Raw genomic sequence first — 53088 nt, 5'->3', positions numbered from 1 at the left:
GGTCCCTAGTCTTATATGTATCCCAAAAGAGTCGAGCAGCTCGTTGCAGATGCTATTGTCCATAGATCAGGATCTTACGCTCTGCCACAGTAGTCCTCCTACAGAGGATCTTCCCAGGATGATGTTCTGCATCACCATTTAATTTAACCCATTACTGGGAGAAGGTTTGTACCCATAGGACGTGTCCACACACCGATGGGCCCTGCTGAGTGTACATTTGGGGGGCCTGCTTCCTCCTCTGCCTGTATTTATTGCCACAGGCGAGGGTGTCCCAGTTTCTATTAGAGACCCCCAGCGAAAAGGTCCCCCTTGATCCATGCCTCCTACGGGAGGTACCCAATATATCTGAAGGGCGTTCCACTATCACCACCTGGGGAAACACTGAGTGGACTGGAGGCCCTTACTGAGCGGTAAAGTCATAAATCTACTATGACTAGTACTATAAATCTAACTTCCAACTACGGCTTTGGAATTGCAGTTTTAGTTAAATTTTGCGAGAGGGTTAGATCTGGATTTAACATATCGAAAAAAATAATAAATAACAATAATAACAAATATGAATAGTATTAATAGATATATAATAATAACTATAATAAAAAATAATAATAAATAAGTAATATAAATAACAATAAATATATAATACATATGATAACAAATATATTATACTAAATAATATAATTAATAATAATACAGTTTGTTCTCGATCGATTGCTTTAAACATACATAACCAAAACAAGATTAACAGGATGGCTGGCCCCCAGCCAAAAATCCCACTTCCGGGCTGAAAGGCCAGTAAACGGAGATCAACACCGCCGGTAAGAACTGTAAAGCGTAAAACCACCACAAACCACCATCAACAAATAGACGAAATCCAAAACAAAAAACGAATTACAATAAATAAAGGAGTCAAACCCAAAACAAGCAGAAATTACAATGAGTAGGGCTGACAACCCCAACGCCTTCTCAAGACCAGAACACAATCCGCATATTACCGAAAAATACAAATGAAGGTGCATTGTAAGTTTAAAATGCATATGCTGATATTTATTCCTTAAAGTATAAATAAAAAAACAAGTTTTTTTAACTGAAAGTAAGGAGCGACATTAGAACTTAAAACGAACAGAAATTACTCCGTAAATGAAAGGGGCTTTTCCTCCTCAATACCCCGCTCTTTACGCTAAAGACTACTTTTTAAAACAGTAAAAAACTTTAGCGTAAAGAGCGGGGCATTGAGGAGGAAAAGCCCATTTCATATACGGAGTAATTTCTGTCCGTTTTAAGTTTTAATGTCGCTCCTTAATATTAGTTTAAAAAAAATCGTTTTTTTATTTAATTTCTGAACGTTTTTGAATTAATGCATGTTTTGATTTTGATCTCCGCACATAAATAATTAAAGCAAAAATTGTATATTAATTTTTTGGCTAAATAGCTTTCTCATAGTTTTAATCGGAAGATTTGAGAAAAAAGGAGCAGGGGAGGAGGCCTAGTTGCCTTTCAATTTTTTGATTACTTAAATAGGTAACTAGAACTTTTAATTTTTTACGAACGTTTTAATTAGTAAAAAAATATACGTAGCTTACAAACTAACTTACGTAACGAACTGCTATATTCGTATGTTTTTATTACGTATATGAGTCAATACCTCACTCTTTATACTAAAGCTTAAATTTTGTCCCAATTCCTTAAGAATGACCCCTGAATCACAAAGGCCGTAGAATAAATAATTGAAATCGCGAAAAATACTTTAGCGTAAAGAGCGAAGTATTACGAGGAGGTGAACCCCTCATATGCATAATAATTTCTGTTCGTTTTAAGTTTTAATGCTGCTCCTTACTTTCAGTTGAAAAAACTTTTCATATTTATTTTTTCATTGTTTTTTTTTTAATAATGCTAGAAAATCCTGCACTCCCTTCATTAAAATTCTCTTCCCCCATGACAAATTCCTTCATGGAAAGATCATCCCATGAAGCCCCTCTCAACTTCTCCCCCCCAAACCAAAAAAATCCCCTGAAAACGTCTGTACACTTCCCAATAACCATTACTACATGTAAACACTGGTCAAAGTTTGTAACTTGCAGCCCCTCACACGGGGACTGTGGGGGAGTAAGTCGGCCCCAAAGACATAGTTATTGGATCTTTTTACTATGGTAAATAAAATGGCTATCTCAGAACTTTGATCCGGTGACTTTGGGGAAAAAGTGAGCGTGGGAGGGGGCCTAGGTGCCCTCCAGTTTTTTTGGTTACTTAAAAAAGGCAGTAGAACTTTTAATTCCCGTTAGAATGAGCCCTCTTACAGCATTCTAGGACCACTGGGTTGATACGATCACCCCTGAAAAAAACAAACAAAAAAAACAAGCAAACAAACAAATAAATACGCACACGTGACCCGTCTCCTGGCAAAAAATACGAATATCCACATTTTTGTAGATAGGAGCTTGAAATTTCTACACTGTGGTTTTCTGATACGCTGAATGTGATGGTGTGATTTTTAAGATTCTATGACTTTTAGGGGATGTTTCCCCCTATTTTCTAAAATAAGGCAAATTTTCTCAGGCTCGTAACTTTTGATTGGTAAGACTAAACTTGATGAAACTTATATATTCAAAATCAGTGTTAAAATGCGATTCTTTTGATGTAACTATTGGTATCAAAAATTTTCCATTTTTTAGAGTTTCGGTTACTATTGAGCCAGGTTGCTCCTTACTACAGTTCGTTACCACGAACTGTTTGATTAATAATTTCGATTTATTAAAGTAGAAAAATTGAAACACTTAAATATATTTTGTTTTCAAAAAAATGCAAACTATGTTCTGGTCTTGAGAAGGCATGGGAGTTGTCAGCCAAACTCATAACGAGCCAACATCAACAGGAGTAGTGCCGACGAACCCCACGCCCTCCCAAGAACAGAACACAATTTACACCCGATTTTGACTATATGGTCAAATAAAAAGAAATTCTTGAAACTTCAAGGAATAAATATCAGTTAATGTATATTAAACTGACAATCCGCGGTCATTTTTCTTTTTTTTTAGTAAAGTGCAAATTATGCTATGGTCTTGAGAAGGCATGTGGGCAGCCAGCACCAATCACGTCATTTTCTGCCCGTTTTGAGCTAGAGTCGGTTATTTATTGTAATTAAATAAAAACAAAACAATTTTTTTCAACTGAAAGTAAGGAGCGACATTAAAACTTAAAACGAACAGAAATTATTCTATATATGAAAGGGGCTGTTCCCTCCTAAACGCCAAAGTTTGACCCTTTGTCACAACTCTACTTTTTAAAACAATAAAAACTTTAGCGTAAAAAGCGGGTCATTTAGGAGGGAACACCCCCTTTCATATACGGTATACACGGTTTTGATCGGACGATTTTGAAAAAAAGGGGTGGGGTAGGATATACGTAACTTACGAATAAACTTACGTAACGAGCTTCTATATTGGTATATTTTTATTACGTATATGAGAGGGGTCGCCCCCTCCTCAATACCTCGTCTTTACAGTAAAGCTTAAATTTTATCCCAATTCTTTAAGAATGGCCCCTGAATCACAAAGGTCGTAAAATAAATAGTTGAAATTACGAAAAATACTTTAGCGTAAAGAGCGAGGTATTTAGGAGGACATGAGTCTCCTTATATGCGTAATAATTTCTGTTTACTTTAAGTTTTAATGCTGCTCCTTACATCCAGTTGAAAATGCTTTTTCATATTTATTTTTTCATTGTTTTTTTTTAAAGAATGTTAGAAAATCCTGCGCCCCCTTCATGGAATGTCTCTCCCCCATGATAAATTCTCCATGGAAAGATCATCCCACGTAGTCCCCTCCCCACGACCCCCCTCCCCTCAACCAGAAAAAAACCTGAAAACGCCCTTTTGCGACATTCTAGGACCACTGGGTCAATACGATCGCCCCTGAAAAAAATTAAATAAAGAAAACAAGTTTTTTTTTAACTGAAAGTAAGGAGCGACACTAAAACTTAAAACGAACAGAAATTACTTCGTATATGAAAGAGGCTGCTTCCTCATCAACGCCTCGCTCTTTACGCTAAAGTTTGACTCCTTCTCTCAATTCTTCTTTTTAAAACAGTAAAAAACTTTAGCGTAAAGAGCGGGGCGTTGATGAGGAAGCAGCCTCTTTCATATACGAAGTAATTTCTGTTCGTTTTAAGTTTTAATGTCGCTCCTTACTTTCAGTTAAAAAAAACTTGTTTTTTTTTATTTAATTTCTGAACGTTTTTGAATCAATGCATGTTTTGATTTTGGGTCTCCGCAGAGGAATAATTAAAACGAAATTTGCATTTTTTTTTTTTTGGCTAAATGGCTTTCTCATAATTTTGATCGAATGATTTTGAGAAAAAAGAGCGGGGGAGGAAGCCTAGTTGCCCTCCGATTTTTTGGTTAATTAAAAAGGCAACTAGAACTTTTAATTTTTTACGAATATTTTTATTAGTAAAAGATTTACGTAACTTATAAATTAGCTTACGTAAACAACTTTTGCATTCTCGTATTTTTATTACATATATGAGGGGGTTCGCCCCCTTGTCAGATCCTCGCTCTTTACACTAAAGCTTAAATTTTGTCCCAATTCATTAAGAATGACCCCATAATCACAAAAGCCGTAGAATAAATAGTTGAAATTACTAAAAATGCTTTACCGTAAAGAGCAAGGTATTAGGAGGAGGTGAGCCCCTCATATGGGTAATAATTTCTGTTTGTTTTAAGTTTTAATGCTGTTCCTTACTTCCAGCTGAAAGAACTTTTTCATATTTATTTTTTCATTGTTTTTTTTAAATAATGCTAGTAAATCCTGCGCTCCCTTCATGGAGATTTTCTTCCCCCATGCGATGGAAAGTTCCCCCAGCATATCCCCCTCTTCTCAACCCCTCCCCCCAAACAAAAAAATCCTCCTGAAAACACCTGTACACTTCCCAATAACCATTACTATATGTAAGCACAGGTCAAAGTTTGTAACTTGTTGCCCCTCCCACGGGGACTGTGGGGGGTAAGTCGTCCCCAAGACATAGTTATAAGGTTTTTCGACTACGCTGAATAAAATGGCTATCTCAGAATTTTGATCCGTTGACTTTGGTAAAATAATTAGCGTGGGAGGGGGCCTAGGTGCCTTCCAATTTTTTTGGTCACTTAAAAAGGGCACTAGAACTTTTCATTTCCGTTAGAATGAGCCCTCTTGCAACATTCTAGGACAACTGGGTCGATACGATCACCCCTGGGGAAAAAAAAACAAAAAAACAAATAAACACGCATCCGTGATCTGCCTTCTGTCAAAAAATACTTCTGTGTAGATAGGAGCTTGAAACTTCTACAGTAGGGTTCTCTGATACGCTGAATCTGATGGTGTGATTTTCGTTAAGATTCTATAACTTCTAGGGGGCGTTTCCCCCTATTTTCTAAAATAACGCAAATTTTCTCAGGCTCGTAACTTTTGATGGGTAAGACTAAACTTGATGAAACTTATATATTTAAAATCAGTATTAAAATGCGACTCTTTTGATGTAAGTATTGGTATCAAAATTCCATTTTTTAGAGTTTTGGTTACTATTGAGCCGGGTCGCTCCTTACTACAGTTCGTTACCACGAACTGTTTGAAACACACACCCGTGATCAGTCTTCTGGCAAAAAATGCAAAATTCCACATTTTGTAGATAGGAGCTTGAAACGTTTTCAGTAGGGTTTTCTGATACGTCGAATGCTATGGTGTGATTTTCGTTAGGATACTATGACGTTTAAGAGATGTTTCCCCTATTTTCCAAAATAAGACAAATTTTCTCAGGATCGTAACTTTTGATGGGTAAGACTAATTTTGATAACTTATATATTTATATAACTTATATATTATATGTATAACTTACATATTTCAAATCAGCTTAAAAATTCAATTCTTTTGATGTATCTATTAGTATCAATTTCCGTTTTTTAGAGTTTTGGTTACTATTGAGCTGGGTCGCTCCTTACTACAGTTCGTTACCACGAACTGCTTGATTTCTATTCATTTTAGATTTCATTTAATTATTGATGGTTGTTTGTGGTAATTTATGCTTGAAAGATTATTTGACTTTATTTCTGATCATTTTTGATGGGAGCTCTACTTTTCTTGGATATCTGGTTCCACGGAAAAAGTTTTTTAAATTAACTTCTGTTCGTTTTTTATTGACATAGTCTTTTCGTAGAAAAAAACTTATGTCTATACGATTTTTCTATAGGAATCCATAGTTTGGCATGCTATTTCTATGTTGGACAAACTTTTATATCAATGTTTAATCCTCAAAAACAGTGTTGTTTAACTTAATTTTATACCCCCTCAAACTGACCTTAAAAATAAAACATAATATCGTTCCCAAAAAAAGTTTTTCTATGCTCTTTGACAAATTGGATACACTTACACAAAGAGTGATTTATTTAAATTGTAACTATACAATTAATAATAATTATACAATTAATATATATTTAAAAGTAAGCAGAAGCAGCAATAGTATTAGTTCCGAAAGTTTCAACTTAATAGCCCAAGTCGTTCTCGATATGTTGCTGAGGCTTCTCATTGGTAACCACATACACACTGGCTTTTGATTTAGTTTTGAAGCATAATGGGCTGACTACATAATTGTGAGGGATTGACAAACCCAATATCCCAAGAGACATAGGTACTGGACCGTTCTACTATGCTGAACAAAACGACTGTCTCAAAATTTTGACTGGATGTGTTTGGAAAATGAATGGGCTTGTGAGAGGAGTTGTTTACCCTCCAATCTCTTTTGACTCTTAAAAATGACAGAAGAATTTTTATATATACGTATTTATGTATTTGCAAAAGAAAAACATAAACTTACAACGTATTTTATGTAAACATAATTTATGACATTGTAAATTTATATGAATAGCGTAAATTTATAAATGAAATAATTCACTTACACACACACACAATGAGCCAAGCAGGGATACACAACTGTCATAACACAAAGTAAATAGAAAGCATGCATGCACATACTTATACATTGGAAGGGAGGAAAGGATTCAAAGTACCTTCCTACCTAAAAGAATCAAATTTCAAAAATAAATTTTAGGCATTTTTGAACTTCTCTGCTCAGAAAAAAAAAATCAAAAAGAACATTTTCAAACCTTAGATCTCTGTTCACCCACGTGTACAGCAGCCAAACATATGCACACATACAAACACAAAGAAACAGCTAAGCAACAAGGTTGAAACTGTCTAAAGAAGAATATATTAGTGTAAGCAGTATTTACTATATTTCTACCTTCTCCTGAGGATCACTTCTAAAATCAATGAGTCACGATTTCCATCACTGATATTTTTTCTTTTAGAAGCTTTGTACTCACAGAACTGTTAGCGAAGGTGAGTTTAAAAGGAGTAGTGACATAGCTTTTTTTTTTTATTTTTAATAATCACCTATAGAGCTTTTCCCAAGATGGTTTCTCTTGTGACGATTTAGATTTGAGATTCGATTAAAATTCTTTTTGCAAATATCACATTCATACGGTTTTTCACCAGTGTGAGTTCTGCTGTGATATGTCAAATGTGATTTCTTAGGAAATCTCCTCTCACATATTTCACATTCGTATGGTTTTTCTTTAGAGTGAATGATCATATGATGATTTAAATTACACCTACGAGGAAACTTTTTTCCACATATTTCACATTCAAAAGGTTTATCCTCCGCATGAATTGACATATGACACGTCAAATTTGACCTGCTTGAAAATTTCTTTTGGCATATTTCACATATGAAAAGGTTTTCCCCAGTATGTTTTAGTCTGTGACATGTCAAACCATACTTTCGGGAAAAGCTCTTTTTACATAAATCACATTGATAGGGCTTCTCTCCAGTATGAATTCGGATGTGACGGGTTAAATCAGATTTAAACGAAAATGTATTTGTGCAAAATTCGCATGTGAAGGGCTTTTGAGTCTCTGCGCCACTTGGAAAATATTCTTCACAATCACTGTTAGGAGTCTTATTAATGTCCAACGAAGTTGGATGCTCCAATATTAGGAGTTGTGGCTCTGTAGCTTTTGCAATTGGCATTTTGTCTGAGATAACAATCAATTGTTCATCTGTCAGATTAAGCTCTCCATCATCATCCTTAGTCGAAAATTCTTCCAATTTGACTTCTGGAGAACAGCCATATTCAGCTTCATTAGATAACTTATCTTCCATTAAGAACACTGGGGGACATACTTTCCCTTTGTTTGTTTTAGGATCTCTTTCTTGGTTTATGAAGTCACTCGCGAATTCAGAATTAAAAATTGTATTGTTCTCTGGTTGAAACTTAGCATTGCATAACATGGAGCTTATTTTGACATCTAAAATATAAGTGGAAAACGATTAAACTGAAAACAGCAGTGATTATATGTAAATGGCTTTAAATGACTATGTCTCAACATTAAAAAAAAAGAGTACTCTTTCATATCTCTCACGGATTTTCAAATATTTTTTGCAAATTCTGTCACATAAAAGATATTTTTCTAATTACCCTTTTATTTGCTATGAGAAACTTAGCATTGCATAACATGGAGCTTATTTTGACATCTATAATATAAGTAGAAAACGATTAAACTGAAAACAGCAGTGATTATATGTAGCAAGATATTTAAATGACTTCAAATTACTATACCTCAACATTAAAAAAAAAAAAAAAAAATAAAAAATAAATAAATAAAATCTCACAGATTTTCAAATATATTTTGCAAATTCTGTCACATAAAGATATTTTTCTAATTACACTTTTATTTGCTATGAGAAATTTTAGGAACATTATAAAATTAGCCTATATCAAAATTAATTTATTGCATCGGAACAGCTGTAATCAATTATATTTAAAGATGAAATTTGTTTTGCATAACACAGAGCATGTTTTTACATGAAGTATTTTATTTTGGGTTTAGACGTGCCCAACTTATAGATGGGGTGTCTGGCCATGATGACATGTGACACGCATTTAATTTGAAAATATCCCCAAAAATTACTTTTGATTTGAAAAAGTAAATACAGTAATTTTTCAGCCTTTTGCTTCAATTTCTTTTATGTTTCAGCTTTACACTTAGTTCTCTATCACATGAATTTGTGCAAGAGATCACAGAAAAAAAAATAAAGAATAAAAGAAAGGTTAGTTTAAGACTGATAAAGCGGTGTCTCAGTATAGCACTGTCAACACTATCATTTTGTGAAATTTTTGAACTTGAGCGCGATCTGTGATATAAAACTTTATGATAGACAATAAAATGGTTATATAAAACAGAAAGTAAAAGCAATAAATTAGACTTTCTTATGCTTGAAAAAAGGAAAAGGTCAATGGTATACCAAGCATTTGGCACAGTATATGGACACAGTCTGCAGTGCTACAAGGCAAGTATATCAAGTTCAAAATGTATAAAAAGAAACACGAGTCAAAGTTTACAGTGATATATCCCAAGATACAAGAGCTAAGAGCTCATATGGCACTTGTGACGAGGCAAGAAGAGCTAAGAGCCAAGAGCTCATATGGTATGAGCTCTAACAAAATTCTAAGAATCAATAGATTGATTTGAAAGGAAAATCAAAGGCTTAATGCCGGTCAGGATTCAAAATAAGAGCTCTGATTCACGATGTCCTTCTAAATATCAAAATTCTTTAAGATCCGATAACTCACTCGTAAGTTATAAATACCTAATTTTTTCTAATTTTTCCTTTCCCTTTAGCCCTCCGGATGGTCGAATCAGGGAAAACGACTTTATCAAGTCAATTTGTGCAGGTCCCTGACACGCCTACCAATTTTCATCGTCCTAGCACGTCCAAAAGCACCAAACTCGCCAAATCACTGAACCCCTCCCCCCCCCCACAAAGAGAGCGAATCCAGTACGGTTACGTCAATCACGTATCAAGGACATTTGCTTATTCTATCCACCAAGCTTCATCCAGATTCCTCTACTCCAAGTGTTTTCCAAGATTTCCCCCTCCAACTCCCCCCAATGTCAACAGATCTGGTCGGGATTTGAAATAAGAGCTCTGAGACATGAATTCCTTCGAAATATCGAATTTCATTAAGATCCGATCACCTATTCGTAAGATAAAAATACCCCAATTTTAACGTTTTCCAAGAATTCTGGTTTCCCCTCCAACTCCCCCCAATGTCACAGGATCTGGTCGGAATTTAAAATTAGAGCTTTAAAGCACAAGATCCTTCTAAATATCAAATTTCATTAAGATCTGATCACCTGTTCGTAAGTTAAAAGTACCTCATTTTTTCTATTTTTTCAGAATTAACCCCTCCAACTACCCCAAAAAGAGCAGATCCATTCCGGTTATGTGAATCATGTATCTAGAACTTGTGCTAATTTTTCCCACCAAGTTTCATCCCGATCCCTCCACTCTAAGTGTTTTCCAAGATTTTAGATTCCCCCTCCCAATTCCCCCCAATGTCACCAGATCCAATCGGGATTTAAAGTAAGAGCTCTGAGACACGATATCCTTCTAAATATCAAATTTCAGTGAGATCTGGTCACCCTTTCGTAAGTTATAAATACCTCAATTTTCAAAATTACGCCCCCCCCCACCAAAGAGAGCAGATCCAGTTTGGTTATGTCAGTCACGTATCTTAGACAGGTTTTTATTCTTCCCATCCAGTTTCATCCTGATCTCTCCGCTTTAAGTATTTTCTAAGATTTCTACCCCCCCCCAACTGCCCCCCCCCAATGACGCTGGATCCGGTTGAGATTTAAAATAAGAAATCTGAGTTACGAGGTCCTTCTAAATATGAAGTTTCATGAAGATCCGATCACTTATTCCTAAGTTGAAAATACGTCATTTTTTCTAATTTTGCTAAATTAACCCCCCCCCCCCACCAATAGAGCGGATCCTCTCAATTATGTAAATCACGTATCTAAGACTTCTGCTTATTTTTCCCACTAAGTTTCATCCCGATCCCTCCAATCTAAGCGTTTTCCATTTTAGATTCCCCCACCTCAAACTCCCCCCAATGTCACCAGATCCGATCGGGATTTAACATAAGAGCTTTGAGACACGATATCCTTCTAAATATCAAATTTCATTGAGATCCAATCACCCGTTCGTAAGTTAAAAGTACCTCATTTTCTCTATTTTTTCATTCCGGTTATGTCAATCATGTATCTAGGACTTGTGCTTATTTTTCCCACCAAGTTTCATCCCGATCCCTCCACTCTAAGTGTTTTGCAAGATTTTAGGTTTCCCCATCCCAACTCCCCCCAATGTCACCAGAACCGATCAGAATCTAAATAAGAGCTCTGAGACACGATATCCTTCTAAATATCAAATTTCATTGAGATCCGATCACCCGTTCCTAAGTCAAAAATACCTAATTTTTTCTATTTTTCAGAATTAACCCCCCCCCCAAAGTACCCCAAACAGAGCGGATCCGTTCCGGTTATACCAATCATGTATCTAGGACTTGTGCTTATTTTTCCCACCAAGTTTCATCCCGATCCCTCCACTCTAAGGGTTTTCCAAGATTTTAGGTTTCCCCCTCCCAACTCCCCTCAACATCCACGATATCCTTCCAAACATCAAATTTCATTAGGATCTGATCAACCGTTCGTAAGTTAAAAATACTTCTATTTTTCTATTTTTTCCGAATTAACGGGCCCCCCACTCCCCCCCCACCAGATGGTCAAATCGGGAAAACCATTATTTCTAATTTAACCGTACTATCAGGGTCCAGTCCCTTATACGCCTGCCAAATTTCATCGTCCTAGCTTACCTGGAAGTGCCTAAAGTAGCAAAGCTGGGACCGACAGACAGACTGACCGACTGACAGACCAACCGACCGCCAGAATTTGCTATTGCTATATGTCACTTGGTTAATACAAGTGCCTTAAAAATGCGTTTTTCTTCCATGATACCAACAATTTTGTTTAAATTTTTCCTAATAAACATGATACACGCAACCACAAATAATGAGCAAGGTTTGAAACTAACAGATGTTCCGTTTCATTTTTGACAAGTTATTTTCAAACTAACCACTAAGATTATTCTTTCCCGTAGCACGTAAATTAAGATTTCATCTTCTTCTCTAAAGTTTCAAAGTAATTTTACTGATAGAAACCAACTTGTTGTTTGAATTATTGTTGCTAACAATTACTGATCAAGTAATTCTATAATTTGTCAGCTCACAAACATATAAAAAAACAGAGTAAATAAATAAAAATAAACAAAAATTTACAAAAGAAACTTCTGCCCAACAGAATTATAGAACACAGCACTTTTTGAAACAGCACACGTGCTCGAATATATCATGAAAAGGCAAAAAAAAAGATCCAGACACATTGCACTCTTGCGGAATAACAACAGCTTGCTTATCTAGAAAAGAACATTTTTCTAAAATGAAACCATTCTAGAAATGAAACGGCGAACCTATTAGAATTTATAATAACAAAAGCAACCCCGAATGAACGTTCAGCTGTTCAGTCTCCGACAGAGGCGAGATCTGAAGTACATAGGGCAGAACCATGGTACTTATGCAAACATTTAACGAGCTTTGTCCAAAGATTTTAACCAAAGCTGTAAAATCAAGGCATAAACACCTAATGGCATCATTTTTCATTTAAGAAAGTATTTGTTGCATTTTGCAAAATGTTACATTCCGTTTTTATGGTTTTGACAGTTAAAATTAAATTTCGCTCTTTGGTTACGTTTCTGACTTCCATTTCTACAATTGATGGCAAATTTTATGTTTTGTGCAATATTTGTAATCATGGTTGCCCTCTAAGGTGAAACCTAGTAAAAAACAACCCTACCCTATAGTCACTGAAAGTTTAAGAGGATTCAATACTTTAAAAACATTTTGTGAGGCTCGAAGTCAGTAGACAAACTCAAAGACCAAGGGTCCAAACAGGCTAAATTGGCTACTTAGGTCTACTTTTGTAGTACTAGAATTGTTTGTAATGTTGGTTCCCGTCCTGCACTAGTATCCGGGATCACTGCTTTTCCTGAGGCCAAAATAATTTCAAAGATTTAAAGAACATGAAAATTGGAACTTGGAATGTTACGACGTTGAAAAATAACTATCGCATCGACATTTTGACTGACAAATTCAGACGGTTTGAACTGGATTTATTAGGAGTTTCAGAAACTCATACCCCAGGGGTAGGAAGCATGAAATTAGGTGACATAGAATTTGTTTACTCAGGCAGGAAGGATGGGGGACATAGACAGGGAGTAGGGCTCATAATGAATAAGGAAGCTGCTAAGTCTTGTTTAGGCTGGGAAGGTATTAATAATAGAATACTAATTGCTCATTGTATGACTAAAAAATTCAGGGTATCAGTTATAGTAGTATATGCCCCCGTTGAACCAATTGATGGAGATACTAGTGTCTCAGATGAATTTTACTTACAGTTACAGGAGCAAATAGACAGGGTACCAGGTAGATATATGGTGTTTTTGCCAGGAGATTTTAACACCCAGGTTGGTAAAAATAGGGATAGATGGTATCACAGCCTAGTTAAATTTGGGGTAGGAAAAGAAAACAGTAATAGCTATAGGCTTCGCAATTTTGTAGGTATAACAACCTAGTTATAACCAATACGGTGTTTGGTCACAAAATTGCCCATAAGTTGACATGCTATTCACGTGATGGTAAGACAGCAAACCTTATTGATTATGTTATTGTAAACAGAAGACTAGCAGGATCAATACAAGATACTAGGGTGTATATGAGAGCTGTTATTGATGTTAAAAGTAAAGATCACCATCTAGCAGTGTCTAAGGTTAATTCAAAGCTGAAATTTCGGAAGGGTAACTACCTCCCGGAAAGTTATGATGATGGTAGACTCCAGGATGAAAATTTGGGAAAAAACTTCCAGGAACAGTTGAATACTAAACTTGAGAGTTTAAAATTTGACAATGTGGAAGATGGATGGAATAATTTCAAAACAACAATTTGTGAAGTTGCTGATGGTGTCGTAGGGAAGCCTAAGACTGCAACTAGGAATATTAGTGAAAAAGCTTTATGTTTAATAGAGAGTAGAAGGGGTTTGTATAAGAATTATCTGAGTGATAGGTCGTATGAAAATAAAAGGAATGTAAAGAAAGTGGAGAAAGCATTAAAATATGAACTAAGGAGATGTGAAGTGGAGACCATTGATAAAATTGCTGAGGATCTGGAAGATGCGGCTAGACGGCATAATAGTAAAATATTATACTGGCATGTTAATAAATTGAAAGGGAGTAGCCAATCCCGACTAGTCCCAGTTAAAGATAGAAATGGGGCCACAATTAGTGATAAGGAAAAAGTTAAAGAAAGATGGGTGGAACATTTTGAGAATGTGCTAAACCGAGATACAGTTGCAGGAAAAGATATAGATGAAAACGAAAAAGTTTGTGATACCTTGGATGTGAAGGAAGATTTGTTTAGTGAGGAAGAATTAGCAACAGCACTAAAAGGATTAAAAAATAATAAGGCTCCAGGTGCTGATAGTATGATTAATGAGTTTCTTAAATATGGTGGTTCTGAGGTTAGGAATAAGCTACTGAAGATTATGAACATGATTTTTTGAAAAGGGGAAGTACCCAATGATTTTAGGAAAGCCTTAATTAAACCACTGTATAAGAAAGGTGACAAGAGTGAGTGTCGTAATTATCGAGGCATTAGTCTGTTCCCTGTAGGTAGCAAATTACTTAGTAATATGATACTTTTTAGACTGAGAGATGCTATAGACAAAGTTTTAAGGGAAGAACAATGCGGTTTTAGAAAAGGTAGAGGATGTGTCGACCAAGTTTTCACTCTTAGGTTAATAATTGAGAAGTCTCTTCGTTATCAAACACCTTTGGTCCTCAGTTTTATCGATTATGAGCAAGCTTTCGATTCTGTGATAGAAGAGCATTAACAAAGGTCTTATTGTTATATGGTATACCAGAAAAATACATTAAAGTGATTTGTGCTATGTACAAGAATAATACTGCTGCGGTTAAGGTAGGAAATGAGGTTAGCAACTGCTTTTGTATTAAATCAGGAGTTAAGCAGGGTTGTGTTCTATCCCCCTTTATATGGATCATTTTGATGGACTTCGTCTTAAGGAGCACAGGAAAGGCAATTGAAGACCACGGAATCAAATGGGGAGGAAAAACGCTCCTTGCCTTAGATTATGCTGATGATTTAAGCATATTAGATGAAAGTGTGAGCAAAATGAATGAATTTTTAAAGGTTTTGCGAGTTCAGGGTGCTAAAATAGGCTTGAAAATTAATGTTAAGAAGACAAAGTCACTAAGGCTAGTTATAAGTGAAGATGAACAGGTGACATTAGGTAACAAAAAGATTGATCAGGTTGGGAGCTTCATTTACCTTGGTAGTATTATTAGTAAAGATGGTGGGAGCAGTGAAGATGTTAAAAGTAGAATAGCTAAGGCTCAGGGTGTTTTTTCAGTTAAAAAAAGTTTGGAAGAATAAAAAGATAAGTCTGCAAACCAAGACTAGAATATTGGAAGCTACAGTGATGACAGTGGTCAAATATGGCTCTGAAGCATGGGCGCTCCAAAAAGCAGATGAAAATTTACTAGATGTTTTCCAGAGACATTGTCTACAGATTGTTCTGGGTACCCGGCTGACTGAACGTATATCAAACAGTAGGCTGTACAAAAAATGTGGTTCAATCCCGCTTTCTAGGGCTATAATGAAAGAAATGTTGAGATGGCTAGGCCACGTTCTACGGATGAAGGATGACAGATTACCGAAGATTGTCCTTTTTGGCCAACCGTCTGGGGCTACACGGAAAGCAGGTTGTCCTTGTCTGGGTTGGGAGAATGTCATAAATAAAGATTTAAAGGAAATGGGAACTTCCTGGGAGGGTGTAAAGAGGGAGGCTTTAAATAGATTATGTTGGTGGAGGAGCGTGCGTATCTGTGTTGGCCTCAGGCGGCTTGGTGCTGCAGTAAGTTATTAGTAGTAGTAGTAGTAATAGTAGTTAAGGACAAAAGAAACTGCCAAGTTAAGAGGAAAAGTCGCCAATTGAGGCTAGTTTAGGAATGGTAACCGCCATTTCGATTAATGTAAATTATTAAAGTTTGTTACGAAAACGAATTTGCGGGAATCGGAAAAAATAGCCTGAAACCTCACAATCTACGTGTTTTTTGTAAGTACTACTACTACTCAGTCTCTTTCTGACATTTGACCTGTAAACACCTATGTCAGGTAGATCTTTTAAGCATATTTTGGAAGTTATTATAATCCCAAATTCAGTCAATGACCAGTTCCGAGCTTTATAATCTGGATTATTTGTTTCACTTTTATGTCAAGGCCCATGAAATTCAGATGCCCAGGGTGCAGACTTCGTGCCGCTAGTGGAACAGTGCAGTGCAGTTGGTGTCAACAGTAGTTACATCTAAAGTATGCAGGCATTTCTATTGAGGAGAGAAAACAATGTGGTGAGTGGTTATGTTTAAACTGCCAGTTCTCTGAATGATGACCCTGAACCATCTTTAGCACCACTTTCTCTACCCCCTGGCTCTAAACCACGCTGTGAATCAACAGCCCCAAGATCAGTTTCAAAATATCAAAGCTTCCCAAGTCGCCCCTTCTGTTGACTGTGTTAAATATATCGCATGCCAGATCACAGACTTCCAAAAATGCTCCTCTACTGGCTACCAGAAGGCACCCGTCGCTGAGGAAGACCAAAGACCACGCTCTGTAGGACGTATGAAAGTGACAGAAGAGCCCTCCAGACAAGTCTCATTCCAGAGTGGGAAGACATATACGCGGCAGCTCACATGAGGGAAGATTGGAGGCTACTCACCAATGACCTGTGTGCCTCCGGAGGCACTGGAGGAACTAAGGTCTAAGGTAAGGTTTTTTATTTGGGCTTACCTTCTCACTAAATTACAATTGAAACTCAATAAAATCTATTAATTTAGCAGAGGCATCAGCAATGTCAACAAAATAAAAATAACATGAAAAGAGAAGCCACTGAGACATTTGAGGCAAATCCCCTAGCAAAAACACTAAGTTTCCCTTCTTGAGGTAAGACTTTTGTAAATATTAGGATCAAATTAATTTTAGTACACCTAGTAATTCATTTTAAGAGTCGAAGAATACTTTACAGGGATAGACAGACAAACTATTCAACTCACCCTCTTCAATAACAGCAAGCTCTAAAATTGTAGATGGATCCATCATTTCTGGAATCTAAACTATTTCTATTTCAAGTAGAAGTTTCTTTTTATTCTGGTGCTTCTATAATCTCCAAGGCTATTCCAAAATAAGGTCAGAGATGTGACATTTCAAATGTGATCATCTTACAAAAGTATTCTAAAATATAAAACATAATACAAGGTAAAAAATGTGAAATTTCAATCTAGGTTTCACTGTAAGATTAATAAGTGATAAAATTTATTGAAGTGACCAATAATGAGACTAATTGGACAATATGGGGGGGGGGGGGATTTCTCCTCTTATCCTCCAATTAATTCTAAATACTTATAACTAGAATAACTAATTTAGCTAAGGATTGGAGTTGGAAATTAGTTCGATTTGGGACTATGAGGTAGAATTAATATAAGAATTAAGGCGAATTTAAAACTGTCCCATTACTAAACATAAATAATAGGCTTACATATTAATTTTGTGATTGGTTGGTATTGAGAAGGTGAGAAATTCTGAAGTAATACTGTAGTTGCATTTTGTTTCCGTGGTTAACTCAAGTTGCACAAATTTCCACTTTTTATCAACATTTTACTAGTACATTTTTGAAAAAAAAAATCAATGCCATTCGCTTATTCAAACTGGGAATTCAGAGACCCATCTATACCAGCTAGATAAAAAAAAAATAAACACATAATTATTTGCCTTCTTTTATAAACAATTTTTCGAAAATATATTCTTTGTGAATGATTACTCTGACATTTAAAGGAGTATTTCAACTCACATACTTAGTTTCAAGTATATACTTAAACAAACCTTCATTAAAATTCTAAAGAGTTTAGCCTTTATTTTAATGTTTCAGGATGAACAGAGGGGGTGATGCCATATAATGCAGAGCTTTAATTAGACGAAAATAGGCAGTAAAGTGACCACCATTTGCTCACCAAAATCCAAAACTTAAACTAATAATTTTTGCACTTGCACATACATTTTCTTTCTATTATACAAATCCCCTAAAAAACAACAGTGTTGTAAAAACCACCCTGCATTGCAAAAAAAGCAAACCCAAGAAAACCAAAATAGACAGCCAAAAAAGGTTATGATATAAATTTATTCACCTCAGTGCCATAGCAAAACTCAAAAACAGAGTTTTGACAGTAAAAAGAAGTGAATATTTTGCTTTTCAACCCTGTTGTGACAACACAGTTTTGAAACATCATTTTGACAGCCTAGAGAAGTTAAGATTTAAAATTTCCCCACCTTGTTATTATGAAATGAAGATCTTCACCTCCCAGTTGGCTTTTGTGGCAATACAGACAGATTCCCTTGATTAACCTAAATCATATTAAATACTTTTTGGCAGCATGCATTATTAGTAAAATGTAACAGAGACTGCGCAAATTAACTGAAACCTTGTTTCATACTTGTTTGCAAAACAAAACAGTCTTAATAATTAAAAACTCAACTATTAAAACCAATTACAAAAAACAACCTTCATCTTAACCCAAACTAGAGCAAGTGGTCCCAACAAAAAATCCACCACTACATCAAGGGCATGCCCCCCTGGACCCGCCAATTGAGTTTTGTATCCACACTCAGCAATGCACCCAGAGCCTTAATTATATCCTGGTAAGATATTTTAAAGCACTGGCCTCTACTCTTTTTTTTCTAACCTTTGATGACTGCTAACAATCTTTGTTCTATAAAAGTGAAACCATACAAAGTAGATCTTTGGCTTATACATGGCACAAGAAAAGTGTCTTGAGCCTTATACCTTCTCTTAATCCAAATTTATACATATTTTAAGGATCTGTAAATCTATGTTTTCAATTTGAGCAAAAACTTTGTGTGGCTTAACATTCTATTGAAGTAATAGCAACTACATTTCTAAAAACTGAGGCTGATAAAAAATAGATTATGAACTAAAAATTAAGGTAAAACAGTTTTGTCAGATATTCAGACAGGAAATGGACCTACCATGCAGGCATTATTAGTATTATTATTTTTAATTTATTACCCATCAAAAACAGAAAAGACAGAGTATAAAAAAGAAAAAGAGAGAGAGAAAAAAAAATTAAATACACTTCAACTACAAACATTATAAAATAACACTAGTCCAGAGGTGGTTGGCTCTTAAAACATTGGCACTGAATTTGGAGATTCTTCTCTCTAGAGCCATGGAAGGATTGGTGACCTTGTATTTTATGGAGATGTCACCATTGCTGTGCCACAGAGGGAGACGCAGGAGAAACTTGGCATATCTGCAGAATGTGCTACAAATGGCTTTCTTTTTGGTAGCTGTGAATATTTTCCAGAAGGGAGCCAGAGCAAGCAGATGGGGGGTAGCAAAAGTATTGTATAGCTGGGCAAGGGGAGGGCTGTTGAAGCAATACTTATTGGCAACAAGTAATCCATAAGACACTTGTAGATGGGAACAGAAGTGGTTTGTCAGTGCTGAGTGTGTGTCCTTCAATGTAGAAGAAATAGGGAGGCCAAGATAGGTAAGGGAATCACAGGGCTTAATCAGAGTGTTACCAATTTTCACAGAGAGGTTAATTGAAAGCTCATTTTTTGAATCATTGAAGAAAAGAAGTTCTGTTTTAGATTTGTTGAAGGAAAGTCTGATTTGCTTGTATGCTGCTGCTAATGAGTTGTAGAAATGAAGATATCAAATGAGAAACATGAAGAATGTCATCAGCAAAGTTCAGGAGCAATAGAACAATCCCACAGAAAAAGCACAACAGCTTTATTATTTGTTGTGCTTTGATGACAGCATTATTAAACAGTGATGGTGAAGTTTTACCACCTTGATGTATGCCTTTCTTGACACTCAGCATTTCTTTTGAAGGAAAAGAGGTGGACAGAGATGGGATCAGGATGACAGCCAAGAGGTTATTGTACATACTGTAAACAGGGGAAATGATGCAAGAGGAAACACCTTGCTGAAAGGAATCAAGACTCTACTAACATCAAGCACTCCAAAGACAAGAAGATCACCATTGTATCTGCATCAATAAGAAGATTTGCAAGAACACTGTGAACATTTCCTGTTGTGAGTGCTTTTTGAATCCAAACTGGTCATCTGGAGTAGTGCATCAAAGTGCAATTTCATAATATATATATATATATATATATATATATGTATATATATATATATATATATATATATATATATATATATATATATATATGTATATATACATATAACAAAATGTTATTTAGGCCTATTTCTTTGTCTGTAAACTTGTTTTACAAATATTTTACTATCTTATAAATATAAATAATTTTACAAAATATGATAGGCTATTTGGAAAGGACACAAAATAAGGGATCTTATATTTTACAAATTTTTATTAAGATGTTTCCTTCTGTTGAGCTGCCAAACTAGAATGTTACCAGGAGATCTATATAGGCTTGATAATGGTCTCTGAATTATTGGGTTAAGGATATTGGACCAATCTGGGGCACTGCCTGATTGGAACTTTTTGCAGGGCCCCCTCTATATAGCAAATTTTGAAGCAAAATTCAAAGCCAGCACAAAGAGTATTGGTAACTCATAAGATTGGAAACTGCCACTAGTGTAAAAAAATCACCAACATCATCTAGCATCTGGCAAAATTTGGCATTTTTAAAGCCTAATTAATTAGCCATGATTTGCCCTTATCAAACTAAGGCCTAGTAATATGTACTACGCCTAAATATGTTAACAAAGCAATTAGGCATAACCATGTGCCATCATAGAAAAATAGGCTAGGCCTTATACAGCCTATGTCTTTTAAATAGTAGGCCAAGGTTAGCCTACCCTGAACAGCCAAATGCTTGATTTTACGGAGACTTCACTTTTAATTGATATTAATATACAGATCAGACCAAAAGAGCATGGACAATTGAGTTTTCAATACTATTTGGTTAGGCCTTTACCAATTATCCAGTTCGACTTGAATTTTTTCTGCTTATTTAAAGACATTTTAATGATTTTGTCAATCACTACACTGCGTCTGGCGCTAGTAGTTTTCAACTTCTGTCTTTCCATGTTAAATCACCGAAGTTTTCACTTTTATAGTTTCCCATGCTCTTTGAGCCAGCATATAAATAAACAAATAAACATATATATATATATATATATATATATATATATATATATATATATATATATATATATATATACATTCCACTTTCATGTAACCTTTAGCATAGCTATTTGTGTTCACAATATTTCTTCCTAGAGGTGATGGGTTAGGACTGATCTGAAAATTTAAAAGATGTGAAAGGTGTTCTTTAACATCTCCATTGGGTCTAAAAAGTACATCTGGGCATATATCAATATGGTTTAAAATCACCTTCAGGGGTCTGTGATGGGTGTGCCGCCAAATTGATTTTGTGATAAATTTGTCCAGTTATTTTGAAGCTGAATACGACTGAATACGACTATTTTTGGGTCGATCATTGCTTATTTTGACTGAAGCTAAAGCAAAACATGAGTTTCAGTTTCGTATTTGCTTCTGAAACCCTTTAGAGGTTTCAATGATGCAAGTGATGTCCTATAACAGGTCAAACAAGTTCATTTCGAAAACATAGATGCAGGAATGCAAGCCCTCGACCAAGCAGGAATCGACCAAGCAGGCAGCAGCCCCTAAGTAAATTATATTTGTTTGCTACTTTCTTGTGGGATAATTGAAATGTAGTATGTAGTAGCGTAGTAAGTTTATTTACTGTAGTAATTACTTGAAAATAACACTTGCTTAGTTTACAGCATCTTTGTAGGTGTTTACTTGGTTTTATGCCACAATTTGTTGGCATCGAAGATTGTGATGGTGCTGTTCTTCTAACATAATAATTTTTTTGGTACTTGTCTACATAATGGGACACACTCGAGAAGTAAAATCAAATAAATCCTAATGAAATATACCAAAATACAATGAAAATACACTAGGGTGGGAGTAAATATAGCAGGTCTGCATGCAAAATGTGTTAGCCGAAATTATTCTGAATATTATGAAGTAAGAATTGTTTTCTTACTTCACGCTCTCCAGATACTTTACCCACACCCCCAACCCCTAATGTCCAAATATTAGCCCAAATATATGAGTCCAATGTATTCTTTCATCCGTCACTTGTTTTTCACCGATCATAAGCTAGTTGTCCCTTAATAGAAAGACATGAAACTGGTTTTTTCTCGACTGTATACCATTATGTATACAAGTACCTTTTTTTCGTCTGCACTTTCATCTTTGGCAAGTTCTGATTCCTGCTGTTGCTTGTAATTCTCACTGCTGATTATCTTCTAACTGCATGTTTTTTTTGTTCCTGCGGTCGTATATCTTCTAACCACACATTTCTCTGTCTTTCATTTTAATTTTCATTCGTTCCGTTCCGATTCTCATTGTCGCATGTCTTGTAATCGTTTTTTTTCTTCTTCTTCATTTTTGTTTTTGAATCGTCGTGATTCTCGCTCCTACTTATTTTTAATTGTGTATTTCTATGTTCTTCAATTTTGTTTTTGACTTGTTCTAATTGTCGGTTTCGCTAATATTTTAACTACATATCTCTTTTATATTTATTTTCGTTTATCATTGCTTCACACATTTTTCAGTGTCTTTTGCCATAGTTGCTTGGATTGCTCTTATCACTTTTCATGTCTTGGGATAGCCATTAACACCCGTCATGCTTTTACATTTCTCAGGTCGTTCTTTTGATCTTGTATCATTTGATGGTCCAGTTTGTTCATTTTGAGCTTACTGTTTTGTCCTCTTTTGCTTTTTATTGTACTCATTTTGTGCTAACGTTAAATTACGTTTGAGTCCCCTAGATGTTATGAAACTGCAGAAAATGACTTTTGAAATTTATATCACCGAATGTGGGCACATGAATTTACGTATTTCTAAGTTTTTGTTCTGTAAATGCTTCTAAAACGGGTTTAAAATATATCTTCCTTGGGTCACTTTCAGTTAACATGATTGCTAAACTGTTTAGTCTATCCTAATTTATTGTTGATATTACATAGTTTTTTTGTTTATTGGTTTAAGCCTGGAAAATGATCTCTCTCCAAAAGCAACGCTTACTGGAATTGCTAAGAACATTTAACAATTTCGGTAACCAATCGTTCATTTTGATGGTAGCGCTCTGGCTCTTTTTCCGGCTCTGAGATTGGTAATAACTTTATCTAGTTCAAAAGAACTACTATAGTCAAATCTACACCTACTTGTCTGGTATTCACACCCAGCCAGAAAAAAAGGCTTTATAACATAACATTAAAAAGACAACAACGAAGAACATGGAACTAATCAAGTTGCAGAATTTGTATGAGGGTGTATGAGCTGCCATGCAGTCCTTTCACCCCTTTGATTTTCTTTTGTTTCAGCAAACGAGGGCTTTTCAGTCGAGACTGTTCATCTCTTTTCCTTTTAATTCACTCTGTGAGATGAACAGAGCTACTGAATTGGTTGCTTCTTCTTTATCTTGATTATGCTCAGATTCCATACGGTAAATCTTTCGATTCTAGTAGTTGAAATATAAAAAGATAAACATTGAGGTCTGAGCTCTTTGTTCAGGTTTAGTCAGATAGACTCTTAGCTGATAGTGAGATTTTGTTATGTTTGAAGCACTATAAATATTTGCATTGTAGGATATACTATGCAGACGTTAGCATATTACATTCAAATAGGCATGTGGTGAATTGTTTCATTTTTTGAATTACGATACCTGCAAAGAGGGGAAGACGGAACAGAGTCACTTGAATCAGGGAACTGATATGAAAACGCCTGAAAATTTATCCCATTTGAGTCAGACCGAATTCTATGATAAATTTTAGAAAGGCGCTGGGAAGGGTGATAAAATAGAATTATTCTTATTTAACAATACCACTGCTAATCTTCAGCGGTATATCTCTCTAATGGGGATTGGTCTTCCACTTGTCTGTTCAATATTCAAAGCATTTTTTGCAGTTTCATCCGCCTGATGGTTACCAGTTATACCTGAGTTGCTTGAAACATACTGAAGGTAAGTTTATATGCCTCTTGAAGCAAGAATATCAATAATGCTAAGAAAATGAAATGTGTCTATATCCATCTTATACTGAGAAGCTGAAAACAGCAGCTCTAGCTCATGCAGCTCATGACTAGATATTATAGACACATTATCATATACTCTCTCAAAAATTGCAACATTAAGGGGTGGAAGAAAAGCTCCACTTGCCACCTTTTCATTCATTTTAGACCCATCAACAAAGATTTGGAAATGATTTTCATATGTAATTTTATTAAGTTGAGCAAATATTTTCTGGATGAAAACAATGTCTCAAAGTCCACTTTGAGAAATTAGTGTTTATTATATGGATTGACCAACTCCATAAAGAAGGGGGAGTGTAGGTGCAATAGACTTTTTTTGATTTCAGCGTAGTATCTCCAATTCTCCTTTTTCTTCAGCAGTTCTTGCAAGAATTGTCATCAATAATTCTTTTTCTTTATAAAAACAACACCTAAAATACAAATACAATCTACTAGGCATGTTAATTGAAATCTATTGTTATGATGATGGGTCGAATACCTGAGCTACCTGTCCCCAATAGTTTAGGCCTGTCCGGCCTATTGACTATCCAAGTCAATAGGCCGGCCGGTTCCAGTATGGCTTCGGGAAAAATACAAGGTGTGGGGGGTATACACCCTCTAATCACTCTGAATCTTAAAGAAGGCACTAAAACTTCTTATTACTAATTCAATGAGCCCCCTCCGAAGTTTATATGATCACATTTTCTATATAAACCTGAAATACTCCTAGGGTATAACTTACAACCCTTGCCCTGAGGTTCGTGGGGGATTTTATCCTCAAAAATATATTTCCGGACTTTTCAACTCCGTTGAACAAAATAGCTATCTCACAATTTTGATTGAATGTATTTGGGGAAATGGTGGGCATAGGAGGGGGCTAGTTACCCTCCAATCACTTTTTACTATTGAAAAGGGCACTAGCACTTTCAATTTCCAATCGAATGAGTCCTTTTCGAAGTTTCTAAGACAGCTCCTTCAATGCGAAGTGCCCTGATCTAAAAAAAAAGAACATTGTGCCCGCATCGCTCTTTGCTTAGGCAGTGCTATTGTGCTGCCTATGATACTACTTGTGCAAGTGATGTTGCCCACTTGATCGGTGTTCTTGCTATCTCATATCCCCTCTATACTCTCATATATTCCTAGTCTTAGTGACTTATTCTTCTTAACATGAAATATCAAACCTATTCTTGCAACCTGAAATCTCAAAACTTCTAAATATTCATTCCTTTTGCTAACATTTCCATATAGGATGCTTAAATCATCTTCATGAACTAACTGAAGGAAATTTTACTTTCCCAGTTGATTCTACTTTCTCACATCACCTTTGATGTGCTCTTTAGAACAAAGTACATCGAAATTATCCATATAAATTGGGATAAGACGTAAACCTGCTTAACTTTTGATTTAATATGAAACCAGCTACTGACCTCATTCCCTGCTTTAACCGCAGCAATGCACATAAAATTATCACACATAGCACTAATCACTTTTAGGAATTTATCTGGGATAAATTCCCACACAAGGATGGGAGCCTCACTAAAGCTTTTATATTAGCTGAGTCAAAAGCTTGCTCATGATGCATGAAACTAAGCACTAAAGCGGTTTGAGAATCAGGCACTTCATATTTACTAATCTAAGAGTGAGAATTTTATCGACGTATCTTGTCCCTTTCCGAAAACCACACTGATCTTCTCTTAAAACTATATCTACATTATCTCTAGGTCTAAAAACGTTCCTCATACTAAGCAATTTAGTCCCTACTGAAACTAAACTAATACTTCTATAATTACAACACTCAGTCTTATTATCTTTTTTATAGAAGGATTTAATTAGAGTTTTCCTAAAATCGCTTCATATTTTGCCTTTTCAAAAATCATGTTCATAATCTTCCGTAATCTATCTCTGACTCCGTAACGACCATATTGAAAAAAGCTCATTTATCACACTATCAGCAACTGTGGCCTTATTGTCTTTTAATCCTTTTTGGACTCTTACTATATTTCTTCCTCGAAAAATAAATCTTCCTTCACATCCGAAGTGCTGTAAATAGTTTATTCTTTTCTAAATCTTATAGTGTAACTTTATCACAGTTTAACACGCTCGTAAAGTTTTGGCCTATCTCTCTTTAACTCTTTCCTTATTAATATTTGTGGCCTCGTTTCTATCTTTGACTGGGACAAGTTCAGGTTGATTATTTCGTCTCAGTTTATTAACATACCAGTGCAATATTTTAGTATTATGCCGTCTGGTTGCATCTTCCAGATCGTTATCAACTTTTTCCATGGTCTTGACTCTACGTGCCCTTGATTTATGTTCTAAAGCTTTATCTCCTTTCTTTACATTCCTCTTATTTTTATATGACCTATCACTCAAATAATTTTTGTACAATTCCCTCCTCACCTCTATTAAACGTAAAGCATTATTACTGATATTCTCAGCTGCGTTTTTAACTTTCTTCCCCAGGACATCACAGCAACTTCACAAACTATTTTCCCACAATTATTCTATTCACATTCTACATTATCAAATTTTAGACTGTCCAGTTTAGTATCCATCTATTGTTGGAAAGATTCTCAAAAATTGTCATCCTGGAGTCTACCAACGTTATAACTTCCCGAAAGGTAATTACACTTCCCAATTTTAAGGTTTATATTAACCCTAGAAACTACTAAAAGATAATATTTACTCTTAACGTCTTTAACAGTACTCACCCTAGCATCTTATATCGATCCTGCCGATCTTTGGCTTACGAAAGCATAATCGATAAGGTTAACTGTGTTACCGTCATGTGAACACTATAGATAGTTGGTGTAAAATAACATAAACGCAAATAACGTAAACTTTGATCAGCGATCATCATAAAACGCTTAAATGAAACTCCGCATTAACCTAATGTTAGTGCTCAATACTTGAAAAAAAAGATCATTGAAAACAACGCTTAACACTCGGAAAAAGACAAAAATAAAAAATTGCATTTACTTCATGCTGAGATTTTTTTTTATTTATTTATTTATTGTTATTTTTTTTATCTAACAAAATTTCCAGATACCTTGCTACTCTATAAATAAACTGAGGTGACGTACTATTTAAGACACCTGGAAGTATCAACTTATTATTTCCAAACATCCCTTTCCTTATCGGAGAGAGCCCCTGGTACCGGCTTAGCAATGCACTAAATAATTCTCTTTAAATCTGCAAAGCGGGCAAGTATATCTGTCTTCATTGGAACACCTTTCTTTAGAATATTTTATAAATCTTGCACTAATTAGCCTTGAGCTGCATCCACAACGTCAAATATCTAGCAGGTAAATTCAGCTTAAAGTAGAACCCCTGCCCATAAACCACCTTAACATCCTTATAAAACTTTAATGTTTCTGATTTTTTTTTGTCTCCTCACTCCATTTTTGAATCATTTGATTCTCTAGTAGTATCTTAATCTCATTCTCCCAATTTGTATTTATATCCGTTGGTCCTCTACCTTTATTCCAAACAAAGGAAAACCCTGTTTTGTCTAAAATGTCTTTTATTTTTAGTAGCCATGATCTTTTTTTTTTCCTGCGAGAGTAAATCTTCATAAGCTGCCTTAAGCAACCTGTCACTCAGTAACTGGACGACTTTCAACCAAAATTTAGGCATTAAGACCAGTCTGTAATTTATTAGTGTCCATATACCTAGATCGCCACTTAAAAACTGGGAGTGAGTTGTTCTATGCAGCCCAAACAATCTCTTAAAGTACCCTAATTGAATACTCTCTATCTGAGCCGCTCTCATGCCCCCAAATCTCTGCTCCGTAATGTAGAATGGGCATTATTCCTCGATAAAAAGACCCTTTTATGCAACGACAAATTTTTTATTCCCATTACATTATTCCGGAAAATTGTAAACATTGCTGCTCTTCCCCGGTTTAACGTTTCCTTTATATGAAAATTCCATCTTTCATTACTTTGAAAAATATATCCAAGATACTTAATTTTATCCACAACTTGTATCTCCTCCCCCTTAAACCAAAATTTACTTTCACATTTGTCATTCCTCTTGTTAAATATAATCACTTTTGATTTCAGAACATTTACCTGCAGGCACTTCATCGTTTGATAATCATCTGTTAAATCCAGGAGCTTCTGTAAATTATGTGCTGAATTCACCACTAGAACGAATTCAGTAGCGAATTCAGTTTGCGAATTCAGAATGAGGCTGGTTTTATCTTTGCCACTGTTGAAAAGGTTCTGTATTGTATTTGAATGTTTAAAGGTGACATTAAGCTTATGTTTTTTAAGGATTCTTTTCAGTTGGTCACTCAGTTTTGGAAGGTAGGGTAGAACAGTGAAAAGTTTCTTCTCATCCAGTAAGTACTCTTTTACTCCGACGAATTTTTTTTTGGCTGTGCGTGTTTGCAGTATTGTATTTATAAACTCTTATCTCCCATATGAAGGATACTCGATCAGATCCTTAACTAAATTCGGAAAGGCGTATGGTCTGCTTAAGAATCTTGTGAATTAGGTACTGTTAAACTCTCTACAGTATATAATAATTGGGGACCTAAATACTGATATTAATCGATCTTCTGTCAGAAGGGAACTGCTTTTTGAGTGTCTTCCTTCATACCGCGTTGTGCCCAAATCCCACAATTTTTCATATGTTCATCATTCTGGAAGCACAAGTGATATTGACCATATTATTTGCTCGCCTGGTATTATCTCTTCTTCTGCTTCTGTTCATGTTAACGAGCAAGATACTGACCACATGCCAATTTCAGCGACATTTACAATGGATATTGATTTACCGGAAACTAATTGCTCGCGAGAAAAATCGAAGTGGTTTGAAAAAAGTAATTGGAGCAAAGCCAATATACCGCACTACATCTCTACCTTGACAACCCTTCTTTCTACCATACGTGTTCCATATCATCTTCTTCAGCGCCAGGTACCTACGAATGGTAAAGCCGATATTGACTGTTATTATAACCAACTTGTGATGTGTATGAAAAGGGCAGAAGAAGCTGCCGTACCTCGACAACGTATTCGTAAAAGAACACAAAAACCTATCTGGTCAATGGACCCTTGTTTAAAGTCGATAAAAAATAAAGCAAAATTATGGCTCCAGATATGGAATGAATGTGGTCGGCCAAGTTCTGGGTGTGTCGCTGATATCAAACGTAAAACTAAAACCAATTATAAACGTTATCTGAGGTTGGCTCGTTACCGCGGTATGGATTTCCCTGTAAGTAGGGAGGATTGGCGAAAAGTGATCAATTCTGACAAGATAAATTATGAAGCTATGACAAGTAATTGCCTCCCAACTTCAGCTTGGTATAAACATTATTCTTCGATTTTTTCAGTGATTAATTATTCAGTGCATTCTGTGTATACTCGCCTTCTTACTCCCCTCTTTAGTACAACGTTTTCGCAGCGCCATTTAGTGCCCATATCTTTTTCTTCCGTAATTAATGCTGTTAAAAGTTTAAAATCTAATTCAATAGATAAGGATGGTATTTCTAAGATGCATATGTCGATTGAATGCACCCCCCTTATACCTCACTTTCAGCTTCTTCTTCAAATGTGTCTATGTACTTCATACGTACCTGAGAGTTTTCTGTGTGGCACTGTTTCGTCAGTTTTAAAAAGGGGAAAGTCACCGATTGATTGTTCTTGCTATCGACCTATTACTGTATCTTGTAATATTAGTAAGGTTTTTGAGTATATTCTTCTACCATTTTCGACTAAAAATATTATTGAGGATGAGAACCAATTTGGTTTTCGGAGTGGGGTGGGTTGTCAGCATGCGCATAAGATTCTGTCTTCTCTATTGGCTGATAATTCTTCCAAGGGAAATGGTCTTTATATTTGTGCTTTGTATCTTTCGAAAGCGTTTGATAGTGTGGTCCATAGTCAGCTCATTTTTTCCTTGTATAATTCTGGGGTCAATCTCTCTATTATACTGCTTCTTAGGTTTTAGTATTCAAATTCGTTTCTCCAATTAGGATCTGCACCAGACGCTATTATAAGAATGCGAAGAGGTGTTAGGCAGGGTGGTGTTCTGTCCCCTACGCTTTTTAAGATTTGTATTTCTAGTGTGCTGGCTAAGATTTCAGGTACATACCTTTCTGGTCTTGCGGATGTTTCTTATCTTGCGTATGCTGACGACTTGCTTCTGATTAGCCGTTCCAAAAAGGGTCTTTCCAAAATGGTCTCTATAGTTTGTGATGCTTTCTCTGATATTGGCCTTTCAATTAATATATATAAATGTGATTTTTTTCCCTATAACTGTATTACTGCTACTCCCCTTCACTGTAATAACTTCACTATCCCTCTTGTTGATTGTATTCGTTGGCTTGGTATCTCTATTACTAACAATCTTTCGAGCTTACGTCAGCGTACTGTTTGTGATATTAGTAAAAAGATTCAGATTGGTTATGCAAAAATTGTTGCAAATAGAGGCAAGTATAATAGACGCGCGCTGGCTAAACTTTATTCTACTTTCTGTGATCATTCTGTACTTTATGCTTCAGGTCTTTTCCCCCTTCTTAATAATGGTAATTTAAAAAGAATTCGGATAAATTATTTCAAATTTTGCAAATTTCTTCTGTATCTTCCACCTTGGATAAAAAACCGGACTCTTGTTAAAAAATTCTCAGTTCCCGACATAACTTTAAAGTTGGAGATTCTTCACAGACAACTCTCCAGTGCAGCTTTTGCGCGCCTATCCCCTCACCACCGTCTTATCCGTTTTTTTTCGTTGACTTTGTGTGTGTATTTTTTTTTTTCTCTTTGTGTTTTTTTAATTTCATTTTTTGTGTGTATCTAATGTTCATTTTTTTTTCATAGTTCGTTATTTTGTGTGTTTATTTAATTTTTTGTATTAACCTTAAAAATTGTCTATTGTCATTACTTTTCATTTTTTGTATGTTTTGCTTTTTGTGTGTGTATTTAATTGTTTGTACTCTACATTTTAATACTTTTATAGTGTTGTTGTGGGTAAGAAATAAATTATTTATTTATTTATTAATGGGATGATATCTGTTAGGATTTGTGGAGTTGATGACTTCTTTCTGCCTTTTTTTTTGTCTTTTAACTTTAATGGCTTCAATCAATTTTATGAGGTATCCATTGCAAAAAATGTCCTTAATATAGTTCATTTTGGAGACTATGTGAGACTCCGAGCATATTCTTATTACTCGGTCAACCAAATAAATAACTACTCCTCTTTTTATGCTAGGAGAGTGGTTGGAGGCAAAAATATAAATACCTATCGTTATGCGTAGGCTTTCTATAAACAGAAAATTCAAGGCCAGGAGACTTATCGAAAATTAATACATCTAGAAAATGAAGTTCAGGGTTATCTTCTACTTCTAAGAGTGCTGTAAGTAAAATTGAGAAATTGTGAAATGTTATTTAGATTTGTGTTTTTTATTCAGTTACCCTTTCACCATCACTGAGAAAGGGTCATTATATTTTAGTTTTGTGTTTTGTTTTAATTTTTTTTTTTGCATTTTTGTCAGTTTATTCTACTCTGAAGACGGTCAAGCGGAGGTCTTGACGGCAATATTCGCATAATTTTCAATTTTTCCACCGGCTGTCTATTGCCCTCGTTCTGCTTTTCTTTAAAACCCTAAATTTTTCTAACTCAGGTTTTTTTATTTTTTCGCATATTTTTTAGATTTATCCTTGGTTTTCAGAAATTCCCCTATCAAATTGGACCATTCACAGGTCTAGTGATGGGTATGTTTGTTTTTGGGAAATTCTAATTAATGAAAATCTATCTTTGAAACGTTGTGTTGATCTGATTAAAATGAAGATTTGCAGGAGCCTCGGTATTTTAAAAAAGCTTAAGCAAACATACGTTTTTCTGAGATGTAACCTAAGCGTAATTCTTGAACGTATCCAATAGCCGACAAGTCAAATTGGCTCAACTTATAAATACGAAATCCACAAAGCAGATTTTGAAAGTACTTTTTCGCTGCTTGATACAATCTTATATTTCTTACTGTATGATAGTATTGATGTCAACTATGCCTTCTCTTTAAAACCGCTTTCTAAGATTTATAACAAAGCTAGGAAACTCATTCAGGAAACTAGTCGATCAAGAGTTATCCATTTTATCCATGTTCAACCACTGTGTTTTCTCTCGTGTGGAAGGTACCTTAAGTGTTCCTTGTCTTTTGCCTCTTATCAAAATAATTATAATCTTCATACTACAAAAAATCGTATTCAAATTCCGGTACTTGTGTATTATATGGAGCACATTTTGTTCTTAATCTGTAGTAAAACCGATTTCTTTGTATGCACTCCGAGATAATCAGCTTAGCCTGAGTTATATAAACTACTATACAGGTATATTTAAATTAAATTTTCAAAATATAGAGTTGGTTAGGTATTGTGTTGCGAGAGCAACACTTTGGTTTTGTCCCGTTTTTTTTGTTTTTTTTTCCTATGCCGTCTATCTCAGCTTATTCCTGGAAACTGGTAAGGGTCTAACCTGTGCGGTTTTTACGGAAAATGTGGACCTCAGGCTGGATTGATGAATATGACATTACATTTTGGAAAGCTCCGTAGAACTCTTGCCTGGGGCCAAAAAGGATGGTTTTTGCTTGTCCTCGAGCCAGAGCCTATGGTGTGCGAAGTGAAGTGGAGTTGTATAGCCTATGTCAGAAAGGAGTATCTGAAGTTGTGCAGCCAAACTTTTGTTTCATCGAATCATATTTCTGCTTTCGATTGGAAAACTCCGTTCTAGCAGGCAAGCAGGCAGGCACCAATTTCAAATTGAAGATGGACTAAAATCTATAAGTGTTAAATATATGTGGCAGTTCCCCGGCCCCACAGCCAATATATCTTCTTTGAGTGATAAATAGAAAAACTTACAGAAACAAAAAAGTGCGATTTCCCCACGAATCCGAAAGTGCTGCCATCTATTGTTTCTACCCATTTCTGTTCCTGATTTCAGCTGACTTTACCATTCTTTTTTTTTCTACTTGGGACTGCAATAGAGAAATGGTATCAGATATGCCTCTTAAACTTTAAAAGTTCTCTCATTGCTAATGAAATTAGAGCTTATCCTTTGCTCCTTTTTAAGTGGTGGTGTTAAAAAGTTGGCTTCCGGCAAAAAAGCCAACTTTTGAACTAAGATAGATAGAATTTCTTTTTCAACGGTAATCGATAGACCTTGATGAGCTGATCAAAGTATATGTCATCCATTTTTTGGTACAAAAATTCTTTCATGAGATACATCAGTTTGAAAATTTCAAGGGGTTGACAACTTCAGTGGTAAGGTACACACTTAAACCAAAAATAGGCCGATACCAATTGTGAGATATGTAGGGGACTTTCAAGCAACAGTCGACTATTAGCTTATAATCATCTTTGGCAATGAGGGGTTTGCAACTTTTGCTGATTGGTGTACCTATTATCTGTTTCTGGTGTAATTGATGGTAAGAACAACTTGGTTCCCGATTGTAAGACATGTAGGGGAGTTGTAAGTAATAATCAGCTGTTACGCTACAATGATCTTCAGTGACGAGGGGTTTTCAACTTTTGCTAGTTGGTGTGCCCATTATTTGTTTCCGGTAAACTTGATGTATATCACGGGAGAGGGACTTGTAAGTAAGAATCGGTTGCTAGAGGAGGCTCATGAAGGGCTACAAATTTGTGCAAATTGGTACACATCTATGGTCTTTTGATCCTGAAAAGTTACAGATAGCTTTATAATACCAAGATCATATAAGACAATGTTCCAAGTTTCCATCGGTCACGATGCCTACGATTGAAAAGGATAAAGTTTAATCGGCTGCAAAGTGACATTTAGGGGCCTAGTAAGTAATAATCGGCTGTTAGGTTACAATTCTCTTCAACGATGAGAGGTTTGCGACTTTTGCCTGTTGGTGAATCCGTTATTTGTTTCCGTTGAACGTGATGTCTATCACGGAAGAGGGACTTGTAAGTAAGAATCGGTTCACTTTAGGCTAGAAATTTGTGGAAATTGGTGCACATTGTATTCGATCCCTGTAAATCTACCAGTTTGAAAGTTTCAAACGGTTAACAACTTCAGTAGCAAGGTATACACAGAAAAAAAAATAGGCCGATACCAATTGTGAGACATGTAGGGGACATGTAAGCAACAGTCGGCTGTTAGCTCATAATCATCTTCGGCAATGAGAGATTTGTCACTTTTGCTAGTTGGTGTACCTATTATTTGTTTTCGGTGTATTTGATGGTTAAGCCAATTTGGTTCCAGTGGTAAGACATGTAGGGAACTTGTAAGTAATAATTGGCTGTTAGGCTACAATCATCTTCAGAGATGAGGGGTTTGCAACTTTTGGTAGTTGGTGTATCCATTTATTTGTTTCCGGTAAACTTGATGTCTATCACGGGAAAGGAACTTGTAAATAAGAATCTGTTGTACGCTGTTAGCTCATAATCATCTTCGGCAATGAAGGGTTTGCAACTTTTGCTAGTTGGTGTACGTATTATTTGTTTTCGCTGTATTTGATGGTTAGATCAATTTAGTTCAAAACATGTAGGGGACTTGTAAGTAATAATCGGCTGTTAGGCTACAATCATCTTCAGCGATGAGAAGTTTGCAACTTCTACTAGTTGCTGTACCCATTTATTTGTTTCCGGTAAAGTTAACGCCTATCACGGGAAAGGGACTTGTAAATAAGAATCGGTTCACTTCGGGCTTGAAATTTGAACAGTTTGGTACACGTTGTATTCAATCTCTATAAATCTGACAGAATTAAATATTTACACAACGAGTACAAACGATAACGTAAAACAATAAGATAGTTTCAAAATAATTAGTACAGTCTCATGTATGGTATTTCGATCATGAAAAGTAACGGATAGCTTCACAATACCAACTAGATCGTATAAGATATTGTTCCAAGTTTTCATCCGTCACAATGTCTACGATTGAACAGGATAAGGTTCAACTGGCTGGAAACTCAATTTAGTCCCTTCTCCCGATATTCTTTTGCTGTTGTTTTTTCAACGCTGAAGAATTTGATCATGTGATTACTGATCGTGTTCTGCTTTGAATATGCCGTTTTGAATGCTTTGATAGTTTTGACAACTTCAGCATTTAACCGATAGCGAAGAAACCAAAACCAAAGCGTTGCTCTCGCAACACTTTAATCGGCGAAGCCGGACAAAGGTTGCCGCAACACTTCACGTTGCCCAGGCAACGTAGGTCTAGTTTAATATACTTCGTTCTGGGCGGCCTGCTTTCCATAATTCTTTTTTGTAGTTTCCATAACTTCGTTACTATTTATTTTATTTCCGTCATATTTTGTATATTTCATTATAACTAACCTAACTTCACCTCTTGAGTGTGGTCGGTTTAATGCACAAGTATTCGAATTCCTTTTACAATTTCCTTCTGCAAGGTCCTTCTGTAAGGTTGGATTTTAATCTTGTAATGGCGAGTTATATTGCGTGGAATAAAGTGCCTGAATCTGCTTGAAAGTGCCACATTTTTGGTGTGTTCAAAAAATCTTTTTAAACTATTTATTTTATTTGTTCGATCTAATCATTTCAGTTTTTGTGTTCTATATAAAAAAATTCTCTATTTTTCTTTCTCTCTCTCTCTCTCTCTCTCTCTCTCTCTCTCTCTCTCTTTCTCCTATCTATGAGTAAGTGATTTTTTTTTCTTTGAGCTAGATGCCCCCCTTTGCTTTTTCAGAGGTCAAAGGGCTTTTGAGGCATAAATATAATATATTATTGTATGTATCTTATCATAACTAAATCTTATTTTATTTATTTAAGATAGTAAGAAGCCCATCAACTGGAAATCTGCCCCACACCATTGAAGAGTTAGCAAAACGCCACTGCTACGCTACTACATTTTACTATACGCTCTTCGTTTCTTTTCTTTATTACATCACAAACATTTAAAAAACTTTCAATGATAACAGCAGCTTGGCGCAGCGGAAGCGCGCTGGGCCCATAACCCAGAGGTCGGTGGATCGAAACCACTAGCTGCTAATTTTTTAAATTCTTTACTTTACTAGTATTGAAATACATTTTCTTTAGTCGCTGTTATTGGACCTGTGCAGAAATAACGAACATGAAGAGTTAAATTAAGAAAAATGTATGTAGATTACTAGAAAATCGGCTTTATCCAATTATTTCTACCAAATATACTTTTATTTAGTCATTGAAACATGACAGCATCTAAACTCATTTGTATTTAAAGCTCAATTTATACACTGTGTACCCCTTATTCACATTTTAGTTTTGCTCTATTATCTTTATAATTTTCTTTATTGTTCTTTATACCAATTATATTTATAATTTTTAACCCATTTTAGTTTTGCTCTATGTTTTTAAGAATGTGACTTTCATTGTTTTGCTTTTTTATGTGGGCTTTCTTTTTTTGCGTATTTTTTTCCAAAAAAGAAAATAAAATAAAATAAGCAATTATGTTACGGTTTAGACTTTTGTTAGGTTAGTTTTCTTCCTTTTTTTAAGGTAGGGACCGGAAATAGTCCTCTATTTGAGGTAGTACCCAAATGAGCAGGTTTCGGGGTCCCATTAGGAATAAGCCTCTTGTGACAAATATTCAAAATATAATTTGTCTTGTCATTTTTCGAACTTTCTTTACGATACTCCTTCATTTTTTTGGGGGGGGGGTAAGTGCAAATTCTTGTTCCAATATGATCAGGACTTGCAATTTCAATCGAGATTGTGACTCACGGATCATCGTATAGGATTGACTGTAAGAAACATTAAGGAGTTTAAGGTTTATTATACCTTTGTCTCAAGACAAACAAATTCCGCTAGGAAGTGCTGATTGAACTTTTTAAAATTTCACCCCATTTTCCTTATTGGTCAAAAGCAAAATGTAAGGCGGGCCTAAATAAACCAATGAAATTAATTTTTGTCTAAAGCTTCGAAGATTGATATTTTTACACAGAGTTTTCTTCTGATTAGAATTTACGACAAAATTTTCGTCAGCGGTATTTAGTTAGATAATGGCAAGAGATTTTTTTTTTCTCTTAAACTTACAGTGTCTTATTGGAAATGTCCATATGTTCCAATATGTCCTTCAGCAGAGAAATAGTAATATATTCGTCTGCGTCTTGCAAAGCTTGGTTATCGACGGGTGAAGAGCAAATGAGCACCGTAATTCTCTAGCACAAAATGCCCATTTTTATGAAACTGTGACGACATGCATAGAGTGCATTTTAAAATTTATTGTTTTTCTACTTTTATATGGCACTTGGTATCTATCAAGTGACACTGTAGATACTAAGTACTTGGTATCTACAAAATGAGGTATTTTTAACTTATGAAGGAATGATCGGATCTTATTAAAATTTGATGTTTTGAAGGATATCGTGTCTCAGAGCACTTCTTTTAAATCTGACCGGATCCAGTGACACTGGATGGAGTTGGGGGGGGGGAGAAATCTTGGAAAAAGCTTGGAGTGGAGGGATCGGGATGGAACTTGGCGGGGAAAATAAAAACAAGTCTTAGATATGTGATTCGCATAACGGGAACGGATCTGCTCTCTTTGGGGGAGTTCGGGGGGAGGGTTAATTCTGAAAAAATAGAAAAAAATGAGGTATTTTTAATTTACGAAGGAATGATCGGATCTTAATGAAATTTGATTTTTGGAAGGATATCGTGTCTCAAAGCTCTTATTTCAAATCTGACCGGATCCGGTGACATTTGGCGGAGTTGGGGGGACCTAAAATCTTGGAAAATGCTTTCAGTGGAGGGATCGGGATGAAACTTGGAGGGGGAAATAAGCACAAGTCCTAGATACGTGATTAGCTTTTGTCTTGGAAAAATCTTGGAAAACGCTTAGAACGGAGAGATCGGGATGGAACTTGGTGGGAAAAATAAAGAAAAGTCTTGGATACGTGATTCGCATAACGGGAACAGATCTGCTCCCTTTGGGGGAGTTTGGGGAGAGGGTTAATTCTGAAAAATGACACTGTCCCTCCTAAGTTTAATCCTGAAAAACTGAAATCCTTATAGCAACACGTGGAATTACCGTATGTAATTTTATTTTGTAATGAATACTCGTACATAGATTGGGAAGTGATCAATATCATTCTTATGTAACCGGGTTAAACAGAGTCTGGCGAATGTGTAGAAATATATATAATTATAACCAGAATAATTATATATAATTATAACCAGAATAATTATAAGAAGAATTGGTAGAAATAGACTGTACCTAATACTCGAGATAAAATAAGCATATCAGCAGGGTTAACAAAAGAGCATATGTTTTATTTCTATAAGAATTATTGTTTTTTTATTGTGACAATGTAATTTTCATTAAGTAGTTCTTTAAATCCTTCATCTTCACTAAGTTTTCCTGGCCCTTCAATGACCTTTAAACCATGAAAAGATGCTTCTTGTTGCACGGCTATAATCTGATCTAGTTTTTGCTGACCATCGCTGTCTAATTGACCATATAGTCCTCTTTTTACTGAAATGTCAGTTTTGGGAATATTGTCCCATTTATTATATCTGTAAAACAAAATGAGTATCAAACAGTTCGTGGTAACAAACTGTAGTAAGGAGCGACCCGGCTCAATGGTAACCGAAACTCCTTAAAGCCGGAATTTAAAACCTTAAAACCGAAACGGAATTTCGATACCAATAGTTACATCAAAAGAATCTGATTTCAAATATATAAGTTTCATCAAGTTTAGTTATACTCATCAAAAGTTACCGAGCCTGACAAAACTCCCTAAAAAGTAGAATCATAGAATCTTAACGAAAATCACACCATGAGATTCAGCATATCAGACAACCCTGTTGTAGAAGTTAATAGCTCACATATACAAAAATGTGGAATTTCGTATTTTTTGCCAGAAGACAGATCACGGGTGCATGTTTATTTTTGTTTTTCCAGGGGTGATCGTATCGACCAAATAGGCCTAGAATATTGCAAGAGGGCTCATTCTAAAGAAAATAAAAATTTCTAGTGCCCTTTTTAAGTGACCGAAAAAATCAGAGGGCCCCTAGACCCCCTTCCCCGCTCATTGGTTTCACAAAGTCAACGGGTCAAAATTTTGAGATAGCCATTTTGTTAAGCATATTCAAAAACCTAATAACTATGTCTTTGGGAACGACTCAATCCCCCACAGGCCCTGGGGGGAGAGGCTGCAAGTTACAAACTTTGACGATTGTTTACATATAGTAATTGTTATTGCAAAGGGTACAGCCGTCTTTTCAGGGGAATTTTTCACAGTGGGGTTGGGGTGGGTCGGATCTTTCCAAGGAAGAATGTATCATGAGGGAATAAAATTTCCATTAAGAGAGAGGGGTGGCAGGATTTTCTAGCATTATTAAAAAAATAAGGTAAAAATAGATAAAAAAAATGTTTTCGGCTGGAATTAAGGAGCAGCATTAAAACTTAAAACGAACAGAAAATATTATGTATATAAGGGGGTTCGTCTCCTCCACAATAACTTGCTCTTTAACCTAAAGTATTTTTAGTAATTTCTACTATTTATATCGAGGTCTTTGTGATTCAGGGGTTATTATTCAAGAATTGGGATGAAATTCGAGCTTTAGTGTTAAGACAAAGGTATTGAAGATTGGGCGAGCCTCCTCATATACGTAAGAAAAATATACCAAAATAGAAGTTCGTTAATTTAGTTAATTCGCAAGTTGCGTATATTATTACTAATAAAAACGTTCGAAAAAAAAAACAGTTCTAGTTGTATTTTTAAGTAACCACAATTGGAGGGCAACTAGGCCACCCCCACCCCTTTTTTTAAAAGTATCCATGTCAAAACATGTATTAATGCAAAAACATTCCGAATTAAATTAACAAACATTTTTTTTTAACTGCAAGTAAGGTTAAGTTTTAAGAAAACTTAAAACGAACAGAAACTATTCCGTGAATGAAAGGGGTTTTCCCCTCTTCAGGCAATTAAATAAAAAAAAAAGTTTTTCCAACTGAAAGTAAGGAGCGACATTAAAACTTAAAAAGAACAGAAATTATTCCGTATATGAAATGGGCTGTTCCCTCCTCAACACCTAGCTCTTTACGCTTAAGTTTTTTTTCAAGTTCTCTTTCTCGCAACTCTACTTTTTAAAACAGTAAAAAACTTTAGCGTAAAGAGTGGGGCGCTGAGGAGGGAACAGCCCCTTTCATATACGGAATAATTTCTGTTCTTTTTAAGTTTTAATGTCGCTCCTTACCTTCAGTTGGAAAAACTTTTTTTTTATTTAATTGCCTGAAAGAACTATCAATTGGTCTAAATTGATCTAAAATAATTTATTAGGCCTGCCATTGGCATTGCTCAGCAGTTTTTCGAACTAATCACGCACATGATCAATAGAGTAAGTACATTAGAGTATCCTCTCGTATGAATAACACTGTTCTATGTAAAACTGTTCTAACCGTTTAAGAAAGTAGCCTTATTCTATGGAAATACACAAGTCTGTGACATAAAAAGATTTTCTTGTGCAAAATGCTCGAATGTAGCAAAAAAGAATAGTTATTAAAATTTACAGGGGAGAATTTTATACAGTAGGAACTTTCTCTAATAGGGGTTTTAATACGAGGGGGGGGGGTGCTCCAAGGAAGCCCCTTGAAAAAGAGGTGGCAAATTTCTTAACAATATTTGGAAAAATGACAAGAAATTAATTAAAAAAAAGTAGTTTTTTAAACTGAAAATAAGGAGCAACATAAAAATATAAGATAAACAAAAGTTGGTGTTTAATAAAATCCTTATCTTAGGCTTGCTCTTCACGCTAAGTTTAACTTTTTGTTCCTATTCTAAAGAACGAATCCTGGAACATAAGGGATGTTTATTTGAATAAGAAGCTTTTTCTAAAAATCTTTAGCATGAACAGCAAGGAATTATTATTAACATTGGATTTACCTTTAACAGGATAGACTGAATAATAAAATTATACTACGTACATAATTATAAAACAATAGAGGAGGAAATTAACTTGCCTTCGGAACTGTCCCAACTTTCTCCTTTTATTTAACGCTGCTGCTTTCTTATTACCCATTATCTTCTCATAGAACAATATTAGATACAATGTAAAGAAACTTCTTTACAATATTAGATACGACCCAGAGATATCAACAGGCAGTTTACAGCTCTGATGAGTAACACCCAATCATATGTGTTCTCTCCCCAAAACCACCCACTGCATTGAATCTCCTGACGATAAACCCAAATTCAGCACTTGTGCGCCCTCTCGGATTCATTGAATATTCTCAATTTTCTGTTTTTTATAGAACTTTAAACTGCGTTTTTAAGACAAATTTAAGCAATATTGTAATTTTAACCACGCAAGTAAATAGATCAGGAAGTTCTGAATACAACGGTGTGTATATTGTTTTATTTTGATCGAAAATAAAGATATACAAGATTTTTAATGAGACCCTACTTTTCAAAAGTATTTACAAGGTTTTTGAAAGATAAAAAAAAAAAGGAAAACTAAAAAAAAATCTAAGATTGAGATTTTCAAGAACACAGTCTTCGCTATCGAATGGTATCTCTATCTTAATCTTGTGGTGAAGTACAAAGAAATAGAAGCTTCCAGAAATTTAACATGGGAAATCGGAACAGGGATCATAAACCTTAAGCCAAATTGTTGAATCTATTGTAAAAGAAGAAAGAAACGAGATAATCGAAGAACTGTATTCTACATATGGAGATATTCAAATATTCAAAAACATTGTCATGAACAAAGAAATGACCTTAGTTAATTTTGTAAAAGAAAGTAATCGGATTAACGACGCTGCTTGACTACTAAGGTCCCTACGAAGGCCCTTCAGTGTGTTGCTACAGCCGTGTTTGATCTCTTAATCCTGTACAACCAAACTAAGGTCAAACCCACTGCACCACCACAGGACACGCTAAATTTATGATAAGATTTACAATTACATTCTAGATGATTGCTTTAGGCCTCGCTTTGGCTTTCTGATAGTATAATGTTTATGATGAGAAATAGTGAAACGCTTGTGGACATGCACAAACTGGGATTCGAACCTCTTATTTGATTTTGAATCTTAGGTATATTTGGTAGCTATAGCAAATTTAAGGCTATAATAAAGAAATTAATGCATTATAGTATAGAGAGTCCCACGAACCCCTGGGGTTCCCACGAGGTTCCCACGAACCTGGATTGAGGGATTCAACAATCTATCTTATATTGTGTTTTTTACTTACCGCTTCTTCCTGAAACTTCAGCAACTTTATTTTATCTTCAGTTTTATCCTCAAAAGACTTGGCAGCAGCAGTGCAAGCTAATAAAACCAAAGTGAAACAACCTTTGTGATACTTCCTTTTCTGCAAAAAATAAAAAGTAAATAAAAATATATTGCAATCCAATAATGAAAACTCGGCATTAAAAAGTTCGCACGACTCCAAAACAGTCTCAAAAAAGTGTCAACCCCAACCTTGTGAAGATCGTTTAGCTATCACAAGGTAAATGTAAAATATGAAGCATCCGACATTTCAATAAAGTGAGGCTGAAAGATTTGGGTTGTTTACCCTGGTTTACAGTTTTAAGTCGGATTAAATACCGCATCCATGCGTAAAATACATGCGTAAAAAATGCAGTATACTTAACTGAATACAAAACTTTTAAAAAATAAAATATTACGAGAACTTGATCGTATTTTCCTGAAGTTTTTCATTGCAGCTGAATTCCATAATGAGGTGACAAAATGGAGTTCGTTGCTACTGCGCTAGTTTCTGTAACAAAAAAAGAAGTCTTTCACGAGGTGTTGGTCATAGCTTAGATACCAATACAGTTATGAAAACTCCTATCTTGCCCATGAGAAGCTTTTGGCACAGAGCTCTGAACTTGGTGCCTCCTCCAGGCCCGCGCTCCGTCCAATACAAGTTTCTTGTTACCAATTAGATACCATTACCAGTTTCCTGTCTCCAGCCGCTAGCATCGCTACCGTGCACTGTGTCCCAAAAATAAATCGAGTTTTCATAACTGTACATCAAACAGTTCGTGGTAACAAACTGTAGTAAGGAACGACCCGGTTCAACAGCAACCGAAACTCTAAAAACGGAATTTTGATACCAATTGAGTTACATTAAAAGAATCACTTTTTCATCCTGATTTTAAATATAATAATAAATAAAATTTTATATAATATAAATAAGTTTCATCAAGTTTGGTCGTACCAATCAAAAGTTACGAGCCTGAGAAAATTCACCGTCAGATTCAGCGTATCAGAGAACCTTATAATATAAGTTTCAAGCTCCTATCTACAAAATGCGGAATTTCGCATTTTTTACCAGAAGAAATATCACGGATGCGTGTTTATTTGTTTTTTTTCCCAAGGGTGATCGTATCAACTCAGTGGTCCTAGAATGTCGCGAGAGGGCTCATTCTAGCAGAAATTAAAAGTTCTAGTACCCTTTTTAAGTGACCAAAAAAATTGGAGGGCACCTAGGTCCCCTCCCACGCTCTTTTTTCCTCAAAGTCACCAGATCAAAATTTTGAGATAGCCATTTTATTCACCGTAGTCAAAAAACCTAATAACAGTGTCTTTGGGGACGACTTACTCCCCTACAGTCCCCGTGGGAGAAGCTGCAAGTTACAAACTTTGACCAGTGTTTACATATAGTAATGATTATTGGGAAGTGTGTAGACGTTTTCAGGCTATTTTTTTGGGGGGGAGAAGTTGAAGGGGGGTACGTGGGAGGATCTTTCCATGGAGGAATTTTTCATGGGACAAGATAATTTCAATGAAGGGGGTGTAGGGTTTTCTAGCATTATTTAAAAAAAAACAATGAAGAAATAAATAAAAGTTTTTTCAACTGAAAGTAAGGAGTAGCTATAAAACTTAAAACGAACAGAAATTATTACGCATATGAGGGGTTCACCTCCTCGTAATACATCGCTCTTTACGCCAAAGTATTTTTAGTAATTTCATCTATTTATTCTACGGCCTTTGTGATTCAGGCCTTTGCGGCTCCTCCAAGCCCGCGCTCCGCCCAATACAAGTTTCTTGTTACCAATTAGATACCATTACCAGTTTCCTGTCTACAGTCGCTAGTATCGCTACCGTGCACTGTGTCCCAAAAATAAATCGAGTTTTCATAACTGTACATCAAACAGTTCGTGGTAACAAACTGTAGTAAGGAATGACCCGGCTCAACAGCAACCGAAACTCTAAAAACGGAATTTTGATACCAATCGAGTTACATTAAAAGGATTACTTTTTAACGCTGATTTTAAATATAGTAATAAATAAAATTTTATTATAATATAAATAAGTTTCATCAAGTTTCGTCGTACCAATCAAAAGTAACGAGCCTGAGAAAATTTGTCTTATTTTAGAAAATAGGGGGAAATATCCCCTAAAAGTATCACAATCTTAACGAAAATCTCACCGTCAGATTCAGAGTATCAGAGAACCTTATAATATAAGTTTCAAGCTCCTATCTACAAAAATGCGGAATTTCGCATTTTGTGCCAGAAGAAATATCACGGATGCGTGTTTATTTTATTTTTTTTTTTTTTTTTTTTTTTTTTTTTTCCAAGGGTGATCGTATCAACTCAGTGGTCCTAGAATATCGCTAGAGGGCTCATTCTAGCGGTAATTAAAAGTTCTAGTGCCTTTAAGTGACCAAAAAATTGGAGGGCACCTAGGTCCCCTCCCACGCTCTTTTTTCCTCAAAGTCACCAGATCAAAATTTTCAGATAGCCATTTTATTCCCCGTAGTCAAAAAACCGAGTAACAGTGTCTTTGGGGACAACTTACTCCCCTACAGTCCCCGTGGGAGAAGCTGCAAGTTACAAACTTTGACCAGTGTTTACATATAGTAATGATTATTGGGAAGTGTGTAGACGTTTTCAGGGTTTTTTTTTGGGGGGGGGAGAAGTTGAAGGGGGTACGTAGGAGGATCTTTCCATGGAGGAATTTGTCATGGGGGAAGAGAATTTCAATGAAGGGGGTGTAGGATTTTCTAGCATTATTTAAAAAAACAATGAAGAAATAAATAAAAGTTTTTTCAACCGAAAGTAAGGAGTAGCAATAAAACTTAAAACGAACAGAAATTATTACGCATATGAGGGGTTCACCTCCTCGTAATACATCGCTCTTTACGCCAAAGTATTTTTAGTAATTTCAACTATTTATTCTACGGCCTTTGTGATTCAGGGGTCATTCTTAAGGGATTGGGACAAAATTTAAGCTTTAGTTTAAAGAGCGAGGTATTGACGAGGGGTGAACCCCCTCATATACGTAATGAAAACATACGAATAAAGAAGTTCGTTACGTAAGTTAATTCGTAAGTTACGTATATTTTTTACTAATGAAAACGTTCGTAAAAAACTTAGAAGTTCTAGTCACCTTTTTAAGTAATAAGAAATTGGAGGGTGACTGGGCCGCCTCCCCCACTCCTTTTTTCTCAAAATCTTCCGATTAAAACTATGAGAAAGCCATTTAGCAAAAAAAAAAATATTAATGTGCAAATTTCGTTTTAATTATTTATGTGCCGAGAGCCAAAATCAAAACAGGCATTAATTCAAAAACGTTCAGAAAAAAAAACAAGATTTTTATATCTGAAAGCAAGGAGTTACATTAAAACTTAAACGGAACAGAAATTACTCCTTATATGAAAGGGACTTTTCCTCTTCAACGCCCCGTTCTTTACGCTAAAGTTTTTTTTTACTGTTTTAAAAAGTATTGTTAAGAGAAAGAGTCAAACTTTAGCGTAAAGAGCGGGGCGTTGAGAAGGGAACAGGCCCTTTCATATACGGAGTAATTTCTGTTCTGGACCGCTTAATTTTTCAACTTTTTCTCTGATTGTTTATTGTCCTCATTTTCTGTTGTCCTCATAATTCCTGAGACCAGTGTGGTCTCAGAAATTATTTACGACTAGCTTAAGGGGAGCATTTGACCAAGTCTGTTCTTTATTATTTTGATTTGCATAAAAAAAAAATGCCAACCTTATTAATCAAAGAGAATTTTTACAGCATTGTAGAGTAAAGAGAACTCTTCAAAATTCTCTTCGTTCTGTCTAAATCTAGGTACACAATCTGAGAGGCAATTTAGTGATAGGGTTGGTTTTCAGTCATTAATCCACATTTTAAAAGACCAAAAAAAATGACGCTTTTTTCTTAGTAATACAACATTTTCTACAACAAAACCTTTCACCGACAGATTTTTAGCAGATTTCTAGTATAGCTCAGAATACTTTCCGACGCGACTTTTGTACGGCTAAGGTTCGTTTGTCAGAAAAGTTTGAAAAATTAGAATACGAAAAATCTAAGAATTCCAGATGTTTTCTACCTAGATTCTGTCCTGGTCTGGCCATTGGGAACCCATCTTCCAAAGTTCTTACGCCGGAAGAAACCCATGTTTTGTCTAAGGGAGCCAAATTTTGCCTACCTAAAACCCAATTGAATTTTTCAGTGATGGTCTCCGATTTGGAGGCAGGTATATTTTGGTTCCGGTGGTTATGGGGAAAATCAAGATTTACTTTGAGGAGAGGTGTTTAAGAATATCCTTGATATTACTCCGTATTCCTCAAGGTAAAAAAATCAGGAAACAGTTTCTCAAAAATTTAAGAAAAAGACCACACATCATTATCACTAGGGTTGATAAAGGAAATAAATTTTTTATCCTTGTTAAAAACTCATATAATAAAAGAATTACAGATCTTTTATCCGACACCCTTACTTACAAGCTCAGAGATTCAGACCCCACCGATAAGTTCACCCGTGTAGTACAAAAGGAGCTAGGAATTTTGCAAACTGAAAGACTTATTACTCCGCAAATGTATAAATTATCAAACAGTTCGTGGTAACGAACTGTAGTAAGGAGCGACCTGGCTCAATAGTAAACGAAACTCTAAAAAACGGAATTTTGATGCGAAAATATACATCAAAAGAATCAGATTTTCATGTTGATTTTAAATATATAAGTTTCATCAAATTTAGTCTTTTTCATCAAAAGTTACGAGCCTGGAAAAATTTGCCTTATTTTAGAAAATAGGGGAAAACACCCCCTAAAAGTCACCGAATCTTAACGAAAATCGCACCATCGCATTCGGCGTATCAGAGAACCCTATAGCAAAATTTTCATTTTCCTATCTACAAAAATGTGGAATTTCGTATTTTTTGCCAGAAGACAAATCACGGGTGCGCGCTTTTTTTTTTTTTTTTTTTTTTTTTTTTTTTTTTTTTTCAGGGGTCATCGTATCGACCAAATGGTCCTAGAATGTCGCAAGAGGGCTCATTCTAACGGAAATGAAAAGTTCTAATGCCCTTTTTAAGTGCCCAAAAAAATTGAAGGGTACCTACGCCCCCTCCCACGCTCATTTGTTCTCCAAAGTCAACAGATCAAAATTTTGAGATAGACATTTTGTTCCGCATAGTCAAAAACCATAATAACTATGTCTTTGGGAATGACTTACTCCCCCACAGTCCCTGGGGGAGGGGCTGCAAGTTACAAACTTCGACCAGTGTTTACATATAATAATGGTTATTGGCAAGTGAACAGTCGTTTTCAGGGGATTTTTTTTGGTTTGGGGGTGGGGTTGAGGGGAGGGGGCTATGTGGGAGGATCTTTCCTTGGAGAAATATGTCATGAGGGAACAGAAATTCAATGAAAAGTGCGCAGAATTTTCTAAAATTATTATAAAAAAAAACAATGAAAAAATAAGCATGGAAAAGTTTTTTTCAATTGAAAGTAAAGAGTAGCATTGAAACTTAAAACGAACAGAGATTATTACGCATATGAGGGGTTCTAAAAATACTTTTGCATAAAGAGTGAGGTATTTAGAAGGAGATAATTACCTCGCTCTTTATGCTATAGCATTTTTAGTAATTTCAACTATTTATTCTACGGCCTTTCTGATTCAGGTGTCATTCTTAAAGAATTGGGACAAAACTTACGATTTAGTGTAAAGAACGAGGTATTAACGAGGGTACAAACCCCCTCATATACATAATAAAAATTAAAGAATATAAAAGTTTGTTATGTAAGTTAATTCTTAAGTTACGTATATTTTCTACTAATAAAAAAATTCGCTAAAAATTAAAATTTATAGTTGCCTTTTTATGTAACCGAAAAAAATTGCATGGCAACTAGGCCTCCTTCCCCATCCCTTATTTCTCAAAATCGTCTGATCAAAACTAAGAGAAAGCCATTTAGCCAAAAAAGGAATTAATATGCAAATTTCATTTTAATAATTTATGTGTAATGAGCCAAAATCAAACATGCATTAATTCAAAAACGTTCAGAAATTACATAAAAAAACTAGTTTTTTTTAACTGAAAGTAAGGAGCGACACTAAAACTTAAAACGAACAGAAATTACTCCGTATATGAAATGGGTTGTCCCCTCCGCAATCCCTCGTTCTTTACGCTAAAGTTTGACTCTTTGCCACAATTCTGCTTTTTAAAACAATTAAAAGCTTTAGTGTAAAGAGCGAGGGATTGCGGAGGGGACAACCCATTTCAAATACGGAGTAATTTCTGTTCTTTTTAAATTTTAATGTCGCTCCTTACTTTCAGTGAAAAAACTAGTTTTTTTTATGTAATTTTATCCCAAAGGTTATTCCGCTCCTAATTTTTGCGGTATCCCAAAAATCCACACAGATAGAGTTTCATCTACGCCCAATTGTGGCTTCTTAAAGTTCTCCGACTGCAGGATTGGGTAAATGGTTGTCAACGCTTTTGCAAATGCAAACTTCATACATTAAAAATTCAGTTCACCTTGTCGAAAAATTAAAAGACCTTAAAAAAGAAAAGTACGATTTTGGCCAATTTCGATACCATTTCTATGTATACATTTCGGGATATCGAAAAATGTGAACTGGCTCTTCAAAGAAAATTTGAAGACAATATTGACAAAATGGCTTACAAAACAGCTGTAAGCAATATAGAAACTATTATGCATCTCTTCCGTCTTTGCAATAGTTCCTCCTCATATTTCTGGTATAATAATTATTTAACATATAGCATATTAACACAGAAATATAACAATATTTCTGGTATAATTTCACCCAAATAATAGATCAACAGATGGGTGCGAGCCTTTCTCCAATTTCAGTAACTTTTTATATCGAATTAATTGAAAAATCTGCTTTGGAAAAATTTCCTCTGTAACACCGGTTCTGGGATCGGTTTGTGGATGATGTTATTTCTGTGTGCGATCATGGAGAGGAGTCACTTAACTTCTTTTTGACTTATCTAAACACTTTGGACTCTAGCCTTCAGTTCACTTTAGAACTAGAAGATAACCACAAACTTCCTTTTCTAAATGTATCAATTTTCAATATGTCTCTTAGACTTGAATTTTTTCTTTATAGAAAGCCTACGCGCACCGATGGGAGATAGCATTTTTCCTCCAGCCACTCTCCCTGCATAAAAAGAGGAATAGTTTCCTCTTTTCATGAGGAAAATATCCCAAAGAGGATATTTCTTTGGTTGACCGAGTAATAATGCTCGGAGCCTCACATAGTCTCCTAATTGAATTATATTAAGGACATTTTATTCTGCAGTGGGTACCCACAGCACTGTTTATTTAATTTCTGATCGTTTTGAGTTTCATTTATTCTTTCATAGTAATTTCCTGTCTTTTCTGGTTTAAATTTTAACAGGTATTTTCATCTGCTTATCTTCAGTTTAATATGACCTTTACTTTTCTTTGGAAAAATTCTTTTCCGGATTTTTTTTTAAATTAATATTTCTTCGTTTTTGATTGCAGAAATTTTCAAGTCTTTAGGAAATGCCTTATTTCAAAATATTTTTTTTCAACATCAAACTTTCATTAAAGTATCAAAACTAGTATCAAAGTACCAAAGTAAAGAAGGCACCTAAGTAAACAAGGTATCAAAGTAAAAAAAGTATTAAAGTAAAAGTAAGCACGTTCCGTAACTCAGAGCCGTTTCCCCGGGGTTGGGGGGGGTTCAAACCTGGAAGCATATTTATTTGGCCTTTGAACTATTTTGAACAAAATTTCTATCTCTAAATTTTCACCGGATGCCCATTGGGAAAATGGGGCGTGGGCTAGGTGCCCATTGATCACTTTTTACTTTAAAAAAAAGAAGTAAAATTTTCAATTTCCGATCAAATGAGCCCCCTCCAAAGTTAACGTCCGCCCCTTCCACAAAAAACTTACATTCTAATATTGGGCAACTTATATAAGTTGCAATCCTTTCTCTGGGTGCTATGGAGTTCTCAACCCCCTTAAGTTATAGAAATTTGAATTTAGGACTATTTTGAACAAAATAGCTATTTCAAAATTTTAATAAAATGCATTTGGGGAATAAAGGCACAAGAGGGGGGGGCTTTTTACTTTTTGATCTTGCACATTAAATTCCGATTTCTGATCAATGAACTTCCTCTAAAGTTTATATGGACAGACCTTCCATAGAAGCTTTATATATTAACGATGGGCTGCTAGTATAACTTACAGCTCTATCCCCCAGGGATCGGGGGAGGGTTTAAACTCGGAACCATCGCTATTTAACTTTTGGATCATTTTGAAAAAAATGGCCAACCCAAAATTTTGATCAAATGAATTTGAAAAAAAGACATGGGGGGAGGTTGCTTACCTTCTGATTAATCTTGACTTTTAAAAATGGCGCTAGAACTTTCAATTTAAATCAAATGAGGCTTTCCTGAAGTCTTTACGATTAACCTTTCGACAAAAGCTTGTATATGAACAATGGACAACTTGCATAACTTATAGCCCTTGTCCTGGGGGCAGTGAGAGGTTTTGTCAACCCCCGAGGAATAATTTTTTAATTACTTCACCTCTTGACTATTTTGGATATAATGGTGACCTCAAAATTTTGATTGAATGCGTTTGGGGAAAAGAGGGCATGGAAAAGAAAGGGGGATATATTCCCACCAATCACTTTTGATGGCTCTTAAAAAGGTAAATAGACATTTCATTTTCCAATCAAATGAGCCACCTCTCTTGGTGATACGAGAAGACGTCAAATTGGGAGTGTTCTGTATAGGGAGGGATGGTAAGGCAAGATGATGCTGGGAAAGCGATGTAGGGTAGAGGGCGTCTGGCAGGGGAGGCATCAGATTTATTTTCGTGAAAGACGGATGGAGGCCAGAACCAGTTATTCAATTCTTGGAGGCACCGAGAGGATTTATGTCTATGGCTTTTTGGATTATGTCTGTGGCTCTATGTGGATTTTTGGGAGGGATTTGAGTAAGGGTAGGTTTGGGGATAGTCCGAATCGGGTAACGTGAACTGAGGGGTTGGGTCGATCGGGCACGCGTACGTACCTGGGACGGAGGATTCTCCCAGGTACGGTCCCCGGAGGATTCTTTTGCAATTTTTTCGAAAATAATAACAATATCGTCACCTGGTAATGACTCCCCAGTAACCTTGCTATTCCTTTCATTTGGTTCATTATCAACTGATAATTATGTAACAAACCGGAAGTCACTTAACCATTCACAAACTCAAGAACGTCATCCGTTGTCATACTACAAGTAGGTATTTGTATGCTCTTTTGGGATCTTTTGCAGTTAATGCTGGAGTTGCTGAACTTTGATAATTGATCCCCTAGTGTAGTAATAATTGCTTCGTTATTTTTTAAGTCCTCTTGTAATTTGGTGATTTTAGGGTCACTTGATTGTTTTGTAGAGTTGAAAGTTCATCTTCCATAAGAAGGCAATAGGAATTATGGGAGTTGATGTCTTCGCTAAGTTTTTCAATTTCCAGATCACGTTCATGGAGAACATCGTTACCTGTTTTTGGTTATTAAGAAAGATGTCAACTTGCTTTTTCAAATCTTCTATCGCTGCTTCATGGTCTAAATTCTTCTCTAACTGTGAATTGTATAACTGTGTACTTGACATAAGAGTGAAACAAATAATCCAGATTTTAAAGCTCGGAACTGGTCATTGACTGAATTTGGGATTATAATAATTTCCAAAATGGGTTTAAAAGGTTTACCCGACATAGGTGTTTACAGGTCAAATGCCAGAAAGAGACTGAGTAGTAGTAGTAGTACTTACAAAAAACACGTAGATTGTGAGGTTGCAGGCTATTTTTCCCGATTCCCGGAAATTCATTTTCGTAACGAACTTTTATTATTTACATAAATCGAAATGGTGGTTACCGTTCTAAAACCAGCCTCAATTGGCGACTTTTCCTCTTAACTTTGCAGTTTTTTTGTCCTTAAGGGGATTTGATATCTTAAAGAATCACCCGGTATCTTGTCCTTTATAAACTTCTTAGTTTGTTTGGTTAAACTGTTTAGAATTTATTTCGCAGTCTTACAAAAGCACGTACAGATTGGATAAGAGATTAGAATAAACGACAGGAAACTAAAAACCGATTCCTACTTTCCCGGTAAAATTAGAAAAATATTTTACTTATCTTGATTTTTGCCGGAGATAGAGGTATTCTGTTTCAATGGGAGTTATGTTTTTCGATTAAGTGAAGCAGAATATGTTTGTAAGGTTAAGAACGTCACAAAGCAGTTAAAAAACGTTTTAGTATGCCTGCTAGGAAAACGTCAAAAACGAGCTCAAAAGAAATGCCATTTGATCATTTTGGCAGCTTTGGGAGTTTACCGTGGTACAACCCACTTTGATTAAAGACTTTGCCGATACGATTCCAGTGTCTTTTCAACCAAAGTTTATAGTCAAACCTCGAATTCTCCATAGTTTTCAATAGTTACTAGTCCCCTGGATGATTCGCTTGCAAATATTGCAAATATTGCGAGAAAATTGGCGTTATAGAAAGACTTCATAAGAGTTATTATGCACATATTGTTATAAATTGTCCTGAGCAAAGTATGATTAATTACGCTGATTTGTGGACATTAAACCAGATACTTCCGATATATGGTTTCGTCCTTAAGGCATAAAAGATTTTTTTCATTTCAATAATTCGTGTGCTCTGTATTAAAGAACATCTGTACGACACTGAAAGTTTAACACGTTGACGAGCCATTTCGACTTATCTATATATAAACCAACTAAATTTGGT

The 53088-nt window shown here is 35.4% G+C and overlaps 1 protein-coding gene, 1 long non-coding RNA gene and 1 other non-coding gene across 6 annotated transcripts; 1 reads left to right on the top strand and 2 right to left on the bottom strand.

The window, feature by feature from the left end:
• Positions 1 to 6790: 6790 nt before the first annotated feature.
• LOC136038180 (zinc finger protein 84-like) lies at positions 6791 to 42436 on the bottom strand. 4 transcript variants are annotated; one of them, XM_065721279.1, is made up of 3 exons: positions 42317 to 42436; positions 17107 to 17284; positions 6791 to 8333 (listed from the first exon to the last, which is right to left on the bottom strand). In XM_065721279.1, the coding sequence occupies exons 2-3, from the start codon at positions 17150 to 17152 to the stop codon at positions 7408 to 7410; spliced, it is 972 nt and encodes a 323-aa protein (XP_065577351.1). In that variant the 5' UTR covers positions 17153 to 17284; positions 42317 to 42436; the 3' UTR covers positions 6791 to 7407. The 4 variants fall into 4 exon arrangements, with proteins under 4 accessions (XP_065577351.1, XP_065577346.1, XP_065577333.1 ...); XM_065721274.1 differs by lacking the exon at positions 42317 to 42436 and adding an exon at positions 21457 to 21480; XM_065721261.1 differs by lacking the exon at positions 42317 to 42436 and adding an exon at positions 21038 to 21146.
• On the top strand, positions 36066 to 36137 carry Trnam-cau (transfer RNA methionine (anticodon CAU)). The gene has a single exon. It is a non-coding gene; the product is annotated as a tRNA-Met (tRNA).
• Positions 38376 to 41512, bottom strand: LOC136038104 (uncharacterized). The gene is made up of 2 exons (XR_010620129.1): positions 41089 to 41512; positions 38376 to 38639 (listed from the first exon to the last, which is right to left on the bottom strand). It is a non-coding gene; the product is annotated as an uncharacterized LOC136038104 (long non-coding RNA).
• Positions 42437 to 53088: the final 10652 nt, after the last annotated feature.

Source organism: Artemia franciscana, chromosome 2 (assembly GCF_032884065.1).
Source record: "Artemia franciscana chromosome 2, ASM3288406v1, whole genome shotgun sequence".
NCBI classification, from domain to species: domain Eukaryota; kingdom Metazoa; phylum Arthropoda; class Branchiopoda; order Anostraca; family Artemiidae; genus Artemia; species Artemia franciscana.
Note: the sequence above shows the minus strand (reverse complement) of the source record. Positions and strands in the feature narration are given on the sequence as shown.

Coding starts and splice junctions, on each gene's coding strand:
- LOC136038180 (XM_065721279.1), bottom strand. CDS start 17,152: ATGATGGATCCATCTACAATTTTAGAGCTTGCTGTTATTGAAGAGG. Junction 8,334..17,106: donor GCTTGCTGTTATTGAAGAGG/GTGAGTTGAATA, acceptor CTTATATTTTAG/ATGTCAAAATAAGCTCCATG.